At 48.1% G+C, this 54,263-nt stretch overlaps 12 protein-coding genes across 12 annotated transcripts; 8 read left to right on the top strand and 4 right to left on the bottom strand.

Moving 5' to 3' along the window:
• Positions 1 to 1,004: 1,004 nt before the first annotated feature.
• Positions 1,005 to 3,336, bottom strand: LAJ45_07978 (uncharacterized protein; the record flags this gene model as incomplete). Its single annotated transcript, XM_046117532.1, has 7 exons — positions 1,005 to 1,526; positions 1,585 to 2,329; positions 2,389 to 2,605; positions 2,663 to 2,789; positions 2,849 to 2,985; positions 3,050 to 3,068; positions 3,136 to 3,336. 7 exons carry the CDS (start codon positions 3,334 to 3,336, stop codon positions 1,005 to 1,007), a joined length of 1,968 nt encoding a protein of 655 aa, XP_045969181.1.
• A 3,327-nt stretch (positions 3,337 to 6,663) lies between these two features.
• Positions 6,664 to 9,648, bottom strand: LAJ45_07977 (uncharacterized protein; the record flags this gene model as incomplete). Its single annotated transcript, XM_046117531.1, has 5 exons — positions 6,664 to 6,807; positions 6,871 to 8,136; positions 8,193 to 8,609; positions 8,670 to 9,031; positions 9,096 to 9,648. The coding sequence occupies 5 exons, from the start codon at positions 9,646 to 9,648 to the stop codon at positions 6,664 to 6,666; spliced, it is 2,742 nt and encodes a 913-aa protein (XP_045969180.1).
• A 6,864-nt stretch (positions 9,649 to 16,512) lies between these two features.
• LAJ45_07976 (uncharacterized protein) lies at positions 16,513 to 19,703 on the bottom strand (the record flags this gene model as incomplete). The annotated part of the gene is made up of 5 exons (XM_046117530.1): positions 16,513 to 18,184; positions 18,266 to 18,532; positions 18,608 to 18,992; positions 19,146 to 19,163; positions 19,664 to 19,703. The coding sequence occupies 5 exons, from the start codon at positions 19,701 to 19,703 to the stop codon at positions 16,513 to 16,515; spliced, it is 2,382 nt and encodes a 793-aa protein (XP_045969179.1).
• Positions 19,704 to 21,615: 1,912 nt separating this feature from the next.
• On the top strand, positions 21,616 to 23,154 carry LAJ45_07975 (uncharacterized protein; the record flags this gene model as incomplete). The annotated part of the gene is made up of 4 exons (XM_046117529.1): positions 21,616 to 21,828; positions 21,900 to 22,536; positions 22,595 to 22,749; positions 22,807 to 23,154. 4 exons carry the CDS (start codon positions 21,616 to 21,618, stop codon positions 23,152 to 23,154), a joined length of 1,353 nt encoding a protein of 450 aa, XP_045969178.1.
• A 524-nt stretch (positions 23,155 to 23,678) lies between these two features.
• Positions 23,679 to 27,272, top strand: LAJ45_07974 (uncharacterized protein; the record flags this gene model as incomplete). The annotated part of the gene is made up of 16 exons (XM_046117528.1): positions 23,679 to 23,763; positions 23,829 to 23,854; positions 23,913 to 23,977; positions 24,032 to 24,060; positions 24,116 to 24,335; positions 24,395 to 24,624; positions 25,188 to 25,215; positions 25,536 to 25,550; positions 25,614 to 25,845; positions 25,906 to 26,217; positions 26,280 to 26,289; positions 26,352 to 26,380; positions 26,440 to 26,600; positions 26,657 to 26,738; positions 26,793 to 27,040; positions 27,101 to 27,272. 16 exons carry the CDS (start codon positions 23,679 to 23,681, stop codon positions 27,270 to 27,272), a joined length of 1,944 nt encoding a protein of 647 aa, XP_045969177.1.
• Positions 27,273 to 27,766: 494 nt separating this feature from the next.
• Positions 27,767 to 28,348, top strand: LAJ45_07973 (uncharacterized protein; the record flags this gene model as incomplete). The annotated part of the gene is made up of 3 exons (XM_046117527.1): positions 27,767 to 27,904; positions 27,961 to 28,119; positions 28,184 to 28,348. The coding sequence occupies 3 exons, from the start codon at positions 27,767 to 27,769 to the stop codon at positions 28,346 to 28,348; spliced, it is 462 nt and encodes a 153-aa protein (XP_045969176.1).
• A 1,469-nt stretch (positions 28,349 to 29,817) lies between these two features.
• LAJ45_07972 (uncharacterized protein) lies at positions 29,818 to 33,011 on the top strand (the record flags this gene model as incomplete). Its single annotated transcript, XM_046117526.1, has 7 exons — positions 29,818 to 29,941; positions 30,017 to 30,037; positions 30,113 to 30,150; positions 30,206 to 31,376; positions 31,428 to 31,812; positions 31,870 to 32,740; positions 32,802 to 33,011. The coding sequence occupies 7 exons, from the start codon at positions 29,818 to 29,820 to the stop codon at positions 33,009 to 33,011; spliced, it is 2,820 nt and encodes a 939-aa protein (XP_045969175.1).
• Positions 33,012 to 33,775: 764 nt separating this feature from the next.
• Positions 33,776 to 36,016, top strand: LAJ45_07971 (uncharacterized protein; the record flags this gene model as incomplete). Its single annotated transcript, XM_046117525.1, has 9 exons — positions 33,776 to 34,001; positions 34,167 to 34,199; positions 34,320 to 34,372; positions 34,515 to 34,525; positions 34,612 to 34,645; positions 34,723 to 34,860; positions 34,942 to 34,963; positions 35,021 to 35,901; positions 35,960 to 36,016. 9 exons carry the CDS (start codon positions 33,776 to 33,778, stop codon positions 36,014 to 36,016), a joined length of 1,455 nt encoding a protein of 484 aa, XP_045969174.1.
• Positions 36,017 to 38,178: 2,162 nt separating this feature from the next.
• On the top strand, positions 38,179 to 39,322 carry LAJ45_07970 (uncharacterized protein; the record flags this gene model as incomplete). The annotated part of the gene is made up of 3 exons (XM_046117524.1): positions 38,179 to 38,260; positions 38,321 to 39,018; positions 39,071 to 39,322. 3 exons carry the CDS (start codon positions 38,179 to 38,181, stop codon positions 39,320 to 39,322), a joined length of 1,032 nt encoding a protein of 343 aa, XP_045969173.1.
• Positions 39,323 to 42,670: 3,348 nt separating this feature from the next.
• Positions 42,671 to 44,506, bottom strand: LAJ45_07969 (uncharacterized protein; the record flags this gene model as incomplete). The annotated part of the gene is made up of 5 exons (XM_046117523.1): positions 42,671 to 43,332; positions 43,395 to 43,888; positions 43,986 to 44,179; positions 44,281 to 44,359; positions 44,430 to 44,506. 5 exons carry the CDS (start codon positions 44,504 to 44,506, stop codon positions 42,671 to 42,673), a joined length of 1,506 nt encoding a protein of 501 aa, XP_045969172.1.
• Positions 44,507 to 45,040: 534 nt separating this feature from the next.
• Positions 45,041 to 47,663, top strand: LAJ45_07968 (uncharacterized protein; the record flags this gene model as incomplete). Its single annotated transcript, XM_046117522.1, has 3 exons — positions 45,041 to 45,582; positions 45,851 to 45,908; positions 45,978 to 47,663. The coding sequence occupies 3 exons, from the start codon at positions 45,041 to 45,043 to the stop codon at positions 47,661 to 47,663; spliced, it is 2,286 nt and encodes a 761-aa protein (XP_045969171.1).
• Positions 47,664 to 49,237: 1,574 nt separating this feature from the next.
• LAJ45_07967 (uncharacterized protein) lies at positions 49,238 to 51,650 on the top strand (the record flags this gene model as incomplete). The annotated part of the gene is made up of 4 exons (XM_046117521.1): positions 49,238 to 49,353; positions 49,501 to 50,594; positions 51,368 to 51,430; positions 51,490 to 51,650. The coding sequence occupies 4 exons, from the start codon at positions 49,238 to 49,240 to the stop codon at positions 51,648 to 51,650; spliced, it is 1,434 nt and encodes a 477-aa protein (XP_045969170.1).
• Between the last annotated feature and the right edge of the window lie 2,613 nt (positions 51,651 to 54,263).

Genomic DNA, 54,263 nt, shown 5'->3' with positions numbered 1-54,263 from the left:
TCGTCTTGGCATACTACCAAGCTAGCTCAAGTATCACTTCCGGCGCAGCATCCACCATGGGCGAGTGGTCTAGTGGTTACTAGGCTGCTCGTCGGGTTAGACACCGAGTGTTTGTGCTCAGGACGACGGAAGGTCCTGGGTTCGAGCCAGGGGTGGGAGTAGTAACTGGATTTAGTCGCCGGTTGCAGTACTTTTTGTTCTTTTTTATTTATCTTTTTTTGTAGTTAAATAAATTAGGAAGCTATTTTGATTTTTGGTTTCTCTGGGCGAGGAAGGGGTGAGTGAAGTCGAGTAAACTTTCCATTTTGCGTCATGTGTTATTACAAAGCACGTATACCAAAATATGGGTCATTTTAGGCCTTTTCCATGGTTTTAAACAAATCTTATCTATTAGAAGAGGGACAATATGACATTACCATTTTACTGACACTTTTAAAGAGTGGATATATCTTCATAAGTTATCACTCGGTACAGAGCAGCACCACAAGTGTGATATGATGAGGTGCTACTGCGCATGATAATGACCTGGTGGAAAAGTAAAAGGTATACTTATTCATGGCCTCATTCAATTATGGCATATTAAGTGTGCATTATAGCCAAAATTGCCCTTAGAAGTCTTCAAGGCAAGAGGCAAGGACAGATATTGTTCTTGAGTGCCCTTGTCCTTTTGGACCACACTGGGCCTAGTAAGTAGTTCTTAAGTTATCAATTTGTTTAGGAAAAAGTGCTATCTAGCTGGTGTATGGGTAATCATGGGAGGGACTACAGTTAATCAGACCCTGAACACAGATTGAACTCACTCCTAAGGGTATCTAGTTTTAAAGCCTATCACTAAAAAACAAAAAGCGAGCAAAATTTGATACGAGTGATATTTGATGATTCATATCCGAAAGCCAATGGTATCCGAAAAAAAAGAGCTAAAAACCAATCAACCTGTTCTCTGATTCTACACCCACTTATCCGCATCTCACTATAGTTACATATACACGCCCAGCATTCTGTCCTTAATTCTTCTGCAAGAACCCTTGGAACGCCTTCTGATCGATCGAGACCTGTCCCACGGCTTGCAACCGCTTCCTACCCTCTTTCTGGTTCTCCAACAACTTCATCCTTCTTGTCCTGTCACCACCATACAGTTTTGCTGTAACATCCTTGCGCACAGCCTTCACTGTCTCTCTTGCTACAATCTGGCGTCCCACCGCTGCTTGAATCACGACCTCGAATAGCTGTCTATCGACATATTCTTTGAACTTCGTGACCCATTTTCTACCAGTTCTCGCGATCTGCGAGCGGTGCAGAACTTGGGAGATGGCATCGACGGGGACTTTGTTTACGAGGAGCTGGAGCTTGACGATGTCGCTCTTTTGGTAGCCTGCTTCTTCGTAGTCGAGGGATGCGTATCCCTTTGTAAGACCCTTGAGCTTACCGAAGAAATTGTCTACTAGCTGGGCGAGGGGAAGGCGGTATTTGAGAATTACTTGGGTGGCAGTCCAGAAAGTGAGTTCGACTTGTGTTCCACGGTTTGCCTGCAGTATTGTATTAGAAAATGAAGTGATAAAAAGGCGGGAGTGGGTAGATCTGTACCTCACAAAGCTCAATAACACTTCCCAGATACTCCTCCGGCACCGTAATAGTTGTCAGAACGAGTGGCTCGTAAAGCCCCTCCATCTTATTAAAATCACTATCCGCACTCGGGAACTCGTGCGGATTTCTAATAATCGCCTCCTTTCCATCCTTATATATAATCTTAAACGGCACCGTAGGCGCCGTGATAATAATACTTGCACCATGCTCTTGTCTCAGTCTATCCTCAAACACACTACAATGCAGAGTTCCCAAGAAACCCAATCTCCACCCTTGCCCCAAGGCCTCAGAGTGTTCACGGTTTAATGTGACACTCCTATCGTTGATGACGAGCTGCTGGATACTGTCATCTAGATGGTTGAACTCATCTTGATTTGCCGGGAATGCTCCAACGAACACCATAGGTTTTGGTTCCTCGAAGCCGGGATAGGGCTTCACAGTGTTCTCCATTCCTACGTGTGTGAAGGTATCTCCGATCTTGGCTTCCTTGGAGATCTTCATGCCAGGGTTGAAGTAGACATAACCCACTTGGCCAGCACGCAGGCTTGAGGTGGCGGTTTCTAGGGGGTGCATTATCCCTACTTCACCGACAATGTAGGTTTTGCGAGTTGCAAACGAGATGATTCTGTCTCCCGGGCGTAGGGTTCCGTCAAAGACACGGATGAGTAGAATGACACCCTTATAGGTATCATACCAGGAGTCGACAAGGAGCATACGGAGGGGAGCTTCATGAGAGCCTACGGGTCTATTCCGGATCAGTACTGTCCTTTTGCTACATAGGCCACAGGGGAGGTGATGAATTACGGAGGCACTTTCTCCACCACTGCCGGCAATATGGATTCTACATTCTTGCCCGACTTTGCCGATACCAACACAGCCGTCGTTGGATCAAGCTCAAAACTAGTCCTCATTTGCTCCAGCGCTCTCTCAGGGTCTGCGGACGGGAGGTCGATTTTGTTGATGACGGGTATTAGCTCGAGGCCTTGGGAGAACGCGAGGTAGAAGTTTGCGACGGTTTGTGCTGTGGTGTAATATCAGTATAAATGACTACTAGCAGGTAGAGAGCATGCCTGCTGACCTTGAACACCTTGAGAGGCATCAACAAGGAGTAGTGCTCCACCGCATGAAGCATAGGAGCGTGTTACTTCTTCTCTAAAATCGACATGTCCGGGGGTATCTACAAGATGTAGAAGGTAGTCATCACCCTAAACCAAGAAGATGTTAACAACTTCCATAAAGCTAGCCATTGGGGAATCGTAGCAACCTTATAGTTGTATATCATACTACATGTCTGCGCCTTCACCGTAATCCCGCGCTCTCGTTCGACATCTAACTTGTCCAGAATCTGCTTATTTCCGCCAGGCGCAATCGTCCCGGTAAACTCAAGTAATCGATCACTAACTACGCCACCGCTTTATCAGAAACCCAACAAAAAACGACACAGAGGTAGTAGGGTAGTGCATACGAGTACTCTTCCCATGATCCTACACACCCAACCCCACCAAGTTAGCCAGAAGCCCCAACTGCTACAGCATGAACCAGAAAACCTACAACATGCGCTACGATACAAAAATTTCGAAACCTCTCCAATGGGATCGCATCAATCCTCTTCTCGAGCTCCTTCGTCGCCTTCAGGGATCCCAGGCGGCCGGTGGTCGCAAAAGCCCTCCTACTACTAGTAGGCCATTGTACCGGAATCCGAGTGCGCTCGAAGGGTAGGAGAAGCCTACGGAGTAAGGTGCATTGCCGCATCGGGCGACAGGGAATCTTTCTGTGGGGGAAGTGGGCGGAGGTGAGGCGGGGGGGTGGTTCGGTCGTTGTTGTTGGGGTTGCTTTTCAAAAATTCCCGAATGAGGCTCTGGTTGGTTAGCGTGAGTGCAACTTGGGCTTAGATCACGGGTGGTCACTCGACAAGATTTATCTAATGGAGGGCAATGATTAGAGAGATGACAATGTGAACGATAAGGGTTTTCGGAATCCATAGCCCTGACATTCTAGGCCATCTGAGTCCTCGCAAGATAACTACATGTAACCAAGCAAGTTCCTCTATATAACCCCTGAGCTTTCATCTCATCTACCGATTCAACATTCCCATGACTATATATTGCAACTCCTCCATCTCCTTTAATTATTCATAACATGCCTCCTCAGGCCTACAGACTAGTGATATATACCGCATGGAAAGTATCTTCGGGGAGATGACGGATGCATGGGGTATAGGACCAAGTTGACAAATAGGCAATGAATTTGGGCATTAATAACTTTAGCGCCATGAATCTAGCCAAGCTAGACACACCAAGACAAACACACTGATCGAGAAGGGGGCAGGACTCGCACAATTTTGACAGGCCACTCTTGCGCTTCGATTTCACCACAGTCTGAGTGCTCCAGAACAGACTCTGGCGAGCGAGATCGTAAACATTTCAGAATTCACCTGGCCTCCCCACACCCCACAATAGCACATCACCATCCCAAACCCTCGCTCTAAAAAGAAAAGAAAAAATGATAATCCGAAACAGAACCGCAAAAAAGAACGACTTGATCGCCACTCGGCCGGAAATCATTGCAAGCTTTATTCCGCGCCACGGGGGAGGGAGGGGGGTCTGAGATCTGAGACAAGAGAGCCCGAGCACCTGGTTTCTCTCTCCCTTCCCTTCCCGTAAATTGGATCCGGAGCCGATCACCGGCTAGCTTCTTGGAAATAAACTAGGAGCTAACTACAAACTCTGCTTGTCAAATCTCCGGCGGCGTGAACGTGACCGTAGTGATACTAAAAAAAGGGTGGACACAGTTCTCGAAGTTTTCTGTCGAAGTGCTTAAAATTTGAAATTTAAGAACAAGACCCAATTACCGGAGGTAGCTTATTTAGTAAAGCTGGTTTTGCTAGATCCTCTCCGTCCTCTAGTCTGTATGGAAATCACTAGCCACAGTCCATATATGCTGGAGTACGGAGTCTACCGAAATCGAATCCTGCTGCAATATTGATGCTTCTTGAGGGCATTTCCGGCCTTTATCAGGTAAGCTAAGCCTGCAGCATTATATGTCTCTGTTTCTTGAATCAGATTCTTTTTAGCTACTCCTCTGCAGTTGTTAATGCAGTTCTCCTGTACAACATCCCTAAGAAATTTGGGTGGACAGCGGGTGAATCCGCAGAGCCTCAGGCAGTAAGCGAGGAACGCCAAGGAAAGAGCCGCACTTTAATTTGTCTGTAACTGATCATATATATTCAGCATCTGAGTGAGATTAAGGGTTCCTTACACTTAAAACCGGAGGAGAGCTCTCGGTAGTTGGGAAATATAGAAGAGAAGCTCACCCCATAGATCCTCTTCCAAAACCGTGTGAAAACAATATATCGAAAGCAACAGGTCGCAAGAGCTATGGCCTGCAGCCAGCTAGGCAATATAAGCACCCGCGAAAAATCTATCATTGGTCAATGCAAACATAAACCCGCTACGTTTCTAATGCAGCCATCGTGTAGAGCTCCGCGAATGAGCTGAGGGTAGTGAGATAGCTGCCTTAATCGATGGATTCATGAGCAGATGTGCAGTAACAGGATGCGGGAACAGGGAGAGAGATGAGAGCAATCTGCTCGATACCTTGAAAGCCGTAAGGTTTAGATCGTGTATTCTTTCCTCCTATATCAATTGTTCCAATCCCCGACTAGTCATTCCAGGCAGATCGAAAACACTGAGGAACTTCTACCTCCGGAGCCCCCTGATCTACCAGATCTTTTAGAATAGCAAAGGGAAGTTTTAAGCAAGGCCTAGGTCATCCAATCCTTTGGTAGCTTTTATTCGTTCTCTTTTTTCTCATTACCGATGAGGATGACAGCCCTGATATCACCGATGGATACTTATTTCAACCTTGCCCAACGGCATGCCTCATGTAGTCCCGATACCCCGTGTAACAATCTTGCCTTGCTGCACGTCAAAACCCGTGACCAACCAAACAAAGCACTATCCCGTGACATGAAACACCCGCCGTAGGAGAACCCCGGCTCTAAGCGCAACCACAAAGCCACCGTCGCTACCAAGTCCACACAAAAGCTGTGTTACCTCAACCAATCGTGTAGATCTACAATATCATGCAAGCCTAAGGTTTACTTTTGAGAGCTGCTATCTCCACCTCCTCTCTCCCGTCCCCATAGCTTGCATCTGCAGGCAAGTGGTTAAGTGGTTTGCTAACGGGGGCGGCAGCCAGAGTACAATTCTGATGAAAAATCGGAGACCCTGACGATTTGATCGAAAGCGGGGAATCGGTATGGCGGGTTCCTTTCAATATTTTTATTTTGCAGATGCGTCCGATGGTCCAGAAAGAGAACATGGGATAATAATGAGCGTGTCTGATGGTGAATGGTGAATGGATGTGAAGTGCATTGCTAGTTGGCAAATCATAAACCCCACATATATCGATCGAGGAAAAAAAAAAAAAAAAAAAATTAATGAACTTATCCCCTACCCCGCCTATCTGCACCTTAAGCGTTTCGTCAAAGCTTTCTAGCTTCCACCTGGGCTTTTGCATTTGTATGTCTACCCCTCTCCCTTACGATTCCCTCCGCCATCACGATATTTATTTCCCGTGTTTTTCACATGCAGCAAGGTCGATTGAGGCGTGGACCGGACAGTTGTACTTGTGATATCGAATCGGAGGTGCGTCATTTATCAACGATGCATCCGTTAAACCCAAAAGAACTCTGGTATGCAGCGGTAAAATCTATGAGTAAAACAACAAAGGGAAACAAATCGAGGGAGCGTAAATCCCCAAGGATATGGCGGGAGATTAAACTAAACAAAAAAAGGTTTACTGAACTAATCCATGAAATTTTTGAGGGTAAAAAAAAGGTAACCTTTATAAAAGAAAAAAAAAAGAACAAGAAAATATAGGAAAAACATTCCCTAGTCATGAAAATAGGACGGTAACCCCAAGATAGCTGCTAAAGATGACCACCACTCGTATACACAGACAAACAAACATTGGCCGTCTCTTTCAAGCATGCGCTTATGATTCCCCCATATACCAAGTACACTAATGCTAAATACCGCAAAACACCCAGCCCCATAACATACCCCCTGAAGACTTTTAACGTCTTGCAAAACAGCAGAGAATAGAAGCTCTTCCAAGGAAGTAACAACATCCCAAGAAACGAACTAAAGACAAGGCGGCGGTTGCCCAGAGCAAGGCCTGGAAATACTTGGCAGTTCTCTTGGAGGCGACGTTTGCTTGCTAAATCATGAAGTTAGCAACTATAAAATTCACAGCTAAATATCTGAAGAGGGATTAACTTACTGAGAAACCAAACTGATCGAAGGTATCTGAAGTGATGACAGCAGCAAGACCAGCGTTCATGAAGATCCAGGCAGTTACAAGTCTAGTACGGAAAGATTTGTAGGAATCGTCAAGGGTCTTCTTGTCGTCTTCAACGACAGGAACAAAGGGAGACAAAGCACGCTTGACAGTAACCTCGAATGCCTGATCGATATCTGCTTGCGGCTTGTCGGGCTCTTCAATAACCTTGGCTTTACCATCTTCTGCTACTTTCGTGACCACAGATGGCAACACTTCAGCCTTGTCGGAACCCTTGGTACCCCAGGTAACATCGTGCCAATTGCTGAAAGCGTAGACGTTGAGGATGTTGATGTATGAGGAAACTGTGAGAAGGTACTGAGGGAAACTGTGAATCATGTGCCACGGGTCAAGGTACATAATCGATGCAACGAAGTACAGACCGAAGGTGGCAGCAAGAGCGATAATGATAAGACCGGTGTTGGAGTTGAAGAACTTGGTGACAAATTCGCTAACACTGCTCGCCTCGAGTTCCGAGAAACCAGCCTTTCCAGTAAACGCTTTTACGACAAGATAAAACGACAAGATAATGATGTAGAACTGAATGAGACCGAAGACGACGAACGAGACGATGTAAGTAAATTTCGAACCCTTAGGTCTGTTACCCAAGGCAAGAATGAACTGCAGCAGAAGGAAGGCAAGGTAGGTGTATTTAATGATGGTGTTGAAAATCGGAGTAGCTTCACCGAAAGGCCATGGAGATCTCCCGTTTGTTCGTTCCGAATCACTTGGGTCACCAACAAGGTCCATGATAACAGTTGTTGTAAGCCAGAAATTCGCCAAACCAAACCAAGACATGATGACAGAGAAGATGTTGTAAAGAAGCTGTATGTGGAAGAAGATCATACGGATGATGTTGTGACTACTGGCGTACATTCTCCCGAAATGCATCAGGGAGTAGATACTGGCAGCGAACGAACCGTTAAGCCAACGACGACGTTGTGAGATGAACTCAGGCGCACTTTCTGGTACATCGGTTTCGGCCTTTGATGTCTTGACGTAGGTAAGATGCCACTTTGATCCAGCTTTTGCGACCAACTCGAAACACAGAATACGATCCTCGGCCAAGAACATGTTCTTCTTGAAAATGTTCATCCCCTCGATACCTTTCTTTCCGAGACGGGCTGACAGGGTGTGATCTCCGTGGAAGTACTGCTCCAAAGGACGACCCATAATAGCACGGAATCTGTAAGCAGAGAAAGCACCAGGCTGTTTTGTGTTAGTTTCTATTCCTTGAGTCAAATTCAGAAAATGAGCAAACCTACCAACACAGAGACATATCCGAAAGCAGCCTCCAGGGGTTTATCCAGAATATTTGAGATTTTGTACTCAAAGTTCTGGGTAGCAACCAATGGATTCAACAAGTTCTTTCCTCCCTTACCCAACATAGCGTGGATCTCACCACAAGCACCACCCAAGTCCTTGTCGTTGTAGAAAGCCTCCCAAAGGGCAAGGATCGACTTCGCACCAGGCTTAGTACCAGCATCCAACAACACACACACCTCGGGGTTCAAAAGACGACCGAAGGCGTTGAACAGCCATCTGTGGGAGTTGATCTTCTTGGAGTTCTTCTGTTTCAGACAGAACATCATCTGCACTGGGGGGAAACAGGTTGGGTCATCATCACGAGGGCGGATGAGCTGCTGGGAGGCAGTCACGGAAAGCTGTGTGGTGTATTCGAACTGTTATTTGGTCAGCAGACGTTTCACATGCAACCAATCGGAATACAGGGGAAAGCATACAATGTGGGCGGTAGTCTCCTTTCCGTCGACATCCTTCTTCATTACACCGTCCTGGAAAATACCGACTGTCGCAAGAACGTCAAGAGTATCTTTGTCACAGGGGTCAATACCGTCGAAAACAAGACAGACGACAATCTTCTGCCAAGCCGGTCCACCCTTGTTCCAGAACTCTGACTTCTTAAGATTGACGATATCACGGATATTTTGCATAACACCGTGAAGAGTACGTGCTGTTAGCACCTTGTCTTCGTTATAGTAGGTGATAGCAATAAGCAGCTCAGTGTGTCTGTTGTACATGGCAGGACGTAGATTGTACCCATTTCTCAGGGTGAAATCATCAGGATCACAAGTTGCAGCGGTATCTAAATTAATTCTTAGCAATGTTTTCTTCTTTCTCGTCCTCGGCACCAATTAACCAAAACTTACATCGCATGTGTGTAAATTCTTCACTGCCACCCTCAACGTCCGGCTGCCTGTACTTGGCCTGAACCGCATTTTGAATAGCAGATGGCACTGGGTAGTCAATAGCCAAGACCTGACCTTGCTGAAGCTTAATCTTCCTTGTAGCATAACGTCTCATTCCTGTAGGGGCCTGTCTCTGACGCCAGGCTTCGGTGGATGAAGTATCGGACCTAGCATATGGACTTGGAGCACGGTTGTTGAAGTTAACATTGGGGTCACCACCCTGAGGATATCCGGGACCCTCAGCTCCCGCTCCCGGAGGACCGGCGTAGCTCTCAGATAGTGAGTAGCCAGTGTTTGGCCTTTGTGAACCGCCTGGTGTTGTTGAACGACTCATCGGGTCGTCAAAAGGGGCTTGAAAAGGACCCCCAGCTTGTCCGGTGTTAAGAGGAACTCTCTCTTGGTCATCATCCGAATCGTAGTCTCGGGGAGGAGGCATATGGTATGTGGATGGAGGGTATTGTTGGAGATTGTGGCCATCATCATGACCACCGGGATTACCACCTTGATAAGACATTTTGTGGATTGTTACCTCTACAAAAGAGATACAAGGAGCAGTTGATGTCTTTTTATCTTCTCACTTGTGTTCCGTTTAGATGGAATCGATAGCGGATTGATAAGGGGATGAAGAAGTAGAAGGTTTAGAATGGTAAGAATCAGAGAAAGGGGTTTGAAGAGAAGAAGTCGAACGGGTATCTTTCAAAGAAAAATGAATGGTAGAATGCAAGCAAAATTCAGCCCTTGTGGACTGGATGTTTGCTACTTGGGACGAGTAAACCACAAGAAAGAGATGGAGGTGATGAAACTGAAGTGAGAAGTGGGTTGAAGCAAAGAAAAGAAGGGAAGAGGCGGAGAAGGGGACGAGGGCGAGCAGTTGTTAAAAAGAAATGAACGAGGGTCCCATAGGCCCTCTCGTAACGTGAAGGGGTGAAACAGACTGCGGGCTGCACTTGCCTCGAGCTAGCTCGCCGCAATACCTTACATACATGCTGTACCTACAACCTACAGACACCACCTTGACCCTTTTCTGATTTTTTTTCTCCCCTCCCACCTCTGAACGATAATATGGGGCCGCCCTGTATTCTGGTTGGCCTGTCCCCGCCAGCAATTCGAGTGGTAGCTGACGCCCGCTACTCATTTGGGGTTAGAACACTACTCCCTCTTCTACGCGCGTGCAGTAGCCTTCCAGAACAGCGCTCCCAGCGTTGTGGCTGCAAACAATCCCTGAAAGTCTTATTCAGGGGGTTTAGTGGGGTGTGCTTGGGCTGCTGCGTTCACCCTCACTCCCTTGTGGCACGGTGGCAGTGAACGAGGAGGGTGTGTGGTCAACAGTGCACAGGAATTTCTCCTGCATTGAGGTTGGTAGGGTCTATTGCGCGCACACCACGCGAGACAGCTTCTTTTAGCGTAGAGCATTGATACTCTATCATCTATGAGAGACCACCATGTACGGTGAAGGAAATGGGTCTATTAATAGATCAACAACTTACATTTCGCGCCACAGCTCCGGCCATCGACTGTGCAGAGCTTTAATGAATCGATTTCCGACTGGTTGCCAAGAAAACCCGCTTTTTGGAGGTTGAATCACTCGTCTCAGCCGCACCTCTACTCTTTACTGCGGTACTTCGCCAGTAACACAGTAACCCGGAGAATCTCGACCCTCCTAGCCTCATCGGTGGATGTCAGATAGGTATTCCCACTCCGAAATACGTCTGTACCACTACGTCTAAGGCAAAAAAATGCTTAAAAAAACCTCTACCGAAAGGCACAAGAAACATCGTCGAAATGGAAGTGTAGAAAAAGTGGAAAAAGTGGAAGAGAGCCAGGCCCTTGAAGCGAGAAGCTTCCTGTGGGGAAGTGGTGATACCCACTCACACACGGCAACCCCACCTAAGAATGTAACTACATGTAAAGTATGAGATACAACAGTTTAAAGGCACAGCAGCTACATACATGAATTCCTGTAACTCAGCCTTATCCTCACCTGCTCTCGAAAAGATAGGGTACATGTATGTATGGTAACGGGTTGATTGCCAGATCACCTCAGCTTCTTGTGCCACGATTTCCTACCCATCATACATACTCGTTTACCACGAAAAGAACCAGAAAATGCAAGTGACGGAAACAGGGATACTTTGTATGAGAGATCACCGCCACTCCATACAAATAATCCTTGCCCTGAGCAACTGCATTTTCTGGTTCTTTTCGTGGTAAACAAGTATATATCTACGGCCCATCCTCAGCCCACCGTGTGGAATTTTTGGATCCATTTCTCTTCAAAAGATGGCTGGCTTGACCCCAGCCCTGTTCCCGTAGAGTAGAGAGGAATGAACCCCCATGGCTTTCTAGTATGCGCTTCTCGGTTCAACTGGGTGTAGCGAGAGTTATAACGAGGTATTCCTGGCAGAGCATACTCTAATACCCTCATACCCTCCTTCCTCCATGGATATCTCGCTCCTTATCCATGGCTCTTACCATTAAAAATCATCCGAAATCTATGCCCTACAAAAAGCACAAAGAAAACTCCCGCTCCTCCCGTTCCTCCTCCGCCTCATCTCTAACTTTATTTTTATTTTTTTTCGTTCTCTTTTTATCTCTTTTAGGTATTGTAATACAGCTCTTGGCCCATCTACGATTATTCGCTGGATAGGCGGAGCTGTCCTGTTCCAACTGCATGTGTTTAGACCCCGCAGCAGCTCGCGCAGGCAGCTTAGAGTTCACCCCGCAGACGACAGCGCTCGTCTGACGCTGCAGCCCTGGCTGCTGCTTTGCTTTATCCCACCAATTGCATAAAAGCAGGCTTGAGCCAAAATCTCACTGAATTTCCGGATTGCGTTGAGGGCCTTGAGGCTTTGTAGGCGCGATCAGGAAGCAAATCGTTGCCAGTTGCTTTCCTTACCTAACTGCCCTATCTCAGATGTTTGTTTGCTTTTGTTTGTTCAGCTATCGAATCTGACTACTCTGCGCAGCTCCAGCCGTAGCTTAAACAAACCTCAGCTGAAGATCTCAATCGACACCACCAAGCATAACTCGGCTAGTGTTAAGCGAGAAACAGTCAGCCTTATCATCACAACCATCACCATCTCTATTAAAGTATAATGTACATACTGCAGCATCATAGAAGATTAATGCCATGGTGTTTCGATGCTAAGCTTTCCAAGCAACCAAATATGTAAGCTGCGGCCATGGCAAAAAAAAAACAAGAAACCCTAAAACAAAGTAGCTACTTGCATCGATAAGGCTGAAATCGAAATCGAAACCTAGTTTCCGACACCATGGTGTGGAAGGAGCAATAAAAAAACAACCCCACTTCTATCTAACGTTGTTTCGCTCTGCTCTGCGCCATTTTGGTTCGTCGTCTTGAAGAGTCGCACTACGTGCCGTTAGCAACCCGATCAATAATCGCGCCAGCCAGGTTAGTTGCAGTAGCAGCAGCAACTGCAAGCAAACAAGCAAGTCCTTACAGACGCACGTTCCTTAAACAGTAGCCCTAACCCATGCGTTGGCAGCACGCGGTGTAAGCACAGCTTGCCTGCTTACATATGCGCGTGCCAACTGCATCCTAGCCTCTGGTGACGGTCTCTATCTAAGCATATCGAGTGACATTCCATGAACCCCATCGTAACAACCCAAGAGCGAGCGACGTTAAGTTTGAGCCTCACGGATCTAACCACCGAGACATTCTAACCCCCATGAAGTCTTATTTCATTTTAAGCCTCACCTTGACTCAGATCTCGTGCCCCTCCCCACTCACTCATAACTAACGAAAGGCCTACCAGCCCAGCTACGGGAGTAAGCGGGCCGTACCAAGGGGCTCAGGTTACATAATTCAATATATGGAATTTCGAGGTTCGCCTCCTTTATTTTACCCCCCTTGCGGCCCGAGAGCAGAAAAATCGATTTCAAGTCTTCAACGCCGATATTAACCCTTACACGGACCCCCCCCGGAATCGACTCGGCAACCCCCGTTCAGGAATTAGCCCCGGAAGTCGACCGTTGACAGAGGGTACAGATGTACAGTCGCAACTCGCTATGCCGGATGGCCAAGATTCAGCCCATTTCGTACGGGATAGCAAATCATCCGGGACAGCAAATAAATCCTCAATAAATAAACCTAACCCTAGATTTACTCACCTCTGAACCTTTTTTTTTTTGCTTCAAGAGCTCAGCTTCTAATAGTATCGAGTGCTAGCAGTACTTGATGTCTGATAGAGTTTTCTCCGCTTCAATTTTGAAGGGGGAAAAGTGTTCAAAACCTCAGAATTCGACCTTCAGTGAATGGGAAAATCTAGCTGTGTATGGACTAGTGGATCCGGGATAGCAAATATTATTTGTATGGGGACAGGGGTCAGAGAGTTGGCCAGTTTCCCATACGGTACGAGAAGGCCAAAATCCGGAATAGCAAATTAATTTTGGTGAGGAATGAGGGTATCAGCCAAATCCATCCGGGATAGCAAGGGATCCGACATATTGAATTCCGGCATAGCGAGTTGCGACTGTAAATTGATCTCGATGGATTCGGCTATGTCTGTGGGTTTGTTTAATGGCGTAAGTGGCGAGTGAAGGAGAGAGGGTGATTCAGGGGAACTTTTTTTAGGCAGAAAGGAAGTGAGGGAGTGAGCTGGGGGAGAAACAAGAAGGTGCCTGCAGCAGCTAGTCAGTGAATCGCAAAGGGGGTTGCATCTGGGGCCTCGATTCAATGAGATTAATATTGCATGTTTTGTTTGCATGCCTGGAAGGTGGGTGCCCCAATCTAAAGTGGGTGCTGATTCTTGGGTTCTTGGCCCCCGGCGGCTGTTAGGTCGTTATCAGATAAGGTGCAGGATCCCGGCGTTACAGAATATCCCTGTCGGTGATGTGCGGCGGTACCTGTTCACGCTTACTGGGCGGTGCTTGAAATTGTCAAACATCTGTTTGCTTAGTCTTTAAGATAATGATACTGATTACTTAGTAATTATTGTAGAGCTTATCATTGAATATATGTGAAAGTTATGGTTATATGTGATGATAATTACGAGTGATATATTGTGATTGATTCCCGAATTCTTGGTTTTTGAAATCCGTTTTTTTTTTTTTTTGTTTAATTTATTAATTGCATGCATTTTGAAATCCGTTTATAGTGATATATATATAACTAGACAAAATGAATATTGCATCTAGATCTATTAGACATGCTCTAAAGCGAGCTTTTGGCTTTTGATTAAGGATGATATATAACTGGATCGAAAGCGGGGCAATCGATCGCGGAGTACAGTATATTGATCCTCTATTCTAAGTTATAAATACCATATGCTGTCTCCGCCGAGGCCGCGGGATATGAGCCTTATTAATGCCTGAGCACCTTAAATTATAAAACGGTTTCCGTTACGAATGAAAGATTATAGGCCGGCGGATCGATGTTTGATCTCATTATATACACAGATCCTATTACGAAAGGTAGGAATTAAATGGGTTATTTTCTAATCCGAAAAGCTAGCTAAATTTGAGAATCGGATTAAAGGCCCTACTAATAGCTATAATATATATACTAGCGCGAATTTTGGGTCTGCCAAGTTTTCATAATTCTCCCAAGAGGGAAAATACGTTCGACGGTAATTTAATCACAGAATATCACTCGGTATTATTTGGGCCATTAAACCCCACCTAATGTTCTTTTTTTTTTCTTTCTCTTTTAATTCATTAATTAACTCCACCTAATGTTTCTATAATATAGAACATATTAAGTGTCTTTAATGCCACTATCTCAGTTATAGCACTTAAGAAAACTCTTTCTGTATAGTTATCTCCCAATAAAACAACGAGAAGTCATATTGACACTCGAACAATAGGCTGGCATCTCTTACCTACATGTAGTCTCTAACAACCTTTGTAAATACCAACTTTGATTTTAGCACTTGAAATGAAAGCTTCTATGGAGTACAGTAAAGATAGAATCGATACTACCATAGTGTTGATATTGACTACTAAAGCCTTATTCAAGGGAACCAACTTGCAAAGTGGATCATGGAACTTCTAAAGCTTCAAAGAATGTCCGGAGCCAGCTGAAATATAAAGCCGTAAGGTAACATTCATTGAGGTAGATCAGATATCTTGAGACAAGCAGGCGTATATTATAATTAAACATCGCTGATATGCCTTATATGCTCATGACTGGCGCGTAGTACCCCCGAAGAAGTGGATTCAATATCAAATTAGGTACAACTATAAAAGAACAAAAAGCACTGTAGAGTATTTCTAGAGCAATTAATCTCGACTTATTGTATTCTCTACAGGACTCCCACCCCCGGAATGAACCATGACCTACCGACGGCCGTAGAATTCAAACATTAGCTCGGTGTTCCGCCCTGAGAGGCTGCCTACCGTTAGACCAACCCCACATATTTTAATTCTTCGGAAGCGGTACTCGGGGGATCTATCGCCATTGCCTGTACAGGCCTTCCAATTACCCCTTTACACTCGCCGTCTCTAGGGTTTAAAGTTTGGATACAGTCCATATGGCCAGGTTGCTGACTGTGGAGAGCGCATTCTGTCCATCGAATTCAGAAGAGATTAAAAGTACGTCTGGGGCCCTACAATTGGGCATAGGAGATCTTAGGCAGCGGAGTATTATGCATATATGACCTGGTGCCTGATGGTATAGAAGATTTGAGCTATCCTACTTGACGTTTCCTGGAAGAAAACCACTGCTGGTGATTAGCTACTATTAGAAATAGTTTGGGAGAGATTTATGCGGTAGTTTTAGCTTCAATCGATAAAAATGTCATGACACTTGAGTCTCTGGGGTTGGCGTTGCCTGAAGGATTAAAGAGAATATCAAATGACAGCTGGATAAATACATTAATCTAGAGATGGCTATGAGCAGTGCCTTTCGAGACATAGGGGGATTGGTAGCGCGTTAAACGTCATAACGTCATGGAAACGGCAAGGTAAGTGAGTTAGACAGCTTAGCGAATAGATTTCCAGAGGCACGTTGGCCTGAACTCTCTTAGCTAAAACAAGTAGTATGGCAAAAAACAAAACAAAACAAAACAAAAAACATTATATACTCAGATTACCCCACCGCATCTCATGATTATCTCCATCAAGCAAACACCGACAACCAAATCAAACAAACACCCAACACACGAGGTACATACATACGACAACATGACGCATCGCAAATTTGATGAAAACAGTACAGAAAAGTATATCATTATCCCCAGGAGCAAAACAAAGATTCACCACCTATTCACCCGTCATAAGGTGAAGTAAGAGGGAAGAAAAGGAAGAAAAGGAAGAAAAGGAAGAAAAATTAAAAAAAAAAATGTAAGTGTCCTAGCACTTATGGTAAAAGTTTATACGGTAAAATATTGCAGCATTGTAATGCGCTAGAAAGCCCGGTTCAGTCAAACCTGACAATCACTATCTTGTCTCCCACCCTCGTCTGTGATGGCAGCCCTTTATCAATGGTCTCTGCCTCCTTTCCATACACCCAGTATCTCTTATCCCCATGATCCATCTTGGTCAGAATCTTCTCCCGATGTTCTTCCATCCCTGGGAAGGGCAGATCCACACTGACGAAGGCCGAGGTATTGTTAACCATGGTCTCGCTTGAATCGGAACTGACGCCGTCGATAGTATCCGTAGCAATGACACCAGTGGCCGCAATGCGGTTATTAGCACGGTTGACACGATGCTGGTAGATATAGTCGGTCCATATTTTCCCGAAAAATCTGGATTTCCTCTTGGGAGATGGTGGAGGTGTGGGAGTGGTTGTGGGTACAGGTTTTGCAGTTTTGCGGATAGTAACATTCCTCCCGACATCCAAGGTAACCTTGTAAGTTGCCTTTATGTGGATTCCCGCGGGTATAAAATCTTTATCGTTCCTACCGGGATCTAATGGAAATTCAACAGCTTCGTGATGCGGCATAAACACAGTCATGCCGCTATTATCAGCATTATCTGGTTTGGGGTCTCGTACGAGAATTCCTTGTTCCATTGAACCGTATACTGCACACGCGGATTTGTTCTTGTTATCACTGTCTTTTACCCAAAACAGTGACGGCATCACCCCAATCTCGTTGTTTGCCATCATGCAGTCGAAATCAACTGTACGTGGGATAGTGCTCAACTCCGTCATGAACGCTTCACGCCTCCGGTGCCTTGTGTAATATGTGGGACTCGGATATAGCTCCTCGAAATCAACCTTACCCTCTGCATTTTTGTAGAGGGAAACGGTATCAAAATCAATTTCGCTTTCTGGGTCAATATCCCATTCTTTCCCCGAACGCCATTCAGTGATTGTTGATGGCTTATGAGGAGAAGCTCGGGCAGTGATGTCCCAGGTTACCATGCTAACTTGTTCGTCTGGCCCCGTGATACCCGGGATATATAAATCCCCCGTCATGCGAATCCTTACAACGTCCTCATCGGGGTCCCTTGTAAAAGATCCTAATGGTCCCATCTTTGGTCCTTTCAGCTCCTTGACTGTGGTTCCTGGATCAAAGTTGATCCAAAATGATGAATTCAGTGTGCTACCATTCAGCTCGCCGGCGTGACGACCAAGACTGCGCAAAGTAATGCGTTTAATGACAGTGCATGGTGACCATGATTTGTTGGAAGGATCATATTGTGGGACTGCATGTACCTCCACCACAGGTCGTCGTTCAGCACTTGGTGGCAGGAATCCCAGGTAAAAAACTTTCCCGCGAGTATCTGCTGCAATTGAAAAGGTACTTAGTGGCGGATAAAGCGACTTTTTTTTTATGGTAAAATGGTGTCCATCGTGTTTCCCATCTGACCTGTTTCCACATCCTTTCAAAGTATCTTTAATCTTTTTTGGGGGATGATCCGCAGTTGGGTAGATATACCCTTCCAACCTCTGTTCTACCAAGTCGAACTCTGCTAACGCATAAAATTCGTTTACAACGATCATCCAGATGAACGAGTCGCGTTCAAACCAAGATGCTATCAACCTTCCACGATCTTCCTTTTTTGTTGAAAACACAGCACAAGCTGAGTGGGGATGTTCGAAGAATTGACGGGGTGGAATAGTTGTGCGAGGAGGAGGATTTCTATCAAAAGGTCAGTATATCTCAGTAGAAAGGTAGAAAGGCCAATGATAATAACATATAGGATCACGTGGAAACACATACGTCCAATTCCAAATTGAGGAAAATATTGATGTAGTCTTTCCGGGTGGGCTTTGAAACCCTTCACTTCTCGACGGATGGATGTGAGCTTCACCAACACATAATAGCATCCCCCGATTCGCTGCTATTCGTACACTCTCGCCGTCTTTTAAAAACATGCCCTCGTTGCGTGCGCCCATACATGGGCTGGCTAACTTCTCAAGGTCGATTATAACGTCCGTGCTGTCGTCGGTACATTGCAAGTCCTTAAGGACCACTATCGCACGAGCTCTTGGAAGCAACAAACGTAAGAACCATGGCCAGTATTTATCCGAAAACAGATAGGAGAATAGAGTAAAGTAATACCGTTGATAGGCTAACAAGCTATTTTCGGTATCCACTAGAAATCCGTTCGATAAACTCGCAGACCCATCTGCGACCTCGTTGATAATCGTTATATTAGACGGACGGCCTTCTTTCCATCTTTGAGACCTCTCATAGGCGCAATCAAAGTCATATCTGGTGCGCTGTGCCCTTTTCGATTCGCTCGATAGCGGGAAAAATAACTTGTGGGCGAAGTGAGAGATATCCTGTGATGCGAAGTATCGGTAAAAATCTCTTGATGTATGGCGCAGGGCTATAAAGTCATGCGACGACAACAGTTCTAATATTAGTCTGTTTATTTCAGGGGGAATCGTTATCAACGAATGTTTTTCTGCCATTTCAATCTTGACAATAGACTGCGACGAAACTTTGGTAGGAGTATCAGCAAAATTGTGGCCTTATTGACGAGGGAGAGGTACCGAATTAAAGGAAAATATGGATGAGTAGGATAAGGAGGGAGGTAAAGGGAAGATAGAAAGTAGATGGGGCGGGGTTCTGCACTAGAAAGTGACTCTCTTACAATGAAAAAAGTCAGGAGCTGTATGGACTCACGAGCTCAGGTACAGTTACACACTGCCCTGTTTCTGCAGCTTAGTTGTCTGTGTGTGCGGCTGAGCTCCTTAAACAAAAGCCAAGCCTGAGCAACCTGTCTGGATGGGTAGACAAGACGCAAACTCTCAAATGCGGATGATCTTCACAAGGATCGAACAGATGCAAGGGACCGTGGCTAATGTCCAAGTTTGGAGCCTTGAGATTCTGAATCCCCAGTGTGTGGTGTCACAGTTTTCACTACCAGCGGATCTTAGATCCACTAGATCTACTGTGATGATGATTGAAAGTTGTTCAGATTAGGAGATATCACCTAGATAGCCCCGGGAGGTTTGGGGGGTTAAAGTGACATCAAGCCGTGGTCAGCTTTATTTCAGGATGTAGGTATACGTCGATATTTATAACTTAGAGTATTATATATAGTAAGCCCAAATAACACAATACAATTGTTAATTTGAGCTCCATCTTGCAAAAAATGATAATTAATACAAGTATTCTTGACCCGAGTATAAAATTCACTCCAAGGCATTACTATACAGATTTGGGGCTCAGTAGGATAGATCCGATCGAAACCATAGTTTTGAAAGAGGAATTACTATGCATCAGCATTTCTATTCCGGGTAATGGAATATCAAACGGTCAGTACTGCTTCCCCCTGAAATCTCCACAATTGTCATGTGCGGTATTATGCAAGCCCTCGTTCAAGTTCGCACATTTCTGCAAGACCTAAGATATATTTATATTGTAACAGGCCAATGACCTGTCTTACCGGTTGTGAGCTCAGTAGCAAGTCTTGGCACGTCTCTACGAAATAAGCTTTTTGGCCTGTGTCCTTACTCGGGCACGTGGTTAGACTAAAACTTAACGGCTGACATCTGTTCCTATCAGTAGCCGCATTTGATATCACATCGTATTCCTCGTGAGTGCTGAACTGGTAACTACTATCAGTACTAATTCTTTAAAGCCACATGTATTCGGCATACCTCATCTTAATTAGCATGACCACGATATACGCGCGAGTATACGAGGACGAAAGCCTCAAAATTTGAACCGTGAGACTCATGGAATTTTTTTCCCTATGCAGCATTTCCCACAGATGACTCAAACACTAGGGGTCAATGTCTCATCAGTTGAAACTGCGAGACGTCATTAAGTCATTAATACGAAGAACTGATACAGCCATGTAGTAGAATGACTGAAAACGAAACTAAACTAGCCGTTCATGATCAACGCTCGCGCGTATGTATGTACTCTCAAAGTAAACCCCTTAAATTCGGCCACGCTATCTGGTCTCCAGGGTCCTATCGTAGTCCCTGAACAATTATCTCAGGGTCCAACGTCGCTTGGGTCGCCAAGAGGCTGACGTGTTAGAAGTACATTCCAGGTACGGTGAGATTGAGGCAATGTTTGCGAGGAGTTCAATACATGTATGCACCTTAATTCACCGGTTAGCAGGCTGATATCACAGATGCCACTAGGTTAGGCCGCGATCAATAATTCGAAGGTGTAGATATGTGAGGGTTTTGAGCCTCAAATAAAGGAGGCTGACATGCACGTATATTATGGAGGCTGTATGTAGGCAAAAATCATACTAACCCAAGGTTACTAGGACATGGAGTACTTAATCGCACTGCCACAAGACGTGGTATTCGTCAATTTCATAGTCAACGGGTCGGGGGCATCAAGGTTTATACATGTATGTTTGTGCTTGTAGAAAGTCATGTTGATACATGTATCCACTAAGGGCGGTCAACCTTAAAATTACATGTAGTTGTACATGTCTTCGATTTACCGAACGGAGACTATTGCGCACAAAAGTTATGTAATATATCCCGTCAGGGGCTATACCTAGATCTAGTTTTGCAGCTACAATGCCCTAGGAGTTTCAGGCACCACTTCTTAGTGGTTTTAGATATATGCCGGAACTTGGATATAAGATTTTGTCCGAACAGATCTGTACTCTAGATCAAGTAGGTATATGTCTACGTAGCTACGTTGATGTTAATCTCTCAAAGAATAACAAATGAAATGGTAGTTTGCGCTAGGTGTAGTAGTAGATGTCCTACCGTATGAAATAGGAAGATCTAATAGACACCATGATCATGATCAGGGCGCACATAGTTTCCGAGGAGGAGTGGAATTACATGTATGTAGCTATCATCGAAAACTCGCTTATCAGTTGAGATCGGCCATTCGGGTTCACGCGGATGACGCATGCAAGGGACCGTGAGGATACTTGATGTTTAACATGCAGGGTTTATTTAAGTACACACATAGGAAGCATCACGCTCACGGGACGCTTTCTCCGCTTTCACTTTTTTGCGAACTGTCTTGTATCTTACTTGATATGATTCTCCACAACCCCTCTTCATCCTTTGCATCCTCTGTTCTTTACCCATTTATCTACCTGCTCCCTTGAACTCGCTGTGTGTCTTCTCGTCATGCCTTCTATAATTCAGTCTATGAAATACAACTGGAGAACCCTCCTCAATGACCCTTTTGGAGAGATTGCTGGGTCGTTGGGTGATCTGGGTACTCTCATTCCTGTGATGACAGCTCTTACAGCGTCCGGAAACATCTCTTTAACGTCCACATTGCTATTCTCTGGGATTTCTAATATCGTCAGCGGTGCCTTTTTTGGGGTACCGCTAGTGGTGTGATACCCATCTCCAGAAAGAATTGGTTTACGATAATATAATATTAACTGAGGATTTAACTGTACCAGGTTCAACCTATGAGCGCTATAGCATCGATCTCGCTCTCTCGTGGATTGAAACGCGAAGAGACTATGGCAGCTGGGCTTGGTGTAGCTACCGTTGTTCTTTTGCTTTCCATTACAGGCGGACTCAGCAGGGTGTCCAGTACAATCCCTACGCCTATAATAAAAGGGATTCAAGTTGGTGCAGGGCTTTCGCTTTGCTTAAATGCAGGGTCTCTATTAGCAGGTCTGGATTATGATTCCAATCAGTGGGACGACAACCTTTTATGGACCGCAGGTGCATTTATACTCCTATATGGAACTTCACGAATGCCTCGGTTCCCCGTAGCCTTAGTTCTCTTCTTTGTGGGTATCGTACTCGCTCTCATTAAGCTCATCTCGGATGAAGGAAAACTGCCTGAGTTTGGGATGTGGTGGCCTTTCATACCACTTATACCACGGCCACAAGATTTTACGAATGGATTCGGAGCCGCTGGGGTTGGGCAAATTCCGTTGACCATTTTGAACTCTATCATTGCGGTCAAATATCTGAGTGAAGATTTACTGCCGAATCGACCGGCACCTTCAATTACAGGTTTGGGTATTTCGGTCGGCCTAATGAATCTTACAGGGTGTTGGTTTGGGGCCATGCCTGTCTGCCACGGTGAATACCTCCCATGGTGTAATGTTTGCGTTCTATCAACTGACTTTTTGTCAATCAGGGTCTGGTGGTTTAGCAGCTCAGTATAGATTTGGAGCTCGCTCTGGAGCAAGTGTCATAGTCTTTGGCCTATTTAAGATAGGTTTTGGCATTATGTTCGGGAACTCATTAACGGAACTGCTCCAAAAGTTTCCCAAATGTATTCTGGGAGTCATGGTATTTACCTAACCCTATTTCTATTTCGAGCAGCGAGATCAACTAAATAATGCCTAGGTATTTGCGGCGGGAATGGAACTTGTCTCGGTCGCTGAGAACCTGAATGTATCCGCCAGAGATTTAATAACTCATGCTCCAAGTGCTTCCATAACACCATCAGCAACAACCGCGCCATCCTCCACAATATCATCCTGGAGAGGGCTGACGGAACGAGACAAGAAGGAAAGGTTTTTGATTATGACAGTTACTGCTGCTGCAATGATTGCACTCCAAAACGCATTCGTTGGCTTCGCGGCAGGTTTTCTAGTCTGGGCTTTGATCAGGTTGCAGGATAAAGTTGAAGATTTAAGGCCAAGTCGAATCGGGAGCATGATGGATGAAAACACACCACTTTTGAGGAATTGACTAGCCGTCATTTTTAACTACCCGCGAGGGATAGTCAGGGACAATATGGATGGGGTAGGTTACGACCACTAGGTCAAGGCCTCTTTTTAGATGTCACTTCCTAACCCTGAAACTCATGTTAGCATTAGTGAGTCTGGCATTGGTAATGATTGTTCTGCAGCCAACCATTAATACTTTAATAAATTATATGTTTAGAGAAATTGAGAATCTTCCGGATTAGTACTTTAGATAGGATGAAGCTCGTAAACAGTAGATCCTATGATAATCACATGCATGCTCTTGGTCCAAATTCCATCTGTGGTGTTTGTCACGTGGTGGCGAAGGGCGGGGTGTTGCTAGAGCAACGGACAGGGGGTTTGTAAACATTCACCTCATTTTCTGCAGCTGAATCACCACTTCGTTCCAGACGATGTAGGCTCGAAAAATCACACTTGACTACTTACACCTACCAGTATCAGCTCTCAACAGAACCAACCGCCCGATAACAAAACCTCCTTAATCAATCAGTATTATTTTCTAAAGTAATGTCAGCAGAAAAACCAATCAAGAAGTCTGGCGGCAAGCCGAAGGATAAGGATGCAGATAAGACGCATAAGCTTTCGCTGAAAGGTAGCTACCCTCGCCTCCGTCATTTTTATACCGGGTAAGGTTCTGACTGGTGTTTCTGGCTATAGGTTCAGCAAAGATGGTTGCGGAATTCGTAAGAACTCACTTTTATGCTGCTATTCAAGAGCTCCAAAGTATTGACACTGTCATAGTTTGAATCCTCGATTCATTCAATCTTGTACCAGCGCGGCGTATATCCTACGGAGGACTTTACAGTGTACGTTTCTTGTTGTTCCTACCAATGATGCAGCACTTATTAATAACTGTACAGAGTCAAGAAATACGGATTAAATATGCTTTGTAGGAACCTACCAGCTCCACCCACCACTGTTGGGCTCCACTAACAAACTGAAAGTCTCCTCCGATGACCAGGTCAAAGCGTACATTAAAAAGATGATGAGTCAGCTAAACAAGTGGACCCTTGCCGGGAAGGTCTCGAAACTAGTGGTCGTTATAACCTCAAAAGACACCGGCGAGAACCTTGAGAGGTGGCAGTTTGACGTGCAGCTTATGGGAAAGGCGGCGAAAGCCAAGGGTGGAGCTCCAGAGATTGATCAAGAGAACCCCGAGCCTAGGTATATCACTACTTCACCTAACTATTGTGTTTAATTGAGTGCTGACTATGTTGGAAAAGCAACCCCCGACCACCGCCGAAAGAGAAGACGGAGAAGGAAATCCAGGAGGAAATCAGATCGCTATTCCGCCAAATCACGGCATCAGTTACGTTCCTGCCCATGTTGGATGGAAGGTGCACGTTCAATGTGCTTGTGTATGCAGATGGGGATGCGGAGGTGCCCATGGACTGGGGCGATTCGGACGCGAAGGAGATTGAAGGTGGCGAGAAGGTTACTCTGAGGAGTTGGGGTACGGCGAACCATAGGGTGGACACGCTTGTTAGTTACAAATTGCAGGACTGACTGGAGTGCTTTTTTTTGTTTTCTTTATTTGTCCCTGGATTTTTTATATATATATTTTTTTTACTCCTTTTGTTATGGGATTTCGGACGGGGTTCAACGGCGAAATTTATTGCGGTAGGAAGGCAGGCGTGGTTATAAAACAGGATACCCGTTGCCGGGATGGACTCGGGGTGGGGGGGAATAAGGTGCCATAGCCGTTGCAGGTTTACGATAGTTATTTGCACTTGGACACTAGAGGGTTAATTACAAAGTGCTTATATGTGTTATCTCTGTACTACTGCATATAATTAATGAATTATCAATCAATCACTGTACCACATAACCCACGTCGAGTCCTACGAGTGACCGCCGATGATCCAAGAAGCACCCACAATTCGTACATATCATCCCTGAAATAGAGCACTCGTATTCTCGGAATTAATGTGGACCGGGGGATAGGTGCCTTCCTATAGGAGTCACTCTCGCTTGTTACAAGTTATTTCTTTTGATTTACTTACCCCCGACGATTAGGGCGTGATGCGATTCCAAGAGCTGATTTGTTAAGATCAACACGTGCTACGGGTGTATTTACCCTACCCCCGCACACACGTTGCGGCCTGAGTTCTTCCTAGCTTCGTTTCTATCGATAACAACTCTAACGGAAATCGAAAATCGAAATCCATATCCCACATCTCCACTATCACATACCGCACCCGGACCGAAGCGAGAATTGAGCTTAGGCAATTGTCAATTCATTCCAATTTCCTAGCCTGGCTAGCTAGGTAACCTTTTTCGTTTTGGAGGGGAAGAGGAAAAGGGAAAATAGATTGCCTGTTACAAATCTGCTCTAATTCAAATATATATATATATTTACTATAGTAGCTTGCCCATCATGTCCGTACCCTTCCTCTCCTCCATACGACACCGAAGGATCGTCGCGATAATGGTTTTGTTTAGTTTTCTTGTATTTGGTCTCTTTTCTCTGATGGAAAGTGCAACTGTTAGTGCTGGTGTGGTTGTGAGTGGAAATACGAAAGAGGCAAAGGAAATGAAGGGAGTCAAGGAGGCAAAGGAGGCAAAATTTCCAGAGATGAAGGAAGCGAAAGAGGCGAAGGCCGTAGTGAAGGTTAATGTCCCGGGATTTTTTATGCAGGACTTGGATAGCACGAATAGTGCTACTTTTGACTATGTAGGTGTCTTTTTGCTGTTTATTTCCCATTTGATAAGATCGAGACTAACTCAAGTGAAGGTTGCGAGCAATTTCGGGCTACTTGATACCTTTGATGTTCCCTCCATTGATTCACGGGACTTGGAAAAAAGAGACCATCATGATGACGATGATGACGATGATGACGATGATGATAAGGATGAGGACGACGATGATAAGGATGAGGACGACGATGATAAAGATGAGAATGACGAGAATGACGAGAAAGAGGAATCTACGAAGAAGGCGCCATGGAAAGAGTTCAAGAAAGCTATTAAAAAGTTGAATAAGAAAGCTCCAAAGGGTACATCCTACAAAGTTTTGTACCTTGCGAGACATGGGCAGGGTTATCATGTGGGTTCTTTTATCATTTCCTTGATCAATTGATTATTTAATATGCTAACAATTGACTGTAGAATGTTGCAGGTATGTATAAATTATTATTTGTGAGAAGATAGCACACATGCTGACACGAATCCGTCACGAAGAATCGTTTTACGGCACGGAACAATGGGATGCACGTTTATCCCGCCTTCAATTGTATCTTCAATTCATCTACTGACATTTTCTCTCTAGTGCTATTGGTCACTCCAGGACGGGAATGAAACTAGTAGATGGGACGACGCGGAGCTCACGAGTATTGGGATTTCAGAGGCACAGAAGGCAAGCATTGCGTTCAAAGACCAGATCAAAACCGGGTTTCCTATTCCCGAGGTTTACTATTCTTCTCCCATGAGGTAGATATGGACAATACTTTAACGAGTGAATATTGCTGATGAACATGGCATGGTAGTCGTGCGGCGAGTACCCTCGATATCACTTGGAGAGACATAACACTCAACAAAGATAGCACTCCCGCTCCCATCTTCAAAGAGGTCTTCCGCTTTATTCTTGCTCATGAATTTTCTGGATAACTGATGGCTGTATAGAAATGCCGTGAAACGCTTGGAATCCACACCTGTGACCGCCGTAACACAAAGAGCTATCTTCACACCAAATATCCCAACTTCGTGTTTGAGAACGGATTCGCCGAGACCGATGAACTCTGGGACCCGGTCTATAGGGAGCCCAATGATGTACGAAATATCCGTTTGGGCAAGGCACTAGACGAGATCTTTGCAGAGAGGAGAGAGGAGACGTTTATCAGCATTACTGCGCATAGTGGTGCTATTACCAGGTGAGCCCTTCCGTTCGCGGGCTCCTTATCGGAGATGTTGGAGCTGATATGAAGGCGTAGTATTCTGGAGGTTATCGGACATAGGAAGTTCGGATTGCAAACTGGAGGTGTTATTCCTGTTGTTGTGAAGGTCGAGTATGATGCTACTCCGACGCCTGTCACGAGTGTGAGCCCTTCAGGGACTGCACCGGCTTGTGCCGTGGACCCTACCACAACGTCATTGATGAATTAGAGTGGTCTTTGAAGCTGAGAGGGAGGAAAAAATTGTCATTTGTAAGGGTTGCATGTACTATACATGTGTGAGGATAAATACCCGAATGCCGTCATCCGTTTATGTGTTTCGCAAATTTATATGTAGAAATTTTAAAAAATTTGATTTATGAGTCTTCATCTCCCCCATCAACTAAGGCTGGGCTGGGCTGGACAGCACTGGGCTGTGGCACCTTCGGTTGTCCGTGGAAGGCTGTGGAATGCGTTAGCTCCGCCCTCCCCCAGATCCATACAAAAGATTGCCAAGATGTCCTTGCCTCCCACCACTTGGCTGACTGTACATGACTCCTCGCAGCCTCTTTATCTGGCCCATTCACCCAGCTTAAATTCCTGTTCCGATCTTCTCACTTCATTTCACATCCATACATCCCAAGACTCAGTCGCTACTACAAAGTCGAACGAACCTTCATTTTTAAAACATCTACATACTACTAAACGCTCCGAAAGCTATATATCATGTCTGACGATTGGGATTCTGCCACTGTCATCGGCGCTAAGGCCCGTGGGAACGCCAGCAGGACCACCGTTGCGAAAACCAACGCTGAGATCAACGCTGCGAGACGAAGTGGTACCGTTGTTGCTACTGAGAAGAAGGTACTTAATTTTTTTTTGTATATATCCCGCTGTGAATAGTGCTAACAGAGTTACAGTATGCCGGTGGTTCCAACAAGGTTCAGTCTACAGAAGGCCAAAGGCTCACCAAGATCGACCGTGAGAATGAGGTTGCCCCTCCGCCAAAGGTCGATTTGAGCGTCGGAAAGGCCATGGCCCAAGCCCGCCAGGGCAAGGAGCCCCCGATGTCGCAAAAGGTATGTAGCGATAGTTGCGCGGTTGTATCTCCTTGATAGATAGGGTATTGACGTGTATGGATAGGATCTTGCCACCAAGGTCAACGAGAAGCCTTCAGTTATCAACGACTACGAATCCGGTCGTGCTGTCCCCAACCAGATGCTTCTAGGTAAGCTAGAGCGTGCTTTGGGCGTCAAGCTAAGAGGGAAAGATATTGGTTCCCCTATCGGGGGGCCTAAGAAGAAGTGATCTATCTTATCGCTTCTTCTTCTTGATATTTTCTTTCCTTCTATGGTTTTTAGCGGGTTGGTGTAAATGGGTTGTGCTGGGTACGCATAGATTCTATCAGTAGGAAGAATCGGAACGGGATAGGGAAATGCTGGCATGTTCTTGTTTGTCTGCTTTTTTTTGTTGGGTTTGATGTCTTCAAATGATCGCACCAAATGTTCAGGATAGAAAACGAATAAGCGGGTGCTAGTAATGCCTCAAGGGTCGTTCCTCCTGATATTAGTTTCTTTGGTTTCTTCTGGTTCCGTCTTCGTTGTGTGGAGAGTTTTTGCACTGATATAGACCGTTTGTTATATTCAATATCATTCGAAAGCTTTGAGTACTCAGAAGGGAGCTTCAATTAAGATTTTAGAGTGAACATGATTTCCCCAGGTTTTCGCCTACCTCTAGCTTCATTGTTGGGGTTCTAGAAAGACAAGTTTTTCGATCAGGACCATTCATGCGTGCCTAGCTGTGAAAATCCCGGTTGAATGTCCCCCTTACTGTGTTCCCCGGGTTTTTGCACCCCGCAAAGGAGGCAAATGATCACTCGGTGTAAGAGCTGTGAATTGAGTGGTTTGGCTAGGTACATGTAGGTAGATGACAGTTGACAGCAGCTAACTGGACCAACTTGAGCTTAGAGTGGATCCTGCGTCACGGCTTTGTCGAGTACACATCCGTAGTGTTTGTCCGAAAACCCGGAATTCTTCTGCCTAATGCCAGATCTCTAGGTACAAACTTTGTAGGCAATGAAATTGAGCTTCTCCCAGGTACATACACGCAATTGTTTAGCATCGCTGTCTCTGCTTTTGTAAAGAAAAAGTAGAGTACCCACGGGGGACTCGAAATGCCATCCGAAGAGTTTTTCCGAAGAACCCGGCTCTTGATTAAAGGACAAGAGACTTGACTGCAATTGAACAAGTGGGCACTCTACGGTCATTTGTCCGTGGGGGTTTTTTTCATCTTTGTCAAACTTTTCTGGGTGTGTATCGGTATTGTTAAGTTAGTCCCCGTCAAGGCTAGGGTGGCCTTTTATTGCAGTCGTTTAAATTTTGTCGTTCCCGCGTCTCTTTTTTTTTCGGTCCCACGAAAGTGTTGTTATCAGATTCTGCTCCTACTTCACACAAAGATCTTTTTCTTTATCAGATTCAACATCAAAGGAGAAAGGGAAAAAGGGCATAACGCAGATCCACACGCAACACCCGCGCACCCAGAAGCAGGCATCCGCTGATCCGCAGACCCCACGCACCCCATTCGCCAGTGCCCCACGTTCGCATTTGACCCCTCTTTTTTTCCCCGAAAAAAAAAAAAGAACCACCGCCAACTTGGCTTCCTCTACATTCTTCAGAGCAGCGGCCTTTCGTTGCGGGAACGGAAGGTTAAAATTGCTCTGTGCTTCGGCTAGACCACCGCAAACAAATTCAAGACTTTTCTCTACAACACGATTCGATATGGTTGCTGAGAAGATTGACGGAACGTTGGTCGCGAAGAGGATCAGGGAGAGAATTAACCAGGAGATTAAGAAAAAGCAGGAAACCTCAAGCAGGTTCAAGCCTAGTTTGACGATTGTTCAAGGTGAGTGATTGGTGGAGAAGGAAGTGTGGGGTTTATTAGAATGTGAATGGTCACTGACTTTATCTTTGTTTACAGTGGGCGATAGATCCGACTCTAGTAATAAACCCTTGAGATATCGATTTTGATAAATGAAACAAAACCTCTGATAACAGTTTTTTTTGAGACTTGCAGGCACCTATGTTCGCATGAAGCTGAAGGCCGCTGAAGAAGTTTGTACTTCGTTATTTTCATCGTAAAGTAACCTCTTTCTGACTCATAATCTAGGCCAATATCACCTGTGACCTCATCAAGCTTGATGCCGAGATTACTGAGGCTCAATTGCTTGAGAAGATCGAGCAGCTCAACAATGACCCTTCAATTCACGGTATCCTCGTTCAGCTGCCTGTTCCTAAGCACATTTCAGAGCCGGCTGTGACTGCTGCCGTTTCCCCAGCAAAGGATGTAGATGGTTTCGGAGCGATCAACATCGGTGAACTTGCTAAGCGTGGTGGAAACCCTCCTTTCGTCCCATGTACCCCCCAGGGTGTCATGGTTCTTCTCAAGGAGTACGGCGTTGACATTTCCGGGAAACACGCCGTTGTTCTTGGACGTAGTGACATTGTCGGATCCCCCGTTTCATACCTCTTGAAGAACGCTGATGCTACGGTCACCGTTTGTCACTCGCGCACCAAGAATATTCAGGATTTTGTCAAGCAGGCTGATATCCTTATTGCTGCCATTGGTCAACCTCAATTCGTCAAGGGCGACTGGCTAAAACCGGGCGTCGTTGTTATCGATGTTGGTACCAACTATATCAAGGATGCGACCCGCAAGTCTGGTGAACGTCTCGTCGGAGATGTCGACTATGAGTCTGCAAAGGAAGTTGCATCCAAGATCACCCCTGTCCCTGGCGGTGTTGGGCCAATGACCGTTGCCATGCTTTTGCAGAACGTCATCACTTCCGCGAACCGTTTCTACGCAGAAAACTCTGCCAGGAAGACTACACCATTGCCATTGAAGCTTCTCAGCCCCGTCCCTAGCGATATTGCTGTATCCAGGGCCCAGGTGCCAAAAAACATCAAAATCATTGCACACGAGCTCGGAATCTCCGACCAGGAGCTTGAACTATTCGGCGCTTACAAGGCCAAGGTCAACTTGGATCTTCTTCAACGATTGGGTCACCGTAGGAATGGAAAGTACATTCTCGTTGCCGGTATTACTCCTACTCCCCTTGGGGAAGGCAAGTCTACTACCACCATGGGGTTGACCCAGGCTCTCGGTGCTCACTTGGGAAAGATTGCTTTCGCCAACGTCAGACAGCCCAGTCAAGGACCTACCTTTGGTATCAAGGGTGGTGCTGCTGGTGGAGGATACTCCCAGGTCATTCCTATGGACGAGTTCAACATGCACTTGACTGGTGATATTCACGCCATCACCGCTGCAAACAACTTGCTTGGTAAGATAAACATTGACTCTCATTCTTATATCGGATGCTGATAACTTCCAGCTGCTGCTATTGAGACCAGGATGTTCCACGAGAACAGCCAGAAGGACAAGGCTTTGTTCAACCGTCTCGTTCCCAAGAAGAGCGGAGTCCGCACATTTGCCCCCGTCATGTTCCGTCGTCTTAAGAAGCTTGGAATTGACAAGACCAACCCGGACGACTTGACCCCCGAGGAAATCACCAAGTTCGCAAGACTCGATATTGACCCAGAAACAATCACATGGCGCAGAGTCTTGGATGTCAACGATCGCCATTTGCGGCAAGTTACCATTGGCCAGGCACCATCGGAGAAGGGACACACTCGTGTTACTGGATTCGATATCTCAGTTGCTTCCGAGTGTATGGCCGTTTTGGCCCTATCGAACGACTTGCCGGACATGCGTGAACGGTAATGATTACAGCTATCTGAATATTGAGTTTAGAGCTAACTTCTTTTTGTCAACAGTCTTGGACGCATGGTTATTGGAACAAGCAGGTCTGGAGATCCAGTCACTTGCGACGATATTGGTGCTGGTGGAGCCTTGACTGCACTCATGAAGGATGCCATCAAGCCTAACCTTATGCAAACTCTTGAGGGAACCCCAGTCTTTGTCCACGCTGGTCCTTTCGCCAACATCTCTATCGGTGCTTCCTCCGTTATTGCCGACAGACTTGCTCTCAAGCTTGCCGGTACCGAAGAGGATGAGGTTCACGAGGATAAGGTTGGTTACGTCGTCACAGAGGCTGGCTTCGACTTCACCATGGGTGGAGAGCGCTTCTTCAACATCAAGTGCAGGTCCAGTGGTCTCACCCCAGATGTTGTTGTTATTGTTGCTACTGTCCGTGCTCTTAAGGTTCACGGTGGAGGACCTGAAGTCACTGCTGGCGCACCCCTTCCTGAAGAATATCGCACTGAGAACGTCGAGTTGCTCCGCAAGGGCTGTGTCAACTTGGCTAAGCACATCGCCAACGCCAAATACTACGGCATTCCCGTCGTCGTTGCCATCAACAAGTTCCACACGGACACTGATGCAGAAATCCAGTGCATTCGTGAGGAGGCTATCAAGGCTGGCGCTGAAGATGCTGTCCCAGCTAACCACTGGGCCGAGGGTGGAAAGGGAGCTGTTGACTTGGCCAAGGCGGTTATTGAATCCTCCTCCAAGCCCAAGAACTTTAGACTCTTGTACAACACCGAGATGTCCATCGTTGAGAAGATGGAGGCTATTGCCAAAGAGATGTATGGTGGAAACGGTGTCGAGCTTAGCGAGCTTGCAAAGCAGCAGTGCGAGACCTACACCAGACAGGGCTTTGGACACTTGCCCGTTTGCATTGCCAAGGTTCGTTTTCCTTCCCTTCCTTCCCGTAGAACTATTATTAACTAAGCTCGGTAAACATTAGACCCAATACTCGCTTTCTCACGACCCACTTCTGAAGGGTGCGCCCACTGGCTTTACCGTGCCAATTCGCGACGTGCGTTTGTCGCCGGGTGCGGGTTATCTGTATGCGAAGGCAGCGGATATCCAGACCATTCCTGGTCTGCCAACCGCTCCGGGATATCTCAATGTCGATGTTAATGCGGAGACTGGTGAGATTGAGGGATTGTTTTAGGGAGGTTGTTGTGGGTAGGAGTAAAGTTTAGCCGCGGGCCGGGTGGGAACGAGGTGGTTATTCCGATTTCTTTTTGTTTTTTGTTTTTTTTATTTGCGGAGGAACGGGGTTGCAATTTCAACAATTGGTACAGGCGCATTGGGGGGAAAATTTCAACACAGTACAAAAATTCAAGTTTTAGTAAATAAATTCTGTACGGCAGCAGTAGATGATCGATCACGATGAATATCATCTTGTAAAGAGGATTGTTATCGACATAGCGGAAGGGTAACCGCAAAACGCTTACTCTGCGGTATGACGTTATACCCGTTGACCCGAAGGAATAACCCCACCATCCGAGTGAGAAAAACTTCATCTAGGGGCAACCCCCACCATTTTGCTCCGTCGCTCGCTGTAAGGGAGGCTCGTGGGGTCCTATCAATACCAATCTTTTTGGTAAGTCCCGCTCCAGGGAAAGCGGGAAACAACAGAAAGGGAGAGCGATGTAGGAAAAAAAAAAATTGAAGGAAAAAAATTACTCGCACTGTGTGTGGTGTGACTCTAACATCCATCAAATAATTGCCAATAGCCCACCTACCCTGCCTTTTACTACACCCCCCCCCCCCCCCCCACTGAACACATCTGAAGTGCTGAGATCGAGAGAACCTAGCACACGGAACGCTTGTTCGTTGTTCCTGTTTTTTGCTTAATTCCCTCTTCCCCATCCCTTCTACGGTGTACCTCTTTTTTTTATCTCCGACATATACCGACTTTGTTCCTCGGCAATGAGTTTCGTTCGCCCCTCCTCCTCCCGGTTGTTGTCGCTGCGGGGCCCATCAACTGCATCCTTCTCGTGCGCTGCTGCTAGACCTTTTACATCAGCATCATTGTCGTTGAAGTCGCGGATTTATTCTTCTACTACTCGCACTCCCACCGCTGCAACTACTCCTTCTTCGTCAAGCTTCAACTACTCAAACAAAAGATTTTTCTCCGTCAGTATGGCTCGTGAATGTGAGTGTGCTTGCTCTCTCTTTGATAATTTATCCCTGTCTCTTGTTGTGTGTGTGTGGAAGCATGTATGGAAGATGGACGAAGGGAGAAAGTTGGATGCAATAGATGCGTGATAAGATGAGGATGGCATGGCATGTGCGGGTGCTAAGTGTAGTGGTGATATAGTCCAGAAGATCAAGGTCAAGAACCCAATTGTTGGTATGTATCCTATTCGTCCAGGAACGGAGCAAGAGCGGAGGGGTGGAAAAGGGAGAAAGAGAAAGAGAGAAGGGGGGGGAAGTATATGCAGTTCAAGAGGGAATCTCTGACGTTATGTAGAATTGGACGGAGATGAGATGACTCGGATCATTTGGGACATGATCAAGCAGAAGGTATGTCTGGTCCATCATTTGCTGCAACTGCAGCTCACCGCTTATTTCAACGTCCCCTCATCCAACCAACCTCAACTCCCTCGGCATGTGAATGCAAAAGATAAACAAAATGACTGACTCATATTCGTGTGGTACCCCGTAGTTCATCCACCCGTGCGTAAACCTATTTTTTTTCTATTCTTTATCTTGATGTGCTCAATGCCTCGGCAGAGTTTCGGTTGTTGACGATAATAACATAGATACCTTGACATTGACCTCAAATACTACGATCTTGTAAGTATATGCTCTCCTGGGATCGGGGGATTTGTTTGTTCATGTATCACAACGGTCTAACGGAGGTTTTGTGATAGGGACTCGAGTACCGTGACCAGACCGATGATAAGGTTACCACTGATGCCGCTGAGGCCATCTTGAAGTACCAAGTCGGTGTCAAGTGTGCCACCATCACTCCCGATGAAGCCCGTGTTGAGGAGTTCAAGTTGAAGAAGGTAAATGATCACTCAGTTCACCCTCTCAAGCCCCCAATTTCAATGGTGTTTTCAATCATTTACTAACATCATGGACAATAGATGTGGCTCAGCCCCAACGGAAGTCAGTAATATCAATCATTTCCACCTTGTGAGACAACAAGACTAACCCTAACCCCAGCCATCCGTAACATTCTCGGTGGTACCGTCTTCCGTGAGCCCATTGTCATTCCCCGTATCCCCCGTCTGGTCCAGGGATGGAAGGAGCCCATCATCATCGGTCGTCACGCCCACGGTGACCAGTACCGTGCCAAGGACCTTGTCGTCCCCGGCCCTGGAACCCTCGAGCTTGTATTCACCCCGGTTGGTGGTGAGCCCGAGCGCATCAAGGTGTTCGACTACAAGTCCGGCGGTGTCGGCCTCGCCATGTACAACACCGACGAGTCCATCGAGGGCTTCGCCCACGCCTCGTTCAAGCTCGCCATCCAGAAGAAGCTCCCGCTGTACATGAGCACCAAGAACACCATCCTCAAGAAGTACGACGGAAGGTTCAAGGACATCTTCCAGCAGATCTATGACACCACATACAAGGCCGAGTTCGAGGCCGCAAAGATCTGGTACGAGCACCGTCTCATCGACGACATGGTCGCCCAGATGATCAAGTCCGAGGGCGGCTACATCATCGCCATGAAGAACTACGACGGTGACGTCCAGTCCGACATTGTCGCCCAGGGCTTCGGATCTCTCGGTCTCATGACCTCGGTCCTCATCACCCCCGACGGTAAGACTTTCGAGTCTGAGGCTGCCCACGGAACCGTCACCCGCCACTACAGGGAGTACCAGAAGGGCAATGAGACCTCCACCAACCCTATTGCCTCGATCTTTGCCTGGACCCGTGGTTTGATCCAGAGAGGACAGCTCGATGGAACCCCCGAGGTTGTGGCTTTCGCGGAGGCCGTTGAGAAGGCGGTTGTTGACACTGTTGACATTGACGGTATCATGACCAAGGATTTGGCCCTGGCCTGTGGTCGCAAGGACCGCGCGGCGTGGGTTACTACTAATGTGAGATTTCCTCCCCCTATCACATAACCATATAGATGGCGTACTGACAAACTTGCAGGAGTACATGGACGCCGTTGAGAAGAGGTTGAAGAACTCTTTGAAGGAGAAGTTGTAAAAAGCGCATATGATTTAACCACTCTTTTTTTATAGAAACTGCTTACAATGTATTTTGGGGGCTATATGTATACTTTTTTTCCCTCTTTTTTTTCTCTTTTTTTTTCGTTTGAGGAAAGTGTTTTTGTACATGTACAGAGTGCATAGGATATCCGGGATCTTTTTAAAAATATATATAAAATAAGAATTTTTTTCCTCCGATTTTATGGTGTCTTGGAGTGAAGTGAAATAAAGTGAAATAAAATGATTTGTGGTGAGATAGGGTGGGATTGGATGGGGTGTGGCGTTTTTGATAAAATTTTGGAATACGTGGTCACGGACTATCACTCGCACTGAAATTAGCCTTGCAGAACCTAGCAGTCTAGCACCCGACAAACCTTATCCACTAGCCTAACAAACCCTCCCGGCGAGCCCGCCGCTAAGTGTCAACAGTGTGCGACTTAGGAGTGCAATCACAGCAACATGGCGCAGCGGAAGCGCGCCGGGCTCATAACCCGGAGGTCCCACGATCGAAACGTGGTGTTGCTAATATTTTGTATTTTTTTTGTGCCGTTTGAGGGTGTGGGGAGGAAGAGAGGGTGTTTTTAGTTCATGTAGGGGATTCTGGGTGTGTTCTAGTCGTGGGGTAAGGCTGTTTCTTGGGGGATGTGGTGGTGGTGTTTGCGGTTGAGGTACTGTGATGCGAATTTTTTATAACTTTCTTTTGATACACTTTAGGACGTTGGGAAGTGGTGTGTGTGGTTTGCTAAGGAAGACTGGAGTTTATACATGTAACCTTACACTGAAGATTACGAATATTCGAGCTGCGTAAAGTTCCACATGAATTAAGCTGCCTCGTTCCACACCGGCGTGGCGCCAACTGTCAAAATCTCACAGTCAGAGCCTACTTATGTAGTACGGTGTCAATGATCTAGCCCTACGTATATGTACCTACACACGCCCAATATACCGAGTCCACACACCGCAGCGTTTCGTGTGGTGTGCTTACATAGTTCTGGGTAGCTAGGAGATGCAATGGGACACATAAAAATAATTTTCCCTCGAGTATCAAGAGGGAGCAAAAAAAAGCAAAAAGGGATGGTGAGTGATCAATTCACGTACTATCGAGCTTACGCACTGGAGAGGTTGTCTCACCTAGTTGCTTGAATAACAGGCGCCAGTGTCCATTACACTAAAGCGTGGTGAGAGCATTCAGTTCGTTTTTTTCACTCAATGTAGGGTTAGGTGTGTATACTAGTAACGCAATGCCCAAAGGCTCTACCAGACATGTTAATGCATCTTTTAATGCATCTTTTTTTCGGTGGGGTAATGCATCTTTTTTTATATGGGTAAACTCGTCCGAAAGTCGTACTTTAAATGTGTTACTTTTAATATGCGTGTAAATGCATCAATAATGGATCAAACAAAGTACGCATTTACCTGTTACCCATAGCGGTAATAAAAACAAAGAGTGAGCGTTGGGGGATTTGAACTAGCTAGAGCCAATCTCTCAACTACTCAATGTCCTATCTACTACACCATGGATGAGGAAGGTATCTTATCATTTGTAGAATTAATGAATGGAGGATGATGAGGAGGAAAGTACATTGCAATGTCGTTGATTGGTCGTCTGAAATGAATACCAAAGTCGTATGTGATCCAAAAGTGTAAAATAAGGACCCATAAGTCGTCCATTAATCGTTTTAAAATAATTTCCCAATTATCCCCCGAGTAAATGCATCAAATAATGCACCAGGTGATGCATTTACAAATAACGTCCCGAGTTAATGCATCATTTGTGCCCTTTCCTCGTCGGTTTTGTATGGGCAATGTGCAAATTGATGCATTAACATGTTTGGTGGAGAGGGAACCTTGGTAATATTAATAATAGACGCCTTATGTACATTTGCGGAAGAGGGAAATGATCGAAAATACTTTTTTTTCTCTCTTTGCAGCCCTTTCCCAGTTGCAGATCACATCATCGCCTTAGAAATTATTTCCGACGACGGAGATTTCCGCCATTGCTTATCAACCAACAATCCATCCATCCCCGCCACTCCGCTCTGAGCTGCCCCGCCGTTGATATATCGCAGTTTCTCTCCACCACAACTACAGCTACAACTCTGACTGCACTGCAAGTTATTTACAATCTCACCTACAGCTAAACTTATAACTACAGACACCATGGCAGCCGTCGCACTCCCCCTCCAAGCAAACATCATGGGCCCGCCCCCCGCCGACCCGCAACTCGTCGCCCCCGAGCCCGGTAAGCCACCTCTCCCCTCACCTCCCCCCTCACCTCCCCGTCCTCAACTAACACCCCCAGAACACTGCCCCGGCCCCTCCTCCGACCTCGCCGGCAAAGGCGACGCCTGCGCCGGCTGCCCCAACCAACAAATCTGCGCCACCGCACCCAAAGGCCCGGACCCCGACCTCCCCCTCATCAACGCGCGCATGTCCACCATCGCACACAAACTCCTCATCATCTCCGGCAAGGGCGGCGTCGGCAAGTCCACCTTCACCTCCATGCTCGCACACGCCTTCGCGCAGTCGCCCAGCACGCAGGTGGGCGTGTGCGACATCGACATCTGCGGGCCGAGCATCCCGCGCATGATGGGCGCGCTCGGCGAGAGCATCCACTCCAGCAGCTCCGGGTGGAGCCCGGTCTATGTCGCGGATAACCTCGGCGTCATGAGTATACAGTTTATGCTGCCGGGCAAGGATGATGCGATCATCTGGAGGGGCCCGAAGAAGAATGGGCTCATTAAGCAGTTTTTGAAGGATGTGGAGTGGGGGGTGCTGGATTGGTTGTTGGTGGATACGCCGCCCGGGACGAGTGATGAGCATCTGAGTGTGTGTGGGTATCTGAAGGGGACGGGCGTGGATGGCGCGGTGGTGGTGACGACGCCGCAGGAGGTGGCGCTGCTGGATGTGAGGAAGGAGATTGACTTTTGCAGGAAGGCGGGCATCGAGGTGTTGGGGGTTGTGGAGAATATGAGTGGCTTTGTGTGCCCGAACTGCGAGGTGAGTCTCTATTCCGAGTATTGGTGGTCGGGGATGCTAACGAGTGGTGCAGGGCGAGTCGCAGATATTCCACGCAACAACGGGTGGTGCGCGCGCGCTCTGCAAGGAGATGAATATCCCGTTCCTCGGCGCTGTCCCGCTCGACCCGCGCATTGGCGTGGCGTGCGACTATGGCGAGAGCTTCTTTGACGCCTATCCGGAGAGCCCGGCGTGTGAAGGGCTCATGGGGATTATTGGCAAGCTGAGGGAGGGCATGGGGTTGCCGCCGTTGGAGAGTGAGGGTGTGGAGGAGGAGGAGGAGTAGTAGTTGATTTGTTTTTGTTCCTCGTATTTGATATCCGGTCCTTTTTTTTTATTTGTCTGCGCTTTGTGTGGGGTTATGGAGTTTGGGGTGTGCTAGCTAGTTGTAAAAAATCAAAATTGTGCAGTTTGTGAGAAAATAAGGCTAGAATAAAAGTGTGGTTATATGTTGGCTCTAGTATCAATCGCTTCTATGATAGTTATGGCACACGAGATGAACCCCTGAAAATAGTGTAAAACTCACTAGACAAAAGTCAGTACAGTACCATGCCCGGGGCGGATATGCTCCTGCCTTCCGTTTCCGTGCTGTCAATAATCCTCATCAGAAATACAGTCATGAAATATCACTCGCTCCACAAAACCGCCAGAACCCTCCCCGGGGGGTGCTCTTCATGAGTTGACGTGCCCATACCTATCCACCCAGTCATCCCAACAGCAGAGTATCCCTACTCTGGTAGCGGCTAGGCGATATATGGCAGCGAGGTTTATACCTAAAATAGACCTTATAGTAAGTCGGCATATAGAGTTCGTATTCAGGATGAATAATGGGGGATATATTCTCATATAAATTACTAAGCTCTGCGTTTTTTTGAATTATTACTAATTTTTTGCTAGGCTCGAGCCTTTTGGATATGGGCTCGAGCTCAAAACTCGAGCCAGCTCGGCTCATGCCCACCACTAGCCTGCCTGGTGGCCTCTGCAGTACCATAGGGTGTAGCTATGCCATGCAGCTCTCTTGCTGTCCTGTCCCCTTCAATCGGCTACCGGTGTTTGGTTTGGTTCTTGTGCTTGATTTGTGCTGCGGCCGTAATGTAAACTGCTTTCGACTGTGTTAGTATCTCTGTACTGTCCAGTATCGACAGCGTCTGGAAGTTTTGTACTGCCTATGACCGTACTAGGTCCCTTCATGGAGTGTAAGTTGCGGCAGAAAATAAAAAAAAAGAGTAGGGGAAATGGTAAGAGCGGTGAGATGGCGTCCCTTTCCTTGGGCTCCGAGGGCCGGGGTTGAGGGCCGGGGGGTATGGTCATCGGTGACTAGGCCCGGGGTAGATGTGTTGTTAAGCCGCGCCTACTCACTCATAGATCATCACTCGCACCATGTTCCTAATCCAAAGTTACGGCCAGCCAAGCCCGGGCGAGCGCACGCACAAAACGCCTTCCACTCCTCCCTTCCACTTGTCTCTCTCCCTTTCTTCCCTTTCATCGCCACTACGCCTATTAGAAGTCATCCCAGGGAGTAGAGGAAATTGTTTTTCTTCGTTCATGCTTCCTTTCGGTCTCCCTTTCTTTCTTTTTTTTGTCCCCAGTCCCAGTCCCCTCGTTCATCTCCACTCCCCCCTCACCCCAATTCGTTACGTGTGTATCGCGGCTAGCTGTATGGCGCTCCCCTTCTCTCTCCCTTTTCGCCTGTCAATAATGAAGGCGACACGTCGGGGCTTGAGCACTGTGTGTGAAGCACGGATCTGTTTTTTTGTTGATTGTTTTTTAGTCTCTGGGCTTGACGGCCCAAGGGAACGAAAAAATAATACTCCGGGAAAAGGCAGATCCGTGTTTGATGGTACAGTGCTCATGCCCATTGTGTCGTCCTCTCTCTTGCAGCATTGTGCGTGAGGTATGGATTTTGTCTTTTATAAAGTCGTTGAGTGTTTTTTTTTGACAGATCCAAAAAAAACTAAATGATCCAGAAAAGACAAATCCATATTTGATAGTACAGTGCTCAAGCTCATGCGGTTGAGCTTGCAGGGGGGGCTATTTTTTCTCTCTTTTTTCTTTTTTCTTTCCTTTTTTTTGGGGGGGGGGGGGTGGGGAGGGCGTGTGAAAGTTTGGGCACTGTGTGTCATGTGTGTGAAGTATGGATTTGATTTTTTTGATGATATCTTTAGGCTTTTCCGACATATATCCAAAAAGCTAGAAAATAACTGGAGAAAATCGAATCCATATTTGATAGTACATGAGCTACTAAGTGCTCAGGCTTTGTTTAATTGTATGTACTGTCGATAATGTGCCCATATTAAATTCGTAAACAAACAAAACAAGATATATCGGGGATATATGTTAATGCGGCATGCATATATCTTTTGCGGATTTTCTTGGGGGTGGCTGTCCGATACGATACGAGCACGTTTAAGTACTAGCATACATATACGCCTCTTCTTAAATACAATGTGTTGATGTTCCGTACGTACGTTTTGGCGGGGGGAGTCTTAATCACAGAGGTGCTACATGTACTTTATTTAGAACAAGATCACCTCTAATAAGTACATAACTAACCGCCATCCATACTGTACATAGAATGCGGCAAACAGAAAGGAAGGAAAAACACAACGTGCTCCAACTATAAGCGTTCCCCACAGCAGAAGCGTTAATTCTCACCCTGTACACACAGACTCCATCATGTCGTCCAAAACAGATTAGATTAAAAGAGAAAAGGTCCAAAATGACACAGTCTTCGATTATAGATAGACGTGCCATCATAATGCAAAATGACAGGCACACCACAGTCGAGAAAGAATTGAAAAAAAAAAATGAAAAAAAGAAAAAAAACAGAAGGTTCCATTTACAAAAAGTACTGCAACCGGCGGTTAACTCCAGTTACTACTCCCACCCCTGGCTCGAACCCAGGACCTTCCGTCGTCCTGAGCACAAACACTCGGTGTCTAGCCCGACGGGTAGTCTAAACCAACTAGACCACCCGCCCATGGTGGCTACTGCACTGGAAGTGATACATGATCCTTGGGACTGGTGTGCTAAGATGAAGCAGAACCAGCCCCTAACCCTCCATAATATGTACTAATTCAATGGCTGAATCATAGCAAGGTGTGTCATGTGTTATTTGTAGTTAGAGCACGTCTGTGTGCCGAAAACTGTCATTTTAGGTCACCTTTTTCCGTAAATTGTAACTGCTTCTACCAGAGACCGTCACTTCCATTGGTTCAATCTATTACTGTTAATAGACTGCATCTATCGAATTGGGTCTAAAGTATTGATACTTATCACTCCCAATCAAAATACTAGAGATTCCCCCCCCCCCCCTCTCCTGAAAAATGTAAATCATAGGTTATCACTCGCCATATCTTGGCACGCAGGCATCCTCGAATCGGGCAAGAAGACAGTAAAAGCAGAATGTTCTGGGTTTTCTGTCTATTGAGGCGTCTAGTGGCATCAGGCAGCACCTTCTAGGCTCCTCTACGGAGAGAGAGAATATCATTCATGGAGACCGAACCACAAAAAAAGAGAAAAAAACACCAGATCAAGGAACCAGAAAAATGTCAAATTGATATTACTACCCATAAACCATCCTACATACCCTCTATCTACCCCCCCTCCCCCTCCCCCTCCCCACACCCCAAACCTACGCCGTAAAATACAACCAACTAAACCCCACCCAACTCCCCACCACCCCGACCGCCGCATAACTACTCATAAACATCTGCGGCACAAACTCCCACCTCCCGCCCCACACCAGCGGATGCACCACACTCGTATACACCACCAGCGGCACACTCACCACAATAAACAGCGTCGCCGGCCGATCCAGCAAGAACCTCCGCTGCCCCACACTCACCGGCGCCAGCCGATCAAACGCCGACAAGAACACCAGCAGCCACAGCACCGTGTACACGGTCTTTATGGGAAACTCTGGCGCCGTGAAGAGCAGCGGGAAGAGCGCGACGTGGCCGGCGACGGCGAGCGGGCGGAAGGCGCCGAGGTACCGCCGGTCCTTGAGGGCGAGCAGCGAGAAGGGGAGGATGATGAGCAGCACGGCCTTCTCGTGCACGTGCCAGCCGAAGAGGAAGGAGGCGTAGGCGCAGAGCGTGACGGCGCCGAGGAAGGCGTCGAAGGTGGGGCGCAGCCAGAGCTTGCAGAGGGCGAGCAGCTGGAAGAGGAGCGTGAGGAGGAAGGTGGCGCGCGGGGTGACGTTGGGGAGGACGGCGAAGGAGGTGTCGCCGACGAGGCCGCGGGTGACACTGTTGATGGCGCTTGGGTCGACGGTGAGGCCTAGCCGGGGGGCGACTGTAATGTGTTAGCTCAATTGGCCCTGCTACACCCCTCACCCGGGGAAGGGAGAAACGTACCGAAGATTAGCACACGATCAGTGAACGAGTACATGGCCCACACATTCGGCGCCCAGTACGCATGGCACAGCCCGCGACTAAACGGAAACAGCCTCGCTGCCAGCTGCGGCATCTGGCCCCAATACACAAAGGGGCCGAATGCGGCGCCAAACACTGCCAGCAGGCCCAGGCCCAGCTTGACGCAGTTCCAGAAGCGGATGTCCAGCACCGACTTTGGGCCGAGGCAGTATGCGCGCAGCAGGAACACAAAGTATGCCGGCGCCAGGTAGAGGTAGATGTGCTTCAGACACAGCAGCGCGGCAAAGAGCAGCCCCGAGAGCAGCCGCGTGGAGGGTGACCGCGCGAGCACGAGCGAGAGGAGAAGGATGCCGTAGAGGAAGCCGTTGTACTGGAAGTGGATGTGGTCGATGATGAGGAGGCCGGGGGAGAGCAGTATTGAGAGCGCGGCGGCGTGCGCGGTGCGTTTGGATGCTTCTGGGGCGGTGGTGATGTATCTAGTGAGCGGCGACAGCACCTCTGGTTAGAAACCTAACCTCCCCCGCCAACAAGACACCCCCCGGGGGGGGGGGGGTGCTGGGGAAGGAAACTGACTTTTGGAGCGCAAAGACGAGCAGCAGCTCGGTGAAGATGACAGACAGGCGCTGGAAGTAGACAGTCTGCGTGCTGGCGTAGTTGAGGTTCTGCACCTCGAGCATGGCCGGGTCAAAGTATTTCGCGACCTGGCTGAGGCACCACTCAAACGCCGCAAAGAAGGGCGGGTAGTCGAGCGTCCATTCCGATGTTTTCTAGAGCTCCGAGGGTCAGTCAGGTCGGGGTTTCCGGCGACGACGCAGAACTATATATTTATATTTATTAGGGAAGAACTGAAGGGTGTATGTTATTTTACCTCGAAGTACCACTCGTTGACGGGCAGAGAGTGCGTGATGGCCAGCCAGTTGCGGTGGACCTCAAAGTCTGTAGATTTACTGCTCAGATCAGCTTCCAGCTCCACTCCTCCTACCACTCATGCTCAAAGCCAGGGACAATAGTACTGACTATGTGGGAATCAGCAGCAGCTTGAACGCCGTCGAGACAATCGCGCACTCGCGCAGTGAGGGGTGGAATTTCTCCATCAGACATTCATTCCCCCGTGAATTGAGTCTCCGGGGAGTCGTAGAGAAGGAGCGTTGGAGGTGAGCGGGACTGCGAGCACAGCACTCACGGGGATTTGAGGGATTCCAGAGACTGCGGGTGTAACGTGTTGTTTGAGGGATGCTGTGGTTACCCTGCCTTCGGTCACGTGATGCGGTTCAAATGCAGTGCCCCGATGTACGCTGGCCACGGCACCACCGGTCCCTAGCCAAAAAAAAAAAAAAAAGTTCCCCACGAGAAAGAAAAAAAAGTTCGAGCACGCACGCACACAACAAAACCAAACCACAGCGAGGAAGAAAAAAAACACATCCTCGAAAACTCTCACCACCACAAATAACGGGCCTGCTCGACTCAATTCACTCCAGCACACAGAGAGAGAGACATTGATACAGCTGCTCTATAATAACGGACTGATCCTCTGTTCCTTTGGTTTTCAAAGGCCGTATTGCACATACGCACATATACTACAATAATTCCCACCACCCCGTCCAATTGGCCCCACCACAATACACACAATGGTCCAAAAGAAACCCACCACAAGCAGCACAAGCGGCAGCAAGTCCAGCGGCGCCTCAAAGCTCACCACAACCCCCACCCCGCTGCTGACATCCGTCTTCTCGCCCGCGCACCTGCGCCTGTCGCTCTTCGCCTCGACGATCCTCGGTCTGGACGCCGTACGGCTACGCATCCACGACACTGTGACTGGCCGTCTTCGCTGCGAGCACGCACTCGACAAGGGCGTGTCCGTCAACTCGCTCGCCTGGGGCACTGTTCCCAGTGCCGCTGCAGCGACCGCTGCCGGCGCAAAGAAGAAGCGCAAGAGGGTCGATGGCGGTGAGGATGCGGCGGCGGTGGTGGTTGCGGCGGCGACGAGTAGAGGAGAGGTGCTGCTGTTCTCGCCGAGTGAGGGCGTGGTGGTGGGTGTGCTCGAGGGCGGCCATATCGGTGAGGTGAGGCAGTTTGTGTTTTCGGGGGAGAAGGAGGAGGGGAGGGGGTGGAGTTGTGGGGTTGATGGGAAGTTGGTGGAGTGGGATTTGAGGAGGAGGTTGCAGATGAGGTATGTGATGTGCAATAGTTCTTTTCTCTCTCTCTTTTATATTGGTTTGGAGGGTCAATTGGGCTCTGTGGTGGTGTTTTTGCGGGTTCTAGTGGGGAGTCTCGGGATATATTCGATATATTCTTGATATCTCGTACAAAGATCTACAAAACCCCCCCTCGCTCTGCAGTTGCACACTGAAACCCCCCAACCTGCATTTCCAATCATTACCCCCCCTCCCCCCTCTTCTCTCACTCAAACTTCTCTAACATATATATAAAAAAACTAGAACAATCAACCTCCCCGACGCCGCCATCCGCCGCCTTGCCTACGCCCCGCCCGAGGCCGTGCTCTGCGCCTCGCACACAATCTACGCCATCAACCACCTCAACCCCGGCATGACCGCGCCCGCAAAGTTCACCGCCAACACAACGCCCATCCACTCGCTCGCCACCTCTCCAGACTACACGCACTTCCTCTCCGCCGCCGACTCGGACCGCTTCATCAACGTCTTCACCCTCACGGGCAGCACCAAGAGCCTCGGCGCCCTCGTCGCCGAAGCCGACGTCACCTCCATCGCCCTCTCCCCCACCGCCGACCTCCTCCTCGCCGTCACCACCGACGGCCTCGTCGAGGTCTTCACCGCCCCCTTCGACCCCGCCGGCACCGCCGCCGCAGACGCCGCGGCATCCCCAACCGCCGCTAGGAAGCGCAAGGCACTCACCAAGAAGGGCGCCGCCAAGGTGACGGTCATCCGCCCCGACAGCAAGGCGCGCGTGGCCATCGCAGACGCTTCCATCCAGGGCGACGACATCGTCGTCGCGTGGGTCGAGAGCGGCGTCAACATGGAGTTCGAGAAGTTCCGCTGGGCCAGCGCAGAGTCGGGCGCCCTGGTGCTCAGCGGCACCGTCGAGATTGAGCGCACGAGCACCGTCCGCATCGGCGGTGGTGGCGCGGCCACGGGCTCGACGATGAATGGCGTTAAGGATCTGGGGAAGGCCTCGGTCGACCAGAGTAAGTCTGTCGTTGTCGGCGGCACAGACGCGCAGGACATTGGCATGGAAGATGCGCCCAGCGACGCCGAAGCCGACGCCGACGCCGACGACCTCTCCTCCTCTGACGAGGACGCCGCCAACCCCGCCCCCACCACCGCCGACGAGCCCTCCTTCGCCGAGAAGTTCCAAGCCCTCGAAGTCAAGACCCTCCAGAGCACCGCCCTTACCACCACCACCGCCGCCGCCACCACCGTCAAGAAGCCCACCACCGCCCCTGCCGCCGGCTCCCTCACCACAGTCCTCACCCAAGCGCTCAAAACACACGACACCCAGCTCCTCGAGTCCTGCCTCCACGTCACCGACTCCCCGTCCATCCTCGCCACCGTGCGCCGGCTGAGCTCCCCGCTCGCCGTGGCCCTGCTCGAGCGCCTCGCCGAGCGCATCGCGCGCCGCCCCGGCCGCGCCGGCTCCCTCGGCGTCTGGGTGCGCTGGACGCTCGTCGCGCACGGAGGGTACCTCGTCTCGCTGCCGGACCTCATGAGTACGCTGGCCGGCCTGTATTCGACGCTCAACAGCCGCGCGGGGGCGCTGCCGCGGCTGCTGGCGCTGCAGGGGCGGTTGGATATGTTGAGGGCCCAGGTGGATTTGAGGAAGGTGATGAGGGGCGATGAGGAGGCGGGGGAGTCGGAGAAGGAGAGGGGGGTGCTGTATGTGGAGGGGCAGGAGGAGGAGGGGGAGTCGGAGTCGGAGTCGGAGCCCGAGGAGGTGGGGATGCAGGGGTTGCAGATTGAGGATGCGAGCTTTATTGGTGGGAAGGTGGGGGGTGAGGATGATGTGGAGGAGATGGAGGAAGAGGAGGAAGAAGAGGAAGAAGAGGAGGATGATGAGGAGGACGAAGACGAGGATGAGGATGAGGATGATGAGGAGGAGAATGGCTTCTTCGATATCGAGGCCAGCGAGGCCAGCGAGGCCAGCGGGGACGAGGAGGAGGACGAAGTCGACTACGACGACGTCGACGTCCAGGTCCTGGACTCAGAGGAGGAGGAGGAAGAGCAGCAGAGAAAGAAGTCTGCAAAGAGCAAGAGCAAGAGCAAGAGCAGACGGTGAACATCTTCACCCAAGAGTACAAAAAATTTAAAAAGGATTAACAAAGCGGTGCAGTATTAATGTCATTTAGTTAGAAAGAACAAAAAAATTCCTGTACGTTAAGATGGTGGCCCTTTTCTTCGTTTTCTATTTTTTCCTTTTTTTTCTTTTTTTTTTTCCGTTATAAAATTCTTGTCTTTTCGATATTGTCTATTTTTTTACTAAAAAGAAAAGTTGTGCACAAAAGCACTTGATATTATTTTATGTTTCGTGCTATCTTACTACTGCTACTACTACTACTGTTGCTGCTACTACTGCTGCTACTACTACTACTGGATGTGTCTACTATTCTACATGTGCTACTATTACTACATAACCTACGACCCTACTACATAGCTGTATTTACCTTACTACCAGTAACGACTCTCGCGTTTACTGCTACATCTGTATATCAATGCCCATATCTCTATTCACAGTACTAGTTCGATCCTAGATCTACATACTACTCTCGATCCCTCAAAGCTCAAAGGTCTCAGTGGAACATCGCACAATGCACGCTCCATCCCATCTGTACAACTACTCTACTCTACAGTATGTGGATTAGATTACCTGTATCCCACCTCCCACCTGCCGCCCTCCACCCCATATCCACAGGGTCCAGACTCTGTACTCTACTCTCCCCATATCAAACTGAGGGGCAAAAAAAACAAAACCAAAAAGCACCACGCCCCCCCCCCCATGCAAAGCAAAAGTGCAGTATGTACCTCCAGTGCAGGTGGATTTGTGTCGGGCTGCGGCATGACGCTCCTGCTCGATCCTACACACACGGGCCTTTTGCTTTTTTGATTGTCCACCCACCACCACTACCTGAGTAGAGTACCACCACTACCCCCCGGCCTATCCATCCATACATTCCCCTTTGGCGCCCATGCGGTAGAGCACATATCTACTCCTACAATATGTATGCGCCGGCAGGCAGGCAGGAGCAAATATTTTTTTTTATGTCGCTGGCTGCTGCGAAGGGAAAGAGAGGGATCTACAGACATACATAGGGGGTGAAGGGAGAGCGGAGAGTGGAGAGGGAAAGGAAAAGGAAAAGGGAGAGTGAGGTAGGGTGGGTGGAGTATTTAGAGTACTCTACCCTACTGCAGGTGCGGAATTCAAATGGGTTCGCGGTTCTTTGTTAGATATCTTTACCCCCGGTTTTCCTGTTCTTGGTACACTGATTGCCCTCAAACGCGCGCGCACACCCTCATTCCTCTCAAAGAAGGGCTTCTATTCTCAGTCTTTGTGTGAGTGTTTGCTTGTGGTGTGGGTGTTTGTATATCGGATTTCCCTAGAGGAGAGGGTGTGCTGCCGCCGGTGTGTGTGTGTGTGTGTCGAGGAGGGAGGGATCAGCACAAAAAATCAATCTATTTTTCCCGCTCGTGATCCACTTGCTACTACTTACTAGCATTCTCTCTTCAACCTCATACTACTTTTCCTCCTCGTCCACAAACTTTCCCCCCCCTCTGAGCCAGGGAAATTCGATACCCACACATTCGCTCAACCACCCCTCGATCCCCTCCTCCCCCCCATTCGCCCACTCGCTCGTCATGTCGAACCCTCCAAAGACTGCTGGGAAGAAGAATAAGAGCGCTGGCACGGGAGAGCCAAAGGAGAAGAGTGAAGCGCTGGCGTCGTCGTCGGCGTTAATCATCTGTCGGAATAAGTATGTTTGCCCCCCCTCTTCCTTCCCCCCTCACACCCCATACCACAGCATATCACCCCGGCGCCGACCTAAGGATTCATCTGAACTGGAATTGGACTCACCTCTCTCTCTCCCACGCCTCAATTGGGCATATACTGACCTCCGCAGGCATTGGCGCTACATCTCCTCCTTCCACGGCCCCTGGCTCCAACTGCCCCCCGAGGTTCTCACCTCTCTCCTGCATAGTAACCACCACGCCCCCCGCCCGCGCCCAATCGACCCCTCCGTCCTCTCAGATCTCGTACAGATCCGGCACCTCGTCGACGATGCCACAACCCTCGCCGTGCGCGCCGCCTCCTCCTCCACCCCCCGCCTCTCCCGCGAACGCAAGCACCGCATGCGCGAGCTCGCCACCCAGAAACTCTCGCGCGCCTACCACCTCGACGAGATCGCCGCCTCGGTCGCAACAATGCAGAGCGCCAGCTCCCTCGAGGACGTGGCATCCCTGGTGCTCCAGCGCAACCCCGACGACCCCGACGCAAAGTACGTGCACTTCTTCCATGAGAAGATCCCGTCGCGCATGCTCGCAAAATGCACCAGTCTCGCCCCGCTCGACGATGTGATTGCGGAACGCCCCGGGGAGGGCGCGCCGCTGAGGACAAGGGCTGTTACAAAGGCGTTCAAAGACGATCATGTCAGCGCCGCGGCGGACCTGACGGCCGCGCTCAATGTGTGTAAGCCAGCGAGGCATGGGCATGATGTTGTAGTTGCGCGCGGCGGGGCAGCGGCGACAGAGGAGCAGCAGCAGACGCCGTCGAGTCTGGAGGCGCAGCTGCTGTTCCATAGGGCGTCGACGTATCTGACGATTGCGTCGGGGGCGGTTGAGACGGCGCTGGACAGGCCAAAGGCGGGTGCGGCGCCAGTAGATGAGGCGGAGAAGGAGGCGGCGCGGAAGGTCGTCAGGGCGAATGCGAAGAGGGCGCTCAGGGACTTTGTCAGGTTCCTGGGGAACTTTGAGTACACGCCCGGGCTGCCGGCGGAGACTCGAGACGAGTTTGTGAGGAAGGTGAACGAGGAGCTGGGGCGTGGCCGCGGCAGCGAGACTGGCAATACCGAGAAGGACGCCAAAAAGCTCCTCGAGATGTTCTACCGCCAGAACAGCAGCAGCAGCAGCAATGCCTCTGACAGCAGCAATGGCAGCAGTAGCAACAGTAGTAGTAGTAGTAGCGCTCTTACTAGGACTAGTGGCGGAGGTGGTGGTGGTAGTGGGACCGGCGCAAACTCCCGCCCCTTCACCTCCCTTCCGCCGCCCCCTCTCTACCCCCTCTCAACGCTCTTCACCTCGCCCCCGTCCTCTCTGCCCCCATACCCGTGCACCGCGCTCACGACCACCAGCGCCCCTCCGCCCACGCCCACCTCTGCCGCCCTCACCGCCCTCCTCTCCGACTCCACCGAGTCAATCACCTACCACCCACTGCTCACTGACGCGCTCCACAGCCTCCTCCTCTGCCATGTCCTCCTGAGCACGCCACCCAAGGAGCTGCTCCGGCATGCCCACATGGTTGCCCGGCTCGCGCGCGTTTGCGATGGCTACCCCATCTTCCTCGCTGCGCGGTCGCCAGCACGCGCAGACTGGATCGAGGTCCTGCGCAAGACGGGGAACTTTGTCGGCATTGAAGGAAGCTGGGAGGCGCTGTGTTCGCCGGCGCCCTTGGGCGGTGGTGGTGGCCCGCAGGCGCCAAAGAGGTGGGCGCAGGAAGAGGGGGGGAAGGAGTATCCAGTGGTGACGGAGCGGGCGGGGTGGTTGGCAAGGTGGGTGAAGGATGTGACGAGAAGGGAAAAGGCGAGGTTGGAGGATGGGACGGAGGTGGTGGTGGTGCCACAGCAGCAGAGGAGGAAGAAGGCGCCGGCGAAATCTGGGGCGGTGGTTGTTGGAGCGACGGTGAGCGCCGCTTCGTAGACTGGCTTCGAGAGGGATAATGAGGGATGAGGGGTCTGGCTCTGTCTGGCTGGCTGATGCCATTGAAACTTTTAGAATTCAAAGATCGGGATTTAGGGATTGGGGATTTGGGACTAGCTGCGAGTAATAGGTGCGCAAGTGAGTGAATATGTTGACCGAGTGATAGTATGTGACCCAAACCAAGATAACCTTGCCAGGCACGTTTCTGAAAAACAGTGGAAAATGTCCCACGGTATCCTTGAAGAATCCAAGGTATCTCTGCCTTACTCCAGTTGTATTTCATAGGTGGAGTGATTTGACCGCACCAAGGGTGCGAGTGATTATCTGTGACTATTGCTCTGGTATTGGAAGGCAATAGCCTAGTTACATAGCAATGGCGATTCATCATTTGAAACCCGATTGGACGCCTCCGAGGGAGTTATTTAATCACATGTAATTTGTGGTTTTGCTACTGTAGTTAGCAAAACAGCTTCCAATAAACAATAAAGGATTGACCAACCCCCCTTACCACTATAGTATCTTTTTTTATTGGGTTTCTATACTGCGCTGTAGATAAATAGTGCCTTCTGTTTTGGGTAGGTAGACTAAGCTTAGGTTATTGTATCCTACTAACACAGCCTGTTTTAAGTCGAACAAGGAACCGCGGCCAATGGTCTGGTAATCTTCGATAAGAGCTTATAGTTGAGCATTGTTTAGAGTCTCCAGATCATCGATTGCCTTTTTTGTATGAGTAGGGCACATCTCTTTTCTTTGAGGAGGGCCCAGGATTCATAGGTCAAAAAGGAGTCCAACCGAATATTAAGAGTTATGACTAAAAAAGGTTGCAGCCTAGATTTCGGGCTGCTCTTGATCTCTCTCTGGACGAGGTGGAGGGGAGCTTCTGCACGCCAAGATGTAGCGAGTGATATTATATGAAGGAGTCTGTTAGATGGCTGCTGCATGTCAGATAAACCTGACTGGTGGTGGTGATGAAGAAAGAAGAGGGGAAAATAAGACAAGTTAAAGGACTCTGTCTGTGTTCAGCCAAAAGAATTCGAAGGCATTAACCAAATATTTAGAAGGTTAGTTGTCATCTAGAGTAACAACACCACGTGGTCACTGGTGCTAGAGTCTCCTGGTTACATCAAGTATCGGATCTTTATCCAGCGGTTCTCAGCCAAATGCAACGCCATTATTCAGGCCCATTAACACTGCTTCAAAGTAACCAGCCTACTCTACACCAGTTCCGTTAGAGATGAGAAATAACTAACGATCTGATTCGAAATCTCTGCTACACCGAGGACAGGTGATAGGCACCACTACCTGCACAGAGCTCGCTCGCGCAACTCTAGGCCTCAGAGCACAGTTGATTAATCCTCCTTTAGCCACACTGCACTACCTCGTTTATTTTCTCCGCTTACCGACAGGTTAGTACTTATCACGGGCAACCGCACCAAATTAGACACAGGGCTCAATATCCATGCCCCAGGCGCCGCCTAAATCAAGTATGCATAGATTCAGTACGTGCAGTGTGGTAAATCAGACAGATGGGCATGAGGTGCGTATTCTACACCGTTAGAACACAAAGGCCCAGCGGCCAGCACCACGAATCTGATCACACCTCTTTTCCTCAGCTAAAGCTACTCAGTATTAGATGCATAAACCAAAGGATCTCTCACAACAGAGATAACAGAGGCGAAGAGTATCCAACGGCACCCAAGCCACGGGGAGTCTGCCGGCCAAAGGAATTTCCCCTGTTCATATCGGACTGTTGAAGGCTTCAGTATTCATTACATTGTCTCAGATCCGCTTTTGAGCACCAGGGCCTATGCATGTACAGGATATCACCAGATGATATAGAATATATATGTTTCGGGCACTTAGTACGAGGTTATCTATTCATACTACATTGAACACTTGGTCACTTGCAGGGATGATTTTGAGAGGGAAGTGCTATCACTCTGTTCACCAGCTTGAACTGTTAATGCTTCGGTCTCTATACCATTATTAAATGGAATGTAGTCTCCCCTATGACTATCCCGAAGCCGGTGACGCCCCTTCTTCCAAAAGCAAACTACCAACTAAGGAGCACAGCACCTTGTGGGTTTCAGAGAGCAAAGAATATACTATATACTTACCCCGAAGGCGCCCCGAACCTTTCGAAGAAAACAAGACATATATATTATAATATACGGGTACTCTGAGGCCATTGGCTCGGGCGATCGTATGGAAGACAATTTGTTGAAAGACTTGTGGTTTAAATCACAGAATATCACTCGATTTTATAGACTATGTTAAATCTATCAGCCTCCTGGGAATCTCATGTCACGTTGAGGTATTTATAATGAATTTCGGCGCCTATAAAATACAGACGCTGGTTAAATAACTACTTAACCATATTTTTCCAGAAACACAGCGTTGCTTGCACTAAGCCAGAAAGGCCAACACAAGTCTACCATGGTGCTCACCACTGGAGGCTACATACCTAACAAACTCATTTAGGAGTTGCCAGTAAGGTAACCAGGCGCGAATGTTCCTGTTGTTGGGATAATCCTATCTAACCGAACCATACTTCATGATTAGTGCCAAATCAGGCTCAATGGAATACCAAGCTAGTAATAACTACATTTCTATACGTTATTTCACATATTATTCCAAAGGCCACGCACTAGATACTCAAACCTCCACGCCAATATAGGATTATATGATTTATATAATTATAAATCAGTACTTGATCACTAAACTAAACAGCAATTTAGGGCAGTAGGGTAGCAAAGGCTGCAACCATTAATTAAAAAAAATACTTAACCAGCCAAATAGAGTGTAGAATCCGCCTCGATCAGTCTATTTACGCTACTGGCTATTCTATGGGTTCGATTTTTGGTTTTTTCTGATACTTCATAGAATAGAAATTTTATGTAATCTTGAAAAAACAAAGAACCTGGACACAATACAGCTGGGTCGGGAGGGAAAGGTTCTCAATGATAAGAAC

Source organism: Morchella importuna (genome assembly GCF_003444635.1).
Source record: "Morchella importuna strain M04M26 chromosome Unknown Morimp01GS027, whole genome shotgun sequence".
Taxonomy (NCBI): Eukaryota; Fungi; Ascomycota; class Pezizomycetes; order Pezizales; family Morchellaceae; genus Morchella; species Morchella importuna.
Note: the sequence above shows the minus strand (reverse complement) of the source record. Positions and strands in the feature narration are given on the sequence as shown.